This window comes from Felis catus, chromosome D2 (assembly GCF_018350175.1).
Source record: "Felis catus isolate Fca126 chromosome D2, F.catus_Fca126_mat1.0, whole genome shotgun sequence".
NCBI classification, from domain to species: Eukaryota; Metazoa; Chordata; class Mammalia; order Carnivora; family Felidae; genus Felis; species Felis catus.
In genome coordinates this window covers 59643047-59712480 of record NC_058378.1, presented here as the reverse complement: position 1 = coordinate 59712480, position 69434 = coordinate 59643047, and the positions used below count along the sequence as shown (strand labels likewise).

General features: G+C 54.0%; 2 protein-coding genes, 2 long non-coding RNA genes and 1 pseudogene across 5 annotated transcripts in view; 2 read left to right on the top strand and 3 right to left on the bottom strand.

Annotated features, from left to right (window-relative positions):
* LOC123380883 overlaps positions 1 to 548 on the bottom strand; it is a 2568-nt gene extending 2020 nt beyond the window's left edge. The window contains exon 1 of the long non-coding RNA XR_006587244.1: positions 229 to 548. This is a non-coding gene — a long non-coding RNA (uncharacterized LOC123380883). The remainder of the gene's footprint in view (positions 1 to 228) is intronic.
* An 18964-nt stretch (positions 549 to 19512) lies between these two features.
* On the bottom strand, positions 19513 to 25029 carry LOC109492650. Its single transcript, XR_006587243.1, has 3 exons — positions 22404 to 25029; positions 22103 to 22217; positions 19513 to 21915 (listed from the first exon to the last, which is right to left on the bottom strand). It is a non-coding gene; the product is annotated as an uncharacterized LOC109492650 (long non-coding RNA).
* Positions 25030 to 25074: 45 nt separating this feature from the next.
* On the bottom strand, positions 25075 to 30240 carry LOC123380882. Of its 2 annotated transcripts, XM_045040585.1 has the most exons (3): positions 29965 to 30240; positions 27936 to 28026; positions 25075 to 26536 (listed from the first exon to the last, which is right to left on the bottom strand). In XM_045040585.1, the coding sequence occupies exons 1-3, from the start codon at positions 30238 to 30240 to the stop codon at positions 26277 to 26279; spliced, it is 627 nt and encodes a 208-aa protein (XP_044896520.1). In that variant the 3' UTR covers positions 25075 to 26276. The 2 variants fall into 2 exon arrangements, with proteins under 2 accessions (XP_044896520.1, XP_044896521.1); XM_045040586.1 differs by lacking the exon at positions 27936 to 28026 and having other exon boundaries at positions 26336 to 26536.
* Positions 30241 to 30759: 519 nt separating this feature from the next.
* LBX1 (ladybird homeobox 1) lies at positions 30760 to 33631 on the top strand. The gene is made up of 2 exons (XM_023240848.2): positions 30760 to 31315; positions 32029 to 33631. The coding sequence occupies exons 1-2, from the start codon at positions 30991 to 30993 to the stop codon at positions 32547 to 32549; spliced, it is 846 nt and encodes a 281-aa protein (XP_023096616.1). The 5' UTR covers positions 30760 to 30990; the 3' UTR covers positions 32550 to 33631.
* A 27212-nt stretch (positions 33632 to 60843) lies between these two features.
* LOC123381041 lies at positions 60844 to 61593 on the top strand (annotated as a pseudogene).
* Positions 61594 to 69434: the final 7841 nt, after the last annotated feature.

Here is a 69434-nt window from a genome sequence, read left to right as displayed (position 1 = left end):
GGTTGCTTAGGCAGCTGTTCGACACTCTGACCAGCCTCAACCATCCTGTACCACTTCCCCACTTCTCCTTGCTTCAGGCAGCCCTGGGCTGGAGTTGCCTTTGCTTGGGAAGGGTCAGTGGGGAAGCTGAATGAATGGGAGGGAATAGTGGGTGGGGAGTCCAAAGGTCAAAGAAGACCAGGAGCCAAGGTCAGACATCCAGGTTAGAAATCTCCACCCCCTCCTCACCTGCAAAGCTTCCAGGAGCCTCAGAATGGCTGAGCAGTGGCGCCCGGGGGAGGAGGAAGGATTAGTGAGGCCCTGGGGACAGAGGGGCACTGTCCCCTCCTCTCTGCTGCCCCTCCTCTCTGCCTCAGCAAATCCTTTGTCCCAGGCCTTCTTCCCACCTGGCAGATGCCTCGCGCAGGACCACCTCCACACTGGCGACCCTCGGCGCACTCGGGCAGCGTGGAAACTCCCCTCCTGCCCCACGAGGAAACCTCTGGGCGCAGACTCTAGAGGCAGGCCAGGGACAGGTGCCAAGCATCATCACTCAGTTTAAACTGACCTAGAGAATAACAAGACTTCAAGGGTTGCTCCCAGCGCTCCTCCCCAAGCCCCATGCGGTAACAATTCTATCAATTGAGGAGGGCACCTGTTGGGATGAGCACTGGGTGTTGTATGGAAACCAATTTGACAATCAATTTCATATTAAAAAAAAAAAATAGTGCATTCGGAGGCACCCGGCTGGCTCAGTCAGAAGCGCACGTGACTGTTGATTTTTGGGGTTGTAAGTTCAAGCCCCACGTTGGGTGTAGAGATTACTAAAAGAAATAAACTTAAAAAAAAAATAGCTCATTTTGTGCAGTACTTGAAGCAGCGTATGTCCACCTGTGTCTTCTCGTTTGCTCTGCTAACATCGCTATCCGACAAGTAGACCTGGTCTTATTTCCTCATTTACAGGTGAAAAGCCTGAGGCCCGAGGTGGCCATTGGTAATGTCAGAATTTAAGTCCCCTGATCTGCACACCCCAATGCGGCCCTCTTTCCTCTACACTCGGCTTCTCTGAACGCTGAGAAATGAAGTTCCCTCCGTCTTGGCTTTTCTGGCCTGCAGATTTCAGACAGAGGCAGCCCCTGGCTCGTCCAAGCTTAAATGCTGCCCGGTGTCCATCGAGAAAAACCCTTCTCTGTCCAGGCATTTGTTTGTCTTGGTTCATTCCCCTTCGTGGATTGTGTTGGGAGGGGTGGGGAGGAGCTCCTCATCTTGAAACCTGTCCTAATTGACTTCTCTCTGATGAGGTGCCATAATCCCTTCTGGCTGCCCTTCCTGAGTCTCCAGTTTCTTCCAACAGCCTCTCCATACCCTGTCTCCCAGCCTCCCACATCTTCCCTGGGCTTGAAATATCTTTCTTGATTTTTTTTTCCTGGATGCCATCATCCATGACAGGCTTGTGACCCACATGTCGGTCAGGAGAGCCCAGCCTCCCAGAGCCCCCCACACAGGTGCACACAGGTACACACACACACACACACACGCGCGCACGCGCGCGCGCACGCGCGCTCTCGGGTGGGGGCAGGGGTTGTTCACCACATTCTGCTTTGTCCACTCTGCACAAGTCAGACTGAGGGAGAACAGCAGCTTCAAGGATGAATCTAAAGAATTCTGCCCGAGGTGAGGTCTTTCCTGCCAAATCTATCAATGGCTTGCTGGGGGTTAAGGGAAAGTGTGAGGGCTGCCGCGCATTCTTTGCTCAGCCTTGGGCCACCCGGGGGAGACAGGCTTGCCTGGGTAACCCTGATCCTCCAGCTAGGGGAAGGCATATTCCCCTAGACCGCTGGCTGCCTTTTCCTTCAGGTCCCCTATCTCCTTCACTGACTCCCCTTCCCGGGAGGAGAGCCACAGAGGCCAGCTGGGCAGACAGAGATGTCTCTGGCCCCAGACCTCCGATGCCGGGCTAGACCAGAACTCAAGCCTCCCATCCTATCATTCTTGTCCCCCCTTTCATCCAGCCGATGCTGGGGGAGGGAAGGAGATTGGCTGGGTGCAATGCAGTGTTTCTGGGGACTGGGGTGGGGGGCAGGGGAGTCCATTCAAATTGACAAAAATAGAACATCAGCCTCATATCATTTTTCTCAAAACAAGATTTATTGAAGTTCTGTCGGTGAAAATCGCTGCTGTGTGGAACGCTTAACTTATAGATTAGATTACTCAGTCGTGCCTTACTACATTTTTCATTAGAAAAATATTGGCTGGGAGAGTTTGACCTCATAATCTCTGCATTTTAAACAATAACCAGAGGAAAACCAAATAGAAGGCACAAGTTAACGGGTTTTTCCCCCCCGGCATTTCCCCCTGGGAGAGATCCGAGCGAGGCCGGGAAGGGAACAGGAGCGGAATCTGCTGCGTGAGCAGTTCCCCGTCTCCAGACCTGCTCCCCAGAGGCTGTGGGAGGCGGCTGGGGGGGGGGGGGGCAGAAGCAAGTGAGGGCTGAGCTGAGTCCTTGGGGCTTAGGCCCTGGCAGATCCCTGCTCAGGGCGCCCTGGAGCTCTGCAGGGCCCTAGCCCAGGCGGAGCCGTAGGTCAGTGTCCACTCATTCCGAGGGGGAGGCGCAGGAATCAGGAGGGAAAGGTTCTTCCCTGCCCCAGGCAGTGCCCAGTCTGGGTGGGAAGACCAAGCAACAGACAAGCCCCAAAAGAGTCCAGAACCCCAGGGCAACTGTGGGGCTCCATCTAGGCTGCTGGACTCAAGGGGAAAGGGCACCGCTACCCCCTTCATCCCCCACCCCAGGGGGAAAGTCTCCCTCCAGGAGGATTTCGTGGAAGAGGGAGCTTCTCCCAGGCTAGGCCAACAGGGATAGTCTAGGCTGGCCTCAGGCATTTTGGCCATTCTTCTGGGCCCAGGAGCAAGGGCTTCTGGGGGGACCCAGGCCAGAAGCCTCCAGGGTGAGGGGAAGCACAGGGTGCTGACTGGCTCCAGAGAAGGGCAGGGGACCGCCCAGGTACCACTGGATCCCTGGCTACTTTACGACTCTGATCTTATTCCTTGGAGAGTGGCACCCCCACCCTGTCTCGGTTTCTACTTTCTGAGGCTTTGGTGATTTCCAAGTTCTGACACAGTCATTAGTTACAAAGAGCAATTATTTTTTTTTTTTTGTCATTAAGTCATTTTTTAAATGGCTCCGGGCGACATCACAGAACAAAGAAACAAAATATCCATGAAAAGACTTAATCACAAATTACTAATTATTTCACCCCCTCCTCCCTCCCCAAATCGTGAAATCTGAGCCCCATGAAAAGGGAGAAGGTCTCCCCAGCCATGAGCTCTCCATGGCTCTTAGGCACCTAATCCATCATGGGGGGTGCATTTCCTGCCGTCTCTGAGCCCCCGGGGGGGGGGGGGTGGCAGGGAGTCCCCTGTTCCTGACCTTTGAAGTCACCTTCCGCCCATAGATACAACCCCTCAGCCAATGGTGGGGGGGGGGATTTGAAAGTAAGTGGGGGACCCCATCCAGAGCCCCACACCTTGGGCCCCTCCTCCCAGGCCGGCATTCTCCCCAGCTGGCATTCCACTCTGGGCCCTTTGAAGCCTCACGGGCCAGAGCAGAGGAGCCGCCCCCCTGCCGTGGGGCTCCTAGAGTCTCCAGCTGGAAAACAAGCCGGAGGAGGAAGTAATCCTGGAGGGGAAGCCCCCGAGCCCCCAAACGTGAGGAAATAAAATGTGTTTGACACCAAGATGTATGGGAGGAGGGGGAAGTCCAGGGTATGGGCCCCTCCATCTGGCCAGGCCTTCTCCTGGAGCTGATTGTAGTTTCCTTATCTGACCCTTGGTGAGTGAGAAAGGGGCTGCATGGAGGAGGAGGCCGGCAGGGAAGCCCTGTCTCGGTTCAAGAACAAAGGTGATTCTGCCAGGGGGGTGGGCTTTGAGACACGGCACCTCTTAGGAACGGTGCTCACTTGCCCCCTCTGCTCAGCACACCTGGTTCCCCACGAGAGTCACCTTAGCAATTGTGGAAGGAAGGTGGCATTGCCGGGCCCGAATGGAGTCCCTGAGAAGGAGGAATATGTGTCCAGCGTGGAGGGGCTGCTATGGAGTCCCCAACCTCAAAACCCAAGTAATCTCCCACAGGCTCCCCTCATACATCAACTCTGAACCTGACTCCAGAGTAAACCCAGCCCCAGCATTCACCCATTCAACACATGCTTATCAGACCCCTCCCATGGGCCAGGCTACGGGAGTAGGTGACCACAGAGAGACCTAGACTCTACCTCCATGGATACATAGTTTCCTTTTCTTGGGAAGACCTGGACCAAAGAGCAAGTCAAAGCCCTGCCATGCCCAGTGTCCCATCCCTTTGCTCACTCTTTGGTGGTTTGGACAGTTGCCCTGGGTCGTTTTCTGACTCCCCAGTCACAACGTTGCCTTAAATACAGGCCTCATATTCCTCAAAAAACTAAAACTAGAACTACCTTACGACCCAGCAATTGCATCACTGGGCATTTAGCCACAGGATACAGGTGTGCTGTTTCGAAGGGACACATGCACCCCAAGGTTTAGAGCAGCACTATCAACAATAGCCAAAGTATGGGAATAGCCCAAATGTCTATCGATGGATGAACAGATAAAGAAGATGTGGTATATATATATATATATATATATATATATATATAGGATGTGTACATACACACACACACACACACACACACACATACATACAATGGAGTATTACTCGGTAATCAAAAAGAATGAAATCTTGCCATTTGCAACTACGTGGATGGAACTGGAGGGCGTTATGCTAAGTGAAATTAGTCAGAGAAAGACAAAAATCATATGACTTCACTCATATGAGGAGTTTAAGAGACAAAACAGACGAACATAAGGGAAGGGAAACAAAAATAATATAAAAACAGGAAGGGGGACAAAACAGAAGAGACTCATAAATATGGAGAACAAACCGAGGGTTACCGGAGGGGTTGTGGGAGGAGGGATGGGCTAAATGGGTAAGGGGCACTAAGGAATCTCCTCCTGAAATCATTGTTGCACTATATGCTAACTAACTTGGATGTAAATTTAAAAAAATAAAACAAGTTAAAAAAAAATACAGACCTCATATATCTCCTGGATCCACCTCCCTGCCAACCCTGGGCACCTGGTAGAGGAAGAAATGGTCGTAGGTGGCAAGAAAGAAGGCAGGCAAGCAGGCTTTTAATAAACAGAGCCTGCTTAACAAGTGTTTGCGGCCATTGTTCCTATGTCGCATGACCAGTGAAGACCTGGAGTATAAATGTCTAAAATATTGGAATCATAGTCACTGTCCCAAGCAAGAGAGCTTAGAATTCAAATAATCATCCTTGGCCACACACAGGTACTCATTTCTCCTGCTTATTGAACTGTCCTCTTTCACCCCTCTCTTAAGACCTTTCTGATCAAGGAACATCTGGGAATATGCTGAGACTTGGGCTGCCTTTATTAAAGGCATTTCTTTAAAAGGAACAGGATTAAAAAAAAAATTAAACAAGAAATAAAGAAACAGGCTGTTCCTGGAGGTTATCTGCTCTACTCTCCTGCTGCCCAAGGCTCTATGATCAGACCTGTTGGATGTGTGAGCCTGGGGGCACAGCCTCACTCTGAGTGCAGCAGACTGCCAGTTGTCCCCTAATATCCATTCTCCCCTTCTTTTTATAATTTTTAAAAAAAAATTTTTAATGTTTATTTATATTTGAGAGAGAGAGAGAGAGAGAGAGAGAGAGAGTGCAAGCGGGAGAGAGGCAGAGAGAGAGGGAGACGGAATCTGAAGCAGGCTCCAAGCTGTCAGCACAGAGCTCAACATGGGGCTTGAACTCACACACAAGCCGGGAGACCCTGACCTGAGCGAAGGTCAGGCTGAAGTGGGACCCTTAACCGGCAGAGCCACCCAGGCGCCCCTCCCCTTCTTTTTAAATAACAAAACCCCCAAAAGTTAGGCAGAACCTGACCACTCAGTTTAGGACCACATTCCCCAGACTCCCTTGCAGCTAGGTGTGTCCAGGTAACGAGATTCTGGCCAATGAGATGCGAGCGGAAGTAATGTTATACCTCTGGGCTCAGCCCTTAAAAAGAAGGAGCCGACCCTCCACATACTCTAGTCCCCTTTTCACTGGGTGTGAAATGCACATGGCAACAAGAACACCCGTCTTAGAGCTCAAGATAGAAATCATGTATTGAGGCTGTGGCCTTGACACTGTGGAGTGGAAATGCCATCTCTGTGCCAGAGGGCTTCTGCTTAGACTTAACGGGAGACGGAAACAAACTTGTTATGTGCTTAACCCACTGTCATTTTGCAATTTGCTTTGCTTCTTTCCGTTGGCCTCCTTGAACAGAGGAAAGGCAAACGATCTAAGGCAGCGCTGAACAATATGTGAACCGCATGCGTTACTTAAAAGTTCCTAGTAGATGCATTTTTTAAAAATTAAAATAATTAATTTTCCAAATCCAATGTCTATTTTACACTCCCATCTCAATTAGGTTAGCTGCATTTCAAGTGTTCAGGAGCCACATTTGGCTAGTAGTGACAGGATTGGCCAGTACAGGTCTAAGGGAATCGCCAGAGGTTGAACCAATTAGGGACTGCGGACCAGCCCTCAGGTAAGTATAGCAGCAGCTACAGTAACCAGTGCTCCTACTGCTACAAAGAGGGCCAGATGCCTGGCATATCCATTATGCTCTGGCTCCAGCCCATAAGGGAAAGACCTCTATACCTTTGTTTCCTATATTGGGCCTTGGAGAAGGGCTACTTTAGGAAGCAAGTAGACCCCTCGGGAGATGGAGAAAGGGAAGGGAAAAGTGGGATGTGGGTTACCCTCCAATCTCCGCTTGGCCTGTAATCAGGTCTGATCACAGAGGCATTGAGTTTGATCACCTAAAGGATCAGGATCATCTCGTACCCCGGTTGGGATTAAGAAAACACCAAACCAAGAGTCCACATTTACGAGCGTAATCCTCATCACCAACTCCTCCATCTGGACAATTCAGCAACTCTACCATCATCACAGCCATCGTCGCCTGGGACCATAATTATTATTACCACCATCCGGTGATACTACCATCACCCCCAAAATGATTGCGCCTGTAACTGCCAGTTTCAATATTACCACGTTTCGCCATGACAGTAACCATCATCACTTACTCCCCTTATCACCATAGCAGCAATCATTAACAACACCATCATGACCACTCATCACCCCATTCCGGCTATCACCACGATCATACAGTCACTGTCATCAGCCTCACTACGACAACCACTTCTACACCATCCCCATAATATTAGGACCTTCAACATCTCCTTCACTTCATTTTAATTTTTTTTTTTTGATGTTTATTCATTTTTGAGAGAGAGACAGAGTGCAAGCAGGGGAGGGGCAGAGAGAGAGAGGGAGACACGGAATCCGAGGCAGGCTCCAGGCTCTGAGCTATCAGCCCAGATCCTGATGTGGGGCTTGAACTCACGAACCGTGAGATCGTGACATGAGCTGATGTCGGACGCTTAACCGACTGAGCCACCCAGGCGTCCCACCTTCACCTCATTTTATAAAGTCACCCCCAGTTTGTCCCTGTCCTAATTAGAAGTCCTTGGAGTGTACCCCTCATTTCCACCTGTTCAAAATAACCCCTTGTACCTCAGCATCCCCCTCACTCAACCCTTCTTGTCTCAGAATCAAGTTTTCATTGCCCAGTTTGACTTTCTGGATTCTGGACTTTTGCCTACCCTGACCTGTCCACTGAAATCTACAGTCTCTTTCTGCCTGTTTGGATGCTCTGGGTTTTGGATCCTTGGTTGATCTTTAACTCACAGCCACTTAGTCCTGGACATTCTGCCAATAGCTACAGAGGTCTGCCTGGCTAGGCCTGGGGAGCTCGGCATCGCCCTGCCCTCGCAGGGGACTAACATCCTGCCAGCACCTTTTCTGGGATTTTCGCTGAGTGAAAACAGCCTGGGTGTGTACAGTTGGTTCCTAAAGGCTGATCCGGTGACTCCCAAGCTCAGAGGAAGCTGGGAAAGGGTTTGTCTTTTGTTTTTTGTTTTTTTGCAGGATGCACCACAGACAAACCTAGTGCATAGAAAGTATGAGAAGAAGAGGAAAGGTTGGGGGATTGGGCGGGGGGGGGGGACAAGCTCTTAACTCTCCTTGGTTTGTCCAGTGGAGATTACAGTAAGATGATTGTCCTCATATATTTCCCTGCCGGCCCTAGAAGGATTGGGAACCCTGCTCTTTTATGGAAAGCTTGCTGTAAAGAAAGAGCCTGGGCATCTCTTATCTCTTCCATGGACAGTGAGATCTCTGGGTGTCAGGTATTTTGGGAGAGGAGGCTCCTCTGGGGTTAGTGATGTCATCTCTCCCCACCCCCTGTGTTCCAGCTGTGGTCACCAGTCACCCTCTTACCCTGCCAGGGATGCACAGGTACCCGGGTGTTCTGCAAGCAGCCAACCCTTCCAGTCACACCTGGTTCACGGGGAAGGAAAGGATGTGCCCCTGGATTGAGTTTAGATCTCAAGGTGCATCTCTTGGTTACCCAGAAGGAATGGATCTCCCATCCCTAGAGGTGAATAACATTTACCAGGGGGCGGGGGGGGGGGGCGAGGTCGGAAGGAGGGAACTGGATCCTTGTCTTACATATATTTTGAGGCCAGCCCCCTTCTCAGTGCCTGCCAAGAGGTTCTGCCCCAGGCGAAAGGGACGGATTTACTGCCCATGAGCACGGAGGGTGGAGTTGGTGGCTCCAGGACCTATGAGCAAGTCTGCCTACACACTGGGGACAGCCAAATGCTCAGGGATCGTGACCCTCTTCCCAAACGCTGGGCCAGAGGGTTGTGACATGACTCGGGGAAGTGGCAGGCGGAAGGACAAAAGCGGCCGCCCCTTGCCACCACAAGAAGATCCTGTGGTTATAAAGGTAGCCATTCACGAGCACCACCTCCTCCCCATTTCCGTCACCAGGGAAAAGGGGCAAAGTCCCCCCCCCCCCCGCCCCTCTCTTATGCTTTCATTTGTCCTTCCTGTTGATCAAGCAACTGCTAGATGCTGAGCACTGAACTGGACTTTGGAGACACAAACACGTACAAGACTTGGTTCATATCCTTAAGGAGTCCCCAGTTGTCACTGAGAAGAGAAGGAAATGATCCACTGGCCTTTCCGGCTTGTCAAAGGTCAACCAAATGCCTGAGCCCGTCCGCCCGAGAGGGCAGTGGGCAAGACTTCAGCAGGTAATGGATGAGGGCAGCTATGCCCTGACAGGGACATTACCTGCAATTGGTTCCAGTCATCTATGGAGCCACGCGGCTTTGAAAATCGTGGGAGGATGGGGACGGAGGAGAGCAGGCCCCACCCCTCATCCCTAATCTGTCCTGATCCCCCTCCTGTGAGAAGCAGGGTATGGTCTTCCATGGCCAGAAGGGGGGGAACTATCGTTTGCCTCTTCTCCCTGCTGGGCCAGTCTCCGCACAGGCTGGGAACCACCCCTGGGGAAGAAGCCCTGAGGGCCCTTAGGAAAGAGGCCACCGGCAGGGACAGCCGGCTCATGAGGTCAGATTCCAGAGCAAACAGCAAGCTGTCTGCCTTTCCCGACTCTAGAAGGATGGGAGTGGGGGTGGGAAAGGAGGAAAGGTTAGGGTTCCTGTGGGCTAGGGGAGGGGCCTCCAGGGTCTGACTGGGCACCCTCAGGACGTTGTGTCTGAGCCTTTGCTGGGAGAGGGAGGCCAGAGGCGGCCACTGAGTGAGTGCAGCCGTCAGATTTTCTACGTAGTCAGAGTCCCATTAGCACAGTCTGAGCTAGAGGAAACCTGGCAGGGCATATGGTCCTCCTCCCTCATCTTGAGGGGAAACTGAGGCCCAGGCCACACAAGGACTACCACCAGCTCCAGTCTCTTCTGTTGGCCCGCCCTTTGGTCTCCCGGGCTACTCTGATGTACAGCAGGTCCCCCTCAGGGACTCTCCGTGCATGGTTCCCCAGGTGAGCAAGTTCCTACCTCCATCCCCAAATACCAACATGAGTGGAGCTAAGGGGACGGTTTCAGATTTTAGGGGCAGCGGTGAAGCCAGCCGTGCGGAGGGCCACCTGGGACTCTGGTGAACTCTAGACTCCATGGCCCCCACCCCCTGCAAGGGCGTGGCCAGGCGGCTGCCCTGAGCCTTTTGCCTCCTGTTCTGCCCCAACCTGTTTAGCCCCCAGCATGTTCACTTTTCTGTCCCCTCCTGCCTTCTGAGCTCATTTGCTCTCTGCTCTCCTGCAGACCTCCTTGCCAAACCCACCGCCCCTTTGGCCCTTGTCTATAACCCCCTGCGTACCTCCCTCAGAGTACTGGGCCACAGGGGGGGCTCTCTCTCCTTTTCAGGAACTCTGTCATCTTCAGGGAGGCAACCGAATCCCCTGCCTACCTGAGCGAGTCTCACGGGGACAGGAGCAGGAGTGGTGAGCCCCGGGGGCGGGGCGTGCAGGGTGGCCCCCGGGACTGGAGCCTGCACGGCGTGGGCGTGGTTCCTTCCGAGTCCGACTCTGAGGACCAGTGTCAAGGCCCGCCCCGGTCCCGGGTGCCTGGGCACCGACCCACGGAAATCTTCGCAGAGCCTCAAACAGGCCCGGAAGACGAGGCGGGAGAGCATCCAGGCGCGCGGGAAGGTGCAACCCCTCGCTGTCGCCGCAGCCAACAAGCCCAGGCTGCTGCGCAGGGCAGAGGTGGAGCAGGCCTTCTCCTCAAACGTCCTCCTGTCTCCGGGCCACCCCTGTCTTTGGCCTATTTAGGGGCAAGGGCTTAGAGGAAGTAGGAGAGATGAACGTGCTGGGGACGACACTCACTTGTGCACACACATGCAGCAGATACACACGAGCTCCTAGCCCGGGTCCGCACGTCCACATGTGCGTGCATTCATCTGTGAATGCACGCACCCGTCCCGTTCGCTCATTTAGTCACGCAGCCAACGTTGGCGGAACTACTACTCTGCCCCGCACGCTAGGCTGGTAGTGTTACCGCCGTGAGTAAGACAGACGTAGACAAGGGGTCCTAGCCTCCACAGAGCTTACAGCCTCGCACTGGGGACAGTGATTTAAAAGATACTCACCCGAAACTGTTGAAGACGTTAAAAACATGACAAGCGCCACGGTGGGGCAAATCGCACCGAACTCTAAAAAAGAGAGTAGGGAGCCCACGCAGGGCCTCGGCTTGGTTAGGCAGATTGCACTTGGCACAAGAACCCTCCGTGAGAGCACAGTGGGGAGTTGTGTCTTCGTGTTGGAGGGGGTACCTTTTTCTAATCCTCACAAAGGCACCTCATGGGCCGGCAGAAGCCTGAGATCTAGCCTAGTCTCAGGGTCAGCGTCATAGCTAGTATCTCATACCCAATCTCATGTCTCAAGGCCAATTTCAGGGGCAATCTCACTGTCACACCCACAGCATTATACAGTACCCTAGCGTGCTCTTGCTCAATCGCGCACACATATTCAATATCACACACAGGCTCACGTTGGCTCCAACACCCTCTTACGGACATGACTTTGACACGCGCTTAAGGAGGCCCCACAATCACACGCAGACTCTCACACACGAACTGTCACATGCGCAGACACAGCTTCACCGCAGTCGCACATAATCCTTCATATCCTGTTACACACACGATTTCTGTCTCCCACTGCTTCCCTATAGTTGCACACAGTCACACCCTGTTACACACACACACACACACACACACACACAGTCTCTCGCACACACAGGCCGCCACGTTCCTGTTAGGCTTCTGGAGACAGGCGTGTGCAGCCCCTGATCACAGCTAAATGTCAGCGAGTCCCTCTCCTCCCAGTTAGAGATGAATTGTTGCTCGGGAGATATTTCATCCTTAATGCCTCCTGCTTGAACTGGAGCATGCGTCTCAAGGAGGTTACGTTTTTCCCAATCCGTCGGCTGCCCCCCGACCGGCTCAGGGAGCTGCCCTCCTGCCTCTCAGCTTTCATGGGGGGAGAGGAGGGCTCCCTCTCCCCTTACAGCCTCTCCTCATCCTTTCCCTCCCCGACAGCTCAGCTCCTGGCAAAAGAACAAAGCCCAGGCAGCCTCCCAGGCGCCCTCCCCAGCTCCCAGCGCAGGAGGCGTCCCCAGAGCCCAGGGGCCACAGGCCGGCCACACCCCAGCCCTGCCCCAGCTGCCGGTTGCATTCAGGGCCCACCCGACCAGACCCATTGCCTAGAGAAGAGCTGAGTGTAGAGAGAGGGATCTGGAAATGAGAGACAGCCCCTCTTAAGATCTTCTGCACCCACAACCCCCCCCCCCCCGCCCTTATAAACTCAAAAACACAGCCTGAGCCATGCTGGCATGAGAGTAAACTGATACAACCGTTCGGGAGGCCACCTGGATGAGCGGGAGCCACAGCTTCTAGACGATGTGTCCCCTTTGCCCCAGCAATGCCGTATTTAGAAACGCACGGTAGGAAATCAACAGGGATAGTCCAGACCATTTAACTTCAAGGGGGCTCATCCCAGCCTGGTTTCTAAGAGTGAGAAATTGGAAACGGCACAAACGCCCCACAGTAGGGACTGGCAGTGGCACTACCATCCGCGGAATACCACGGAAACGTGTGGAAGAACGTTTAGCATCACTGAAAGGTGTTTACACAGAATGCTGAGTAAAACAAGCAGGTTGCAAAACAGTATGTGCACTAAACGGGATGTGGGGCCTGGATGGGATCCTGGAGTCAGAAAAGGACATTAGGGGAAAAACCAGGGAAAGCCAAATGAAGTCTGGAATTCAGTGAATAATAACCTACCAATGCTGCTTTCCCAGCTCTGACAAAGGTACCCTGGTAAAGTAAGAGGTCACCATTAGGGGAAACTGGCTAAGGGGCATAGAGAAACTGTACCATTTTTGCAAGTTTCCTATATATTCCAAAATGAAAGGTTCTTTACGAAACCATTATGTATATATAATGTGATCCCTCTTTTTTATTTCTATTTTTTTAAGTTTATTTACTTATTTTGAGAGACAGAGAGAGAGAGAGAGAGAGAGAGAGAGAGAACCAGGGGGGGAGGGGCAGAGAGAGAGGGAGACAGAGGATCCGAAGCAGGCTCTGTGCTGACAGCAGAAAGCCCGATGCGTGGGGCTCGAACTCACGACCCGTGAGGTCATGACCTGAGCCAAAATCGAATGCTTAACTGACTGAGCCACCCAGGCGCCCCTCATCTTTTTTTTTTAAAGTATATATACATCAAGCTCTGAAAGACTACTCCCCAATATGTTAACTTGAGGAGTATCTGAAGGGTGGGATTATAGGCAATTTTAATTTAGTTTAATTTTGATTATTTGATCATTTTGCTAAATAAATTTGATCGTTTTGATCATGTTCTTTTTGCAGATTCATTACACTATAATTGAAACACAACACTGTGTATATTTAAGGTGTTCAGTGTGTTGATTCGACACACTTACGTATTACAATATGATTGCCACCGTAGCATTAGCTAACACCTCCATCATATCACAGAATCGTTATTTCTTTTTTGTGGTGAGAACATTTAAGATCTACTCTCTTTGCAATTTTCAGATATACAACACACTACTGTGAACTGTAACCACAATGCTGTGCATCAGATTCCTAGATCTTTTTATTAATAAAGGAATATGAACTACTTGTGTAATTAAAAAAAAAAAACCCTCAAACCTGAGAAATTCCAGTGGGGATGCTGAAAGCAGCTCAATCCCAAACCACCCCGCCCAGCCTCCCCAGTCCTCTGGAGGTACTGGGCCCAGCCATTCTGGACAGTTTCTTTTATTTCTCTCCAACCACTAACTGGCATGACCACCCCTCACCCCTGGCAACTCCAGAATTTCACAATCTGAAATCGCTTCTTTGATCCCAATCTCCTTCCCTTCACCTCACCCTTTCCCTCATTTCTACTGAGGCATTCTCTGGTCCCTTAATCTCTCCACTTTCTCCCAGTCCATCACCCCCGTTCTGACCTTACTTCCTCTCTTCCTACCGAGGCTCCACATCAGCCATTTCAACAACGTGCTTCCTGCCATCCTGCCTCCCGATCTCCAGCCTTAAGCAACACTGCCGTCCACTTTCTGGCTCCTACTCCTGGGCACACTGGACCTGGTGAAAAAACTGGCCCATTTATGCTGCCTCAACTCATGCTTCACCTGTATGCATTAAAACACAAACAAAGGGGCGCCTGGTGGCTCAGTTGGTTAAGCATCTGACTTTGGCCCAGGTCATGATCTCATGGTTCGTGGGTTCGGCCCCGCATCAGGCTATCTGCTGTCAGCATAGAGCTCGCTCCGGTTCCTCTGTCCCCCTCTCTCCCTGACCACCCCCTTTGTGTTCTCTCTCTCTCAAAAATAAACACTACAAAAAACCCCTCTTTTCTTCGTCTATAGCTGACTCCTCATTAGAATTCCACAACCACCTCATACTTCCCTCTGCAAATCTTCAACTCTAAACTGAGCAAGAATATGGAATCAATCCTTGAACAATGTTTCTCTGTTCCACCTGTCCCCAAACCCATCAGTTCATCCCAGAATTTCCCTGGGCCATTACCTATTTTCTTTCCTCCTGTCCCCGAGGAAGAAGAGTTTTTCCTCCTTACCAACGACCCAACCTCTACAGTATTTTCCAGAACTTCCTCCATTGAGCACCTTCTCCTCTGTCTTGTCCATTTCACTCTCCCTCTTTTTTCTCCCAAACTTTTTGAATGAGAAATCACCCTAATTGCCTCTAGTTCTTTGCCAGTCACTTCTCATGCAACATCTCCACCACCCTGTAGTCTCTTGCAGTTGCCTGTGACCTTGGCATTACCAAACCTGCTAGCCATCAACTCTCTTCTCCTCAGTGATGAGTCTGCAGGATTCAATACCCATTCCCTCCCTTAAAACTTCCATCATCTCCAGGCCACTAGCTTCTCTTGTTTTCTTCCTAACTTCCCAACTATTCCTTCTTAGTCTCCTCTGACTCCTCTCTTCTCCTTCAATTCCCCAAATACAGAGATCTCCCAGGATTCAGCTTCTAGGCTTCTCTCACTCTGCCCTTCCTGTCTGTCTTCTGTCCCCAAGTTTCCACGAGCCATCTCTTCGGAAGAATCTTTAACTGACAGCTTCTGAGGTCCTGTCTGGAATGTCCAATTTCCTGCTAAGCATCTCTGAGTGGATGTCCTGGAGCTCCTCAAACTCATTGTAACCACGATCATTTTCTCTACCCCCTACCCCCAACAAGCGCTGCCTTCAGACTTCCACCATTCTTGCCAACCATCAAGCTGAACACCTAGGAGTCACTGGGGCCACCCGCTTCTTTCTTATTCCCCCAAATCCATTCACCTGCCACGTTTGCTCAATTCTACATTAGCCCTGCCTCTTGCCCACACTCCTTTGTGTTCTACCTTCTGTGCCCCCACCTGGTTCTGGCCTTCCTTGACCGGACTATGGCAATATCCATGCTTATCCACGATCCTTCTGCCTCTCAGCCTGCGCCGCCATCACTAATCCTAGCAGAGTAATAGCCCACAGCCTCTAAAGCTGGAGTAACCATGTACTTCGCAATTCGAATCTAGATACTTCGGAAAATGAAAAGGGACTCTGTAAAGTAGTAATAATAAAAAAAACTTTAGGAATAAAAATATAATAACGACAGTGGGTCAAAAGGCATGAACTGAAACTGCCCTGGACATAGGGTCATCCTACCTAAAGCACATGTCTGTTCACATCCCTCTCCTGCTCAAAGACCTTCCATGACTCCCTATTGAATTGAGTTCACATTCGTGTTGGCATTCAAGTCCTGCTTTTCAGCCTCTATCCCAGGCACCCCCCCTCTCCTGATAGGCAGAACTAGCCGGTGGTCCTTGAACATGACTCGTGCTATCCCAGTCCCGCACCTGTGTTCATGCTTTTCCTTTCTTCAGGAAATCCTTGTTACCAACTCTGCTCCCCAAATCCCATCTTATTTCAGGACCAAAACCACAAACTGCCCTCCAAGAAGTCTCCCCTCATCCTTCTCCTGCACCTCTCCTCTAGCACTTTGCACTTTCCCCTAAATATGATCTTATTTCTCATCTTGGATGTAACAAGGATGCTGATCCGTGGCTGCACACGGCCCCCCTCCCAGCCAGCTCTTTGGCTGGGCAGCTGCTTACAGTGTGGCCTGGCATTAAAAGATGAGCTGGGCCAACCCGATTTCTTCTCCTGGGAATTTGAACTATGAAATATGGAGAGACTAGAGCAGTTAGCAGAGGTGATGTAGAGAGAGGCTCAGAGAGGCCGGCTGGTCAAATGCAAGTCACAGTTATGAGAAATTATGAGGAAACCCAGGAAGCTCTCAAGGCTGCACAGAGGTCAGAAGCAGTTATGAGCTGGGGCTCTGGAGGCCGACCTGAGTGAGAATCCTGACTCCTCCACTTTGTGGCTTGCACTTAGGGGCAGGGTACCTAACCTCCTTGAGCCTCAGTGTTCTCATATGTAAAATGGGGTAATGATATCAGCTAACTTGCAGTGTTCTTAATAGGATTTACTGAGATAAGCATGGAAACCAATGTGTCGGGCATTTAGTATGTGTCCAGAGCTGGTTAACCATCATTCCTCCTCCTCCTATTATAATAATTATTATTTCATTAATATTAACGAGGAGAGAGACACACAAAGAGAAGAGAGACCCTATGGTGTGCCCTTCCACCTTACCCTGAGAGAGACGGTGGTCCCCAGAGCTGCCTTGGTCCCTGCGTGCTTTCTGGGCCCAGTTCTAACGCCAAGTCACGTGCTTCGATACAAAGGCCCTCCTTTTTCTTGTGATTACATAAGTGTACCTCTGTTTCTTGCAAACAGAAGGACACCTGCCCAGATTCCTGTCTTCCTCCTGTGTCTGGACCTGAGCTCCTCACAGTTCAGTATAATGAATGTTCTACCTCAATACTCTGCCTGCGCCTTGAACACAGCTCATGTTTATTTCTTGATGAATGAATGAATGAATGAATGAATACATAAGATTCTAAATCCTCTCCTGCCTCTACAGAAACACGATTTTTTTAGAAGACTCAGAACTCCATGGGGTACGTGGTTGGGGAGAGTCAGCTCCCTAATTCACTGTTTCATCCCTCAAAGCAAGAAAGGAGGAAAGCCAGGACTAGGGTCACTCTAGAGACTGATGCCGTAGGGTCTGAGTTCTGCCCTCATGCTGCCAGGCCTTGCCTCCTCCTTTCCTCACTCCCTCTGAGCCCAGAAGTGGGGCAATAGGGTCACAGGAGGGAAAACAGAGGCAAGAAATCTGCCCGGTCAGGTTGCCAGCCTACTGAAAAAGAGCCAGACATCGCTTACCAGGCCTGGCCCCACCCCACTTCTCCACCCACACCGCAAGCCCCAGCCACACTCACATCTTTCCACACCCTTACCTTCACCGTGCACTTTCTTATTATGCCTTCGTCCATACTATTCCTTCTCCCCCACAAAGGTGCTTCCCTGCCTTCACGTCGGATGAGAACTCTTACCGGTCTTTCAACACCCAGTGCAGAGCCAGATCGTCCCTGGATCTCGCAGGCAGGGTTGAATGCTCCTGCTCTGTGCTTCCAACCCTTGTGGAGATGCTTCTGAACCCTTTTACCAATTACCAATTACCCATGTATTTGTCTGTCTTCCCCTGAGAAGGTCCCAAGGATAGGAATTACGTCCTAGTCACCATCGTGCCCCCAGTGCACCGATGTAGCGAAGGACTTAGCACATAGTAGGCTTTCACTAAGTGTCGTTGACTGACTGTATGAATGTATGAATGGATTAATTGACAGTTTCTCTCAGCTCTGGGAGCCCGGGGCCCTGCTTTTTTCTCTCTTCTCTAGCTGTCTTGGGCATTGCTTGAAGACTTCTGCAGTCTCATGATGATTTCTCCCAAAGGCACCACTACTCATCTCCAGTCCTGAGCAACATCTGGAGTCCACCAGGCAGGACACTGCAGGGCTGTGGATCTGGAGCATTTCAAGGCTAGAAATTTGGGGGTTAAGCATTGAGCAGGGGGCAGAGGAGAATGAGACAAAGTGGGGCAGGCTGGGGGCTTGAATGTCTTCATTGCCATTTGGGTCCTGGCAGGTGGGTCCAGGCTCTCCCTCCCAGGCAGGCCTCTGACTGGGCTGCTGGGCATGGCTGCCACTTGCCTGCCCTCCTATCTCCCCAGGCCCATGGCTGAGCGGCTGGCAGAGGCAGCACTGGGCCAGCCCGAGCAGACAGCCTTGCGCGATTGCTGGCTCCAGGCCTCCCAGCCCAGCTTGTAGCTCCCCCCAGAGTGGCGGGATTGATTGGCTGCAGCCGGAATGGGCACCAGTCTCCCTGGCTTGGACAGAAACGGGGCCATCTGTTACACCTCTAGTTAAAAGTACATAAAGTTGAGCATTTGTGCGCCGACAATACCACCCCTGACACCCTCCACGCGGCACAGCGCTCCGGCTCCTTGGCAGGCTCACGCTCCGCGACAGGCCGGCAGAGCAACGCCTACACGCTGGCTGGGTTGGCACCACCGCAGGCACCACGGCTCCACCCTCCGGCGGCCTGGCCCAGCTGGGTTCAGCCTAGAAGCCGAGATCCCACCTGTATCAGAGGGTGGAGGGGAGGACAGGGTGTGGGGGAAGGGTGCAGATGGGTGGGTGGGTGACATTCAAGGTATTCCACCAATGTCTTTTCCCATTCATCTCCCCCTGGTGCTCTTTCCAGCTAAGCCAGCCCTCCCGACTCCAAAACCGCTGTGGGCAGTCCCGCTCTGCCCTCTTGCTCTGGTGGCCCTCCCGCTCTGACCTGGAATACTCCATTCTTCCCATCGGCCTCTCAATTTTTCCCACCCTTCAAGGCCCAGCTCTAGTCCCAACTCTGCCGTGCAGACTTCTCCCTGCTCTGACCTCCCAGAGGCCTCCTCCCCCTCCTGAATGGCCTCTCCTGAGGCTTGTCCAGTATGAGCTTTGAGCTCTGCCTGCGCTGCCAGAACTGGGCTGGCCCTTGTCTTACCCACAGACTAGAACAGGGCTGGGTCCACGATGCGGCAGGAGGATCTATAAGTCCTTGCCTGAACTCAGCTCAGCTGCGGGGCAAGGGGGACAATGACTGCAGAGGTGGTACCGGCCCTCCCAGTAGCCACCCAGATGGCTTTGCTGGTCGTAGCCCGGAAAGTATACGGTCAGGTGTACGGACAGCTCTTGATAGTGGTTTACTCACGTGTTTGTTCAACACATATTTGTTAAACGTGTGTTATATGCCTCATTCTGTGTGGGGCATGGAAGAGGAGAGGGAATGGTAAAAAACAACAACAACAACAACAAAAACATGAGATTAGACACAGTCGGTGCCCTTAAAGAGTTTACCCACTAGCAAAGGCCATGAGACAAGTCCAAATAATACCTATAATGCAATGAGCCACTCAAATCAACAGAAGTGCCCTCTGTCTTCTGCAACAACAGACTCTCAGAGCTGAAAAGGACCCAGAAGTTCAGAGACTCTGATATCCCATCCTTGGCCCAAACGCGTTTATGTGCATCACATGAGCTAATGTGGGAAAGCTCTTATGTGGCACAAAGGGAGTGATGGTAAAATAGCGAAGATGATGAGGACGACAATAAAATTGTGTCTACCAGCCTTCTCGGCAGATTCTAAGCCCCGCTTGCATACTCCACCTGTTGGGGGGAGCTCACTCCCACACAAGGCAGCTCATTCCATTGTCTTCGCTTCTACCCTTCAGAAAGCCATTCACAAGGATAAGCTGAAGTCATCCCATCTCTGCTCAGCAATTTGTGGTGGTGATTCCACCCCTGGGACCACACAGAAGAGCTGGGACTAGGGTGAGGCAAATGAGATGCTTAAGCCCGGAATTTAAGTACATAACGCTCAGAGCGAGTACCCCCTTCAGTCCTGTGCCCAAGGCACCTCACTTGCCTCACCTGAGTCCCAACCCGGCCACACAGTGGGTCTGTATCCTCCTCCCCCAGCCAGCCCAGCTGGAAACTGTCAGATTTGTCCAATACCCTTAGCCTCCAAACAAACTCCACCAGCTGCCTACAGTGTGGGGGGTGCCCTAGTACAGCCCCAAATACGAGGTGATGGGGGCACAGGAGGACTATGGGAGGGTATTAGTCATAACAGGGGGACTTACCTGCCCCCTCCAATCTTTGTCTGCACATCACCTCCTTCTGTCCTGGTCTAGTTGCCCCTAACCTTCCCCCACAGCACTGGTATAAGACAGGCTGATGTTCCCAAATCTGGGCCTTAAAAGAACCCAAGCAGCAGGCTCTAAAGGACATTGGGCAGTGAGCCTGGATGTGGAAATCCGTGTGACTGTTTCTCCTTCTCCTGAGCATCCCCAGGTAGGGGTGTGTGTGTGTGTGTGTGTGTAGGAAGCAGAAATGCAAAGCTCATAAGCCATGGAAAACCCTGGAGGATGGGGCTGGAGAAGGGGGGGGGGAGGTAGGGAGCAGGAGGGCTGGGGGAAGAAGGGAAGGGAGCAGAGTCTGAAGACGGTATGATCCAGCGTGCTACATTCCAGAGGGGGCACCTCAAACAAGCCACTTGACCATTCTGAGTGTCAGTGTGCTAGCTGTAAACTGGACTACGGAGACCGTTTGCCTACCTAGGGGGTGAACCATGGGAGAGCCCACTGTGACAGTCCCAGAGCTCTGCTACACACAGTCGCCTTCACCAGCGGCTGCTGCGGGTAAAGCCCAGGTGAACCGAAAGCTTCCCGGCTCGGCTCAAACTGGAGTTGCGCTGGCTCTGCAGCCTGGCCTGGGGTTCAGCTTGAGAGTCTGTGTTGTCTAGAACTACTTTTGTGACCTCCGTTGTTTCTCTCTGGCCCTCGTCGACCCCATCTCGACAAATCCTCGCTTTTTTTCCTTCCTGTTTATAAAGCCCTGTCCACCCCCGAGGCCTCTTCAGCCTCCCAACGAAGAGCCCTGAGAGGAAAGCGGTTATGGAATTCTAGTCCTTTGCCTAGGCACGAACCAAGGCTCACAGTCAGTTAGAAACTCGAGCGGGGTGGGGAGGGCTTGGACTCCACTCTTCCGAGGCCCTCCTCCCAGGCCGGGGCCCGAAGGGTCACCGAGCCACGGCTAGGATGAGCACTCAAGCGGGAAGGGCACCGGGCGCTCTGGGTGGGCGCCAGGCGCCCCCGGCCAGGGCCTGAGCTTCCCCGGGGCCGCCAGCAGCAGGCGCTGTGGCAGAAGCGCCCTCAATACCCGAGCATTAACTTAAGAATAGCTCACACTAATATCCCTGGCTGTGTGGAAACAGCGTTTTATTAAATGCTTCACACAGATTTGGTATAATAAAGATGAATATATTATATCCATTGCCTCCCCCAGAGTGAGACAATAATAAGAGAGGGAAAAAAAAACCAATAAAGTGAAACATAAATACAATATAATGGGACTTGTGTCGAGGGACGCATGGCCTGTCGGGGCTGCCACGGGGCGACCTTGCAGCGGGAGCTGGGGACGGCCGCCGGGGGAGCCGGATTACAGCCCTCCCCTGCCCAGTCAGGGGTCCCCAGGCCCCAGCTTCCAGCCTACCCACCCCTACTCCCCCACAACCAGTCCCACTTCTGCAGCTAGGAGGAGCCTACCTCAGAGAGACGCCCCTGGAGAGGGTGAAAGAGTGGGGGGATCGTTTGGCCATACCTCTGCCCTGGGCCGTGTGCCTTCTCTCTGGTGCTCCTTCTCTCCCTCGGTGGGGGGCTTCTGGGAACGTGGGCCCCACAGGACAGATAGATTCATGAACAGATGCATAGACTCGTGGGAGGAAAACTTGGGGAGCGATGGCTTCTACCTTGGCCCTGCCAAGGCCACCTCCCCGGACTTGGGCTTGGAGAAACGCTGTCCTCCCTGACCTGTCCCAGAGGCTGTCCCATTATATGCCGGAAGTTCCTCACTGGGTATTATTTCGATCCTTCTCTGGGAGCCGCCAAACTCGTTCACCTAAAAACAAAAATTTCAAAACTTTCCCAGCACGGAAAAAAAAAGGGAACGCTTGGAGATTCAGCCCAACCCCTCCACGCTTAGGTAGCAGCCAGCCCTGTGGGGTCTCAATTCACCCAGTCCAAGGCTAGACTGTGTGGCTTAAACTCAAGAGTGCCTCCCAGCTTGACATGGGTGTGAATCCTACCTGTGGCACGGACCAGCGGGAGGTGATCTTAACCTCAGTTTCCTCTTGGGTAAAACCGGGACCCGGCCAGGATTGGAGAGAAGGTTTCTAACACCTGGCACCCTATCAGCTGTTCCTGGAAATATTCGTTAAAATAAATAGCCATTCTAGACCTCGAATTCTCCCGAACCTCACTTCCTCCTTGGGCCCCAAAGCAGGCAACCCCTTTTCCCAAACGAATGAAAAGTCTTAGTCTCCCATCTCTCCCCCTAAGTCTCCTGACTTTGCCCCCATCAAAACTCAGAGAGGTTAACAGACTTACCCAAGATCACACAGCTGCCCTGGAGTGGAGTTGTCTGAGGTCATGGTGCCATCAGCCCTCTCACCTGCCTCTGCAAAGACACTCAGGTGGCCCTGCTGCAGAAGGCGTTCGAAATTTGGTGGTTAACCCAGCGTTTCAGCTGAGGACTCAGAGCTGCCGGCCGAGTAAGCCCAAGCCTCCCCAGGAGCCAGAGGCCGGGGCTGAGCACCCCACTGAACAAAAAAAGGAATGAGAAAGAAATGCCTGGAGGCTGAGGAAAGAGGAAGAGGAGGAGTAAGCCTGGGCAGAAGAAAAAGATTGCTGGGGTTGCCGAGAGGGGCAGGCGGACACGAGCTGCCCTCCGCAGGGCTAATGGTCCGGCTTCCGGTCAGGAACACCCTGAAGACTAGGTGTGGGGAACTTGCCGGCGCCGCCCCGGGCCCCAGGCGGGCCAGCGGGGCGGCACAAGGGTCTGGGCCCCGAAGTTCAGCACGCAGGAGCGGGGTCGCTACTGCAGACAGGATGGGGTGGGCCTAATGGAAGGGGAGGGGCGTGGGAAAGAGCTGGAGCAATTAAGCGTCGGTGGATGTTTGATGGGATGTGATCCCTCAAGATCAGGAACATAGGGACACGTGGGAAGTGGAATAGCCAAGGGGAGCTGGTTCCGCCCAAATGAAATAAGGCTGCAGGCGCTCGCACTGACCCTCTCGCTCAGGCCCAGCAGCCTGGGGCTCCCTTCCCTCCCCCTCCGCCTCTCCCCACTGCCTCCCGCCTCCCACCTTCCGCTCGAGCACTCGGCCCCGGGGCCCACACCCGAGGCTGGCGTGGCAGGAACCGGCTCCGTGGGTCCGAAAGGCAGCAACAGAGACCGGGTAACCTGGGATCCACAGAAAATGAAGGGCCCTGCGGCTTGCCTGGAGCTTCGCTCGGCTCGCTAGGAAAATCCTGGCCCGAGGAGCAGCCTCAGGGCATCCGGGCCCTGAGCGCGGGACTGAGCCGGCCTTCTTCGCTTTGCTGGGAGCCAAGCCGCCCTCATTCTGCGGTGCGGTTGGGCACTGCAGCAGCTTGGTCCTCCGCAGTCGGACCCCGCGTCCCCTATTCTGGCCTTGCTTCTGCCGCCTGAGTGGTCTCGCCCAGGGTCTTGAGAGCAGCTGAGCTGGAACAGCACTGCCTGGCAGGCAGCCCTCTGACCTTGGGGTCGGAGGAGATCGGGGACCAGGGAGTCTTCTGGGACTTGGTCCCGGCAGAATCCAGGATGCCAGCGGGCAGGGGGGTCTTCTACCTGGCTCCCCTCTTCGAGCGCATGAGTGACCCCCTCCCCTCAGCGGGAAGGCGAGGGGCTGAGCTGGCGGCGGCACTAATGCAATGAGCCCCCGCAAGGCTGCTGAATTATTCACGTGCAGTTTATTGGGAGAAGCCTGACTCAGGCCTTTCCCGAGCCGCCTAGCCCCGCTGGCCCGCCCCTAGGTCTCCTTGCCATTCCCGGCCGACCGGCCCGTTCCTCCCTCCCTGGCCTAGCCCAGGCCCCGCTGCTGCCCGTCTGCAGCCGGGTGCCCCACAGGCTGTGAGACACTTCTGTGGAATGGGAGGCACCGACCAGCATCAGCAGCTTTGCTCAAACCCAAGAGTTCCTGGGCCATCTAGGTTAGTAAGAGAGGATCAACTGTTGGAGTTTCTGTGGGTAGCAAGGAAAATGGAACCCCCACCCTAGGTCCGGGAGCAGCAGGCTGGGGGTGTGGCCTTTTTCCAACTGCCCCCCTCCCTGTGGCCCTAAGTAGCCATCCTGGGAGCCCACTAGGCCCTGCCCCAGGCTGCAGACCTAATGGGGGTGCACAAGGGACCAAGGAGTTCACCCCCCCCCCCCAGAGCAGGTTGCTGCCCAGGCCACAGAGGGAGGAAATATGGGGGGGGGGGCATTCTGGCTCCCCCTCTGAGCTGACACTGCTGGCCTCCTGCTTGGCTGTTTCTCTTGCCTGGAAAGTGGTCCCCGCCCCTGCACCTACCCAAATGCTCTTGGTTTTTTTAAGGCTCAATGCAAATGTCACTTGCACTGGGACAGAACCAGTCTCCTCCCACTTATCCTCTTCACAGCCCCCTGGGCTACTGGGATGAAAATGTCCGTCTCCTGCCACTCCTGCCTGCCCATCACCCTCCTTCTTCTGTCTGTCTTCCTCTCTGTTTCTGGGCCCAAAACATGATGGGGGCTCAATCCTGTAGAAAGAAAGACAGGGAGGAGAGAGAACAGAAACTCCATTCCTGAATCAGGCCACACCACAGCTGGGTCCAGAACCCAGGACCTCCCACCTCCCTCCACAGCCAAAAGGCATTAAAGAATGAGGTCTCTGTGCCCCTGTGTGAGTGTTGGAGGTATCAGCAGCAGGGGCGCCTCACACATCTGCACACAGCTGGCAAAACAATGCACCTACCCTTCACTCATACCCTTGGTCCCCTCTCTCCAGGGCCCAGGCTGAATGAAGTCCCTGCCTGGCTCTCTCTTTTGTCTCTTATTATTCATTTAGTTTACTCATTCAAAAATGCATGGAGAGGGGCACCTGAGTGGCTCAGTCGGTTGAGCGTCCGACTTCGGCTCAGGCTCAGGTCACGGTCTCGTGGTTCATGAGTTTGAGCCCCGCGTCAGGCTCTGTGCTAACAAACAGCTCAGAGCCTGGATCCTGCTTCAGATTCTGTGTCTTCCTCTCTCTCTCTCTCTCTCTCTCTCTCCCACTCCTCTGCTCATGTTCTGTCTGTCTCTGTCTCTCAAAAATAAATAAATGTTAAAAAAAAATTTAAAAATGGATGAAGAGCCCTTGCTATATGCCAGGCTGGCATAGGGCATAGAGAAGAGATCCAGGTACCTTTCTTCCCAAAGCCAGGTGGAAAGAGAGGCAGAAGGGCAGACAGACAAACCAGCACGTTCCTGACAATCTGACAGTGACTCTGAGGGAAGTTCGCTAAGGAGCATAGAGGAACTGAACAGGGCAGGGAAGATTCTGCAAGACAGCTGAGCACTAAAACCAGAGCAAAAGGCACAAGGAAGGGAAGTGACTGAGACCCTTCTGACCCCCGGTTGAGGGGAGCAAAGGACCATAAAAAACGAGCGATGTTCTGGAGGCTCCAGAGTATGGTCACATGGGTCTTGAGCACCTCCTGGGAAGTCTCTTCCCATCTCTACCTGTCTCCATCACTCAGTAGTCTGTTTATGCACCTCCCCCCATTTCCAAATGGCATCCCCCCCCCCCATGCAGGGCTGAAGTGCCTGAAAGAGGTTGGCCTACGTGGTGAGGCCACCCTGTCAGTAGGCTCTGGGGTTCAGTTCACAGAAGAAGTGAGTGGGGGAGAAGCAGGAAGGGGTGTTCTCCAAAGCAGTGGCCTCGCCATAGCGCCTTCCCCGACCTGGGCAGGAAGAGGTCTGAGAGCCAGTGGCCACAGATAGCAGGGCAGGCCCAGAAGTAGGCTTGGAGCCTGGCCTGGACTTGGGAGCGGCTGGCTCCCTGCTCCCCAGACCTGCCAGGGGGGCAGCTTCCCTCCCTCTGGTCGGCCTGCTTCTGGTCTTAACCTTTTCTGGACCTCCAACCCCTTTTGAGAATCCAGTGGGTTATGTAATATTGCCCCTGGAAAAATGTGCCCACTTGGGCTCACATCCATAATTTTACACACAATTTCTGGGATCTGCAGAGCCTCCCCCCCCCGAAGCCCATTCAAAGAGCCCCCCACCCCCACCCCAGGGCGGGGGCTGGTTAAAACTCCATGGTTCCGGGATTAGAATTAGAGTTTGAAAAACCAATCTTCAAATCCTAATTACTCTAGAACAAGCTGTGTGACTTTGGATGGGTTACTTAACTTCTCTGGGACTCATTTTCCTTCTATTTAAAATTGGCGTGACAGCGGTAGCTACTACCTCATAGGGTTGTGAGTAATAAATGAATGAATAAAACTCTTAGCCTGAAGCCAGGTACGCGGTAAGGGCTTCTGGTGTTCATTGTCATGGTTATTGTTGTTGTTGTTACTGCCGACGGTGGCCCAGGGCGGAATATAAAAACCGAGGGGGCAGTCCTGGTTCAGCCAGGGAGGCAGGAGGCCATCTATCGGAGTCGACTTCAATAGCAGAAGAAACACTCTCCGAATTCCACAAAGACTGTCAGAGCAGCAGGTCCCTGGGGGACAAAAATGATCCCAATTGGTGGTCAAGTTAACAACTCATTTCAAGCGGTGTCAGAACCTTTTTTTCTAAGGGGAGCTCTGGCCTAAGGGCCATTGCTGGTGCTTACACAAATAATCTGGAAACAAATGGGACTACCAAAACAATCTGGATTAACGCCGATGGAATGTTTGGGGGTTTACTCGAACTATTCTCTTGTGCTAAGGAATAACTCATTTTGTTTGGGTCTACAGGGTCCCCTTATCCTGGCAATTCATGCCATGCTCTTTCCCTCGTCTTCGTCTGAAATATTCGCTAAACTAGGGGGAAAGCAGATTTTTGCTAGACTAACCCCTTCCCCTTCCACTGAAGACAGAATAAGGCTGGACCCTGGCAGTATAGGCAGCAAGCAGGAATTTGGCAGTCAGGATACAGTATAGACCAGGCTGTAAAGACGGCATTGCCTCTGGGCAGCAGACTCCAGGGACCGATTGCTTCCAGCTTCGTGGGAAATGACACTGGCTCAGCTACCTTGGGGCAGGGGACCCTAGAGCGTCTTCCCAACCCAGCTTTGGGTCCCAGGAAAGGGGGTGGGCAGGATAGCAACTCAGGAGCAATGGCAGAGTTCCTATCTCCCCTCTCCCCTCCCCTGACCCTGAATTACTCCCCTAATTTTCACTGTCTCCAGAACCCCTCTGAGGGGGAAAGTCAAGACCCAAGCCTTCCCCCTCCACAACACATAATCATTTGTACTCCATTCGCTCAAAACAAAAACCAAAAAACAACTCATTGAACCAGTAAGCGGAGGGCACCAGGTGCTCACCTGCCTGGGCAGGTCTGGTGTGGATGGAGTCCCCAGATCAAGGTCCCTGCCCTCAAGGGTCTCCTCATCTAGTGGGAGAGGGAGTGAGTCTGACTGCAAGCCCGAGATATAGCTCTCTGATCTGCCAGAGGGGTACGGAAGCCAGTAGTTTTGGGTTTCCAGGAGTTCAGAAGATCCTAGCAGCCCACACACTGGGGTCTGGAGTGGGGGAAAACGGTGGGGTTGCAAAAAGGTCGGTGGGACAGTTGGCCTGGTTTTCGAACATAGCCTGGGTGTTCGAAACATAGAAGTAGGGGCCCTAAACAACAGAATGAGTGGGTAGCACCACGTGCCCCCTGAACCCCCAGCTGTGCCTGCTGGGGCTGTTTTGTTGGGTGTTCAACCAATGAGGCTGAAAACAAAGCCTCCGGATTGGGCCGCAGGAAAAAGAGGTCTGGCTACAGTGAGTATAAGAGGTAATATAGCAGGTGATTGTGGAATGTCCTGTCCACTTGGACATGATGTGGCGGAAGACGAAAGATCCCCGGAAACAGGACCCCATTGAAGGAATTCTATGCTCCTGCCCCTCTGCTCCCCAATTCACATTCCTCACCTTCCTCGCAGCTTTGTCCGTAACACTGAGGTCCACTGTTCCTGAGGGACTGGAAAAGGGACAACAGCAAGGTTGCCCTTAAGATCTTGTCCTGCAGACAATATCAGGTGCAGACAGGAAGAATGGCAGGGGGTTATGGGATGAAGCCCCTTCCAAGATAGCGACTCAAGAGTCCCTGTTCCTTGATCTGGAGGGGCCTCCTCTCTAGCATGGGGGATATGGTTTGCCCGAGGCTCTGGGTCAGGGCTTTTGGGGTTATGCTGGGAAAGGGCTGGGGACCAGAGGCTGAGGCAGGAAGTGAGGAGAGCGCAGACCCCTCTCGGTCCCTAAGCTTCCAAGCCTGCAGAGTCCATCAGGCTCCGGGGCACCTTCTCGCTCAGGTGGCTCTCCACCTCTCTCAACTCTGACTCCACTGTTGGTAGGCCCAGCATCACCTCACGGTTTCAGAACAGTGTTGATGCACTAGAGACGGGCCTGCCTTGAGGACAATTCTGCAGCTCTGGAGGAACTGAGAAAGAATCCCATTCTCACCATTCCTGCCTCTGAGCACCTGTCCTCCCCACAAATGCAGGAAAAAGATGGGGAAAAGGCTAAGTAACTCTTCCCAATACTCCCAAGCAGGGCCAGGGTAGGCACTGGGGTCCCAAACAGGAATCTTTCCTCCCTACACTCTCTCTTTTACTCTGGGGAGCTGCAAGCCATGTTCTAAACAAATAACTAAATGGGCGATAAACCAGTCTCTGATGTGCAGAGACCCCCATGCTGGAGGCATCCAGGGAGAGAACCTGCCCCCTGCCCCCTGCCCCACAGCCCAGCTTGGCTCACTTCCTCTCTGGGGCAGTATGGAAGGAGGTCCAAGAAGTCTAGAAGGTCCTATTCTTCCCATCCTAACCTCTAGGCTGGGCCACAGTCCTCTGCACTGGCCTCTCTGGGCCCTTCTCTTGACTAAGCAGGGCTGCCTGACCACACCGTCTGCCCAGGAGTTTACAAACAAAGCCAGGAAAAGGGTTGAGGCTGTACGTGGGGAGAGAAACAGCTCCCTTGGCTCTAACCCCCTCCTTGCTCCCCTCCTTTCTTCAGGGACAGACATGAAAAATTTAGGTGGTGGGGCCAACGGCCCCATACAAACCAGAGGAGAGAAGCCAGAGCAAAAAGAGCCCGGGGGGGTACAGCCCCTTTGGGTGCCTTTGGGGAATGAAAGACATAGGGTTCCAACGCGCCTAAGTACCCACAGGTTTACACAAATACACCACATTTCTAACCCCACACAAATGTACATATTCAAACGTAAACACATTCAAATACCGCGGTGCACAAATGCTCGCCTGATATACAAGAGTCCGGCCGGCCGTAGGGTTCCCAGCCCCCAGTCTGACTCGAACCCGGCTTCCCTGCGGGTTCCTGGGAGCGCAGTCCCAGCCGTGGCCCGGCCCCCTCCGGGCCCCCGCCCCGCATCCGGAACAGCTGGAGTCGGGTGGTGTACTCCGGCCCGGCACTGGGCTGGGCGGGGCCGGCAGCGGGGCCCCGGCCGGGGCCTGGGCAGAGCGCAGCGGGGAGGCCCCGAGCCGGCCCCGTTAGCCCAGGCAACCCGCCGGGCTGCCCGGTCGGGCGCCGGTCACCGGGCGGGCCGTGGCCCCAGTCGACCGGAAGAGCCACAGCCCGAGGAAAGAGTGTGCAAGATTGCAAGAAGAGGTAAGGCTGTTGCTACTGCCTCGGGCCGGGGAAGAGGTGCCTGGAGCCACCAACAACTCACCCGTCAGCTCTCGGCTGGTGAAGACTGAGTCCTCTGACGGGCCCCCTCCCCCAACCCCTGGGGTCCTCCAGCCCTGTCCCGTGTCGTCTCATCCAGGGCTGCAGTACCCTCACGGGCCATCCTCTGAAGCTGCAGATTCCCTCTCCCCAGGCGCATGGCCCAAGGCCGGGGGTGACAGACAACAGGGTCGAGGGGTAGGGACGCTGGGTCCTTGATATCAGCTCGGCCAAGTCCTCGCTGGGCGGTGGCGGGGCCCATCCCGGCTCCTGGTCTTACCTGGCCCGCGTAGCGGCCACGTCCCTCTCCGGCTGGGCTCACGCCGCCCTTCTCGGGCGCCAAATCCCGGGTCGGAGAGCCTGAGACCTCCGGGCCAGCGCTGCCATCGCAGCCAGACCGGCGGGAGGCGGGTGCGCCGGGAGCGAGGCTCGCAGTTTGGGGTGGGGGCGGCGGCTTTTGAGTCGCCCGAGGTTCGGGTGCAATAAAGGCGCGGCTAATGTAATTTACAAACAGCTCGGGCCGAGCGCGGCGCGGCGCCCGGACTGACAGGCGCATTAGGCAGGCTAATTCCAGCCGGCTCCTCCTACCCCCGGCCCGCTAATTAATGAGCTTCCCAACTTAGAGCCGCCTGCATTGGACAGACAGAGAGTGAAAGAGAGGGCGAGGGAGAGGGAGAGAAGAAGAGAGACGGGGGGGAGCAGAGAAAAGAGAAGAGAGAGAGAGAGGGAGGGAGAGAGAGAGAACAGGAGGAGAGAGAACAGAGAGAAAGAAGAGAAAGGAGGAAGGGAGAAAGGAAAGAGAAATAGAGAAGTGCCGCTGCAGATAATTGATTACTCCTCGATCAAGGCTAACTTGTTAGCAATAGTCAATTGCCCCATCTCTCCGCCTCCCCTCGCAGTACGGGATCGGCGCCCTCGCCTCGGCTTTTCCAACTGCCGCCGCCAGGACCCGGGGCCAGGAGCCGCCGCGGAGCCACCTGACACCTTTAAATAGCACCGGGGCTGGCGAAACTGGAGCCCCGCGCGGCGCGCCCCGGCTCGGGCCGCGGATTGCTGGAAGCCCCGGCGGCGGCGGCGGCGCCCGCGTCAGCGCCCTCCTCCCGGGGCCCCGTGCGGCTCTGCTCGCCTCTGCCGCTGCGCTAATCGGCCCCGCGCCTGGCCCCGCGCCTGGTCCCGCGCCTGGCCCGGCGCGGCCTCCTTCCCGCCCGCCGCTGCCGCCCACCCGCGCCGCCCGGCGCCCGAGCTGCCCGCGGGCTGGGTCCCCGCGGCCCGAGCCGCCCCGGCCGGGCCCCCAAACGAGGCCGAGATGACTTCCAAGGAGGACGGCAAGGCGGCGCCGGGGGAAGAGCGGCGGCGCAGCCCGCTGGATCACCTGCCGCCGCCCGCCAACTCCAACAAGCCGCTGACTCCGTTCAGCATCGAGGACATCCTCAACAAGCCGTCTGTGCGGAGAAGTTACTCGCTGTGCGGGGCGGCGCACCTGCTGGCGGCGGCGGACAAGCACGCGCCGGGCGGCTTGCCCCTGGCGGGCCGCGCGCTGCTCTCGCAGACCTCGCCGCTGTGCGCGCTGGAGGAGCTCGCCAGCAAGACCTTTAAGGGGCTGGAGGTCAGCGTCCTGCAGGCAGCTGAAGGTAGGCGCCGCCGCTGGGTTCCCTTGCGCCCACTACCCCACGCTCGGCTCCCTGTGCCCCACTCTTTGTGCCCTGTGCCTCTGCCCGCCTCCTCCTGCGCCTGCCGTCAGGGCCCTCCAGCCCAAGCCGCTGCCGCTGGGAGTGGAAAGGAGTGGGACAGGACCCAAACCCAATTTCCTAGGGGCCTCTGGATAGGCCAGAGTCGAGTGACCCAGGAGGGGTGGCGGGAACCCAAGATCTCTCCGCAGTTTGCCTGCTCTGCTTGGCTCCCTCCAGTTCCCGGTGGCCTGGGTGCTCCTTGCCCTGTTCCTGGGTTGGGGAATGGAGAACCTCTCAGCTAGGACCTTTCGGGTAGGGATAGATTCATAGAGTCCGGCTGTTGGGAAGAGGTGTAAACCAACATTCACAGAGCAGTCAGGGCGACCCTGACTGGCTCCGTTGTGCTCTAGCGACCTCGGATCTTTCAAATCAACTCTTAGGTGGGGAGCAGGGACTGAAACAATTTTTTCCTAGAGACTTCCGGTAGACAGGAGTCGGGGGAAGGAGGTTTGCCAGAGAGGAGGCTTGCCCTAGTCCAGGAGGCCGAAGCAAATCCAAATCCGAGAAGGGAAGTGCAGCAGACTTCAGGCCGATAAGGCCTGGGTGGGGTGAGCGAGAGCCGGGGTGTGGTCTCCTCTCTCCTGGTGCAAGCCTATATTATGGTTTCCTCGCAGGCCGCGACGGGATGACCATCTTTGGGCAGCGACAGACCCCTAAGAAGCGGCGAAAGTCTCGAACAGCCTTCACCAACCACCAGATCTACGAGTTGGAGAAGCGTTTCCTCTACCAGAAGTACCTGTCCCCCGCCGATCGCGACCAAATCGCGCAGCAGCTGGGCCTCACCAACGCTCAGGTCATCACCTGGTTCCAGAATCGGCGCGCCAAGCTCAAGCGGGACCTGGAGGAGATGAAGGCCGACGTGGAGTCCGCCAAGAAACTGGGCCCCAGCGGGCAGATGGACATCGTGGCGCTGGCCGAACTCGAGCAGAACTCGGAGGCCGCGGGCGGCGGTGGCGGCGGCTGCGGCAGGGCCAAGTCTAGGCCTGGCTCTCCGGCGCTCCCTCCAGGCGCCCCGCAGGCCCCGGGCGCCGGGCCCCTGCAGCTCTCGCCCGCCTCCCCGCTCACGGACCAGCCGGCCAGCAGCCAGGACTGCTCAGAGGACGAGGAAGACGAAGAGATCGACGTGGACGATTGAGCGGCGCCCGGGATCTTCCACCGCGCCGGGCCCCTAGCGCCCGTCTGCCCGCCGCCTCCCGGACCGCCGAGGGGAGCTGGGACCTCCTCTGCAACTCCCGCCTTCTTCCCTGTCTCCGGCCCGGACTCAGCTCCCGGCAGCCGCCTCCTCCCTCTCGAAGCAATAAACCCGGGCTGGCCGGCCGGGCCGGCCGCCGCGCGCGGCCTCCGCCGCCCCGGGAGCCCTTGCCGTGCAATTCTGTATGGCTCCTGTATAAATATTTAAACCTATATAGCGGGTTCTTCCCACCTCAGCCTGACTTTTTTTCTTTCTTTCTTTCTTTTATTTTTTAAAATCTCGGAGATTTCCATGTTTTCAAAGCTCTCAGGCTGCCGGGTTTGCTGAGGGCGAGGCAGTATCGAGGGTAACGAACACTGAAGCCCGCGGTCCGGAGGAGGGGGCGCGCCCCGACTGTTTTGATTTTTCTCTGCATGTGGCGAATGCACTGGCCCTCTTCCTCCTCGCCTCCCTAGGCCTATTGCAGTTGACTTCTTTTATTTCCATCTGCCCCTTTTCCCCGCGTGGGAAGGGGCTGAGGGGGACAGCCGGGTCCTGACTTGCAAGTGTCAAATCGATCTCTTCTCTCCCCCCACCCCCGTCCCCAGAAGTCTGTTTTCGATGCCGGTTTCTGCCTCCCAATGTCCACTAACGCTATTTTTAAGATTCCTCCTTACCCTCTCTCGGTTTCCTTGGATTGACTGCTGGGGTCCGGGTCTTAGGGACAAAGCAGGGGGAAATCCAACCGATCAACCAACTAAAACAGAACCCAAAGCCCTAGAATTATTTTTTACTCTTTCTAGAATTTTTTTGCATGTGACAGAGACTAAGAGGAGGCCGACCTAAGCCCTCACCCCACCTCCTCCGCGGCTCTGGCTCTGTCTTGCAGGTCTCCAACGCCCCGCTCCTAGCTCGACTTGGCCAGACAAGGGTGACTCGATGAGGGTGGGTCCTGCGTGCCCCTTCCCTGCTCCTGCCCTCTCCTCTCCGGACTGTACCCAAGGCCTCTTTCTCCGATAAATAAAGTCTTTGCCATTTTACTAGAACCGGCGGTGACCGTGTCTGAATGAGTGGGCCCTGTTCAGGGAAGCCGCGGCAGGCTCCGTGTCTCTCGGCTGCTCGTTGGCGGCTGCCCAGGCCTTGGAGCTTTGGAGGAGTTTCAGGGCAGGCGCGAGAATAAGGGGCCAGGGGAAAGCAGGAGGCGAAGGCGCCTCTTGCCCGCAAACACGCGGCAACTACCAAATTGGGGGTGGGGGCGAGGGAAGCGGGCTTCGTCAGGTCCGGGTAAAAAGTGAGGCATGCGTTGCTGGGGGAAAGTGCGTACACTGGGGGCGCCACGGGTGGAAAATTAATTTCTGGGGGGTAAAGGCTGGGTGGGTGGGGGGACTTGCCCTGCGGTTCGTGCATCCCACCCCCACCCCAGGGCATTCTTCCCGCGCTCTGCGGGACGCGGGCTAAGCGTCCGGTGTACTGCAGGTGGAGCTTAGTCGGCAGCAGGGTGCAGCCGGAGGGCTCCAAGTTTGGGTTCCGCCGCCGGAAGGCCTTACCCTTGCGGGAGGGAGGAAAATGAGGCCGAAGGCACCAAGGGCAAGCTGAATTGCGCACACGGGCACAGGGAGATGTGAGCCCGAAGCGTCTGAGAGTTGGGGTGAATTTCTGGTAACATTCACAGATTCTGGGCCCCCCAACTTGGCTGGGGGCAGAGACATCAATCTCCCCAGGACTCTCTGGGGTCCCCGCGCCCCGAGGGCGGCTGGGGCAGGGACGCAGGCGGCTTTCACTTTTCCGGACAGAGCGGGTTTCTCTCTGGGCTTTTGTTGTCGCTGGGCTGGCGAGTGGCCGCTGTCACCAAAGGAGGGTCCTGCCTCCGGGCCGCGCGGCTCTCTTTCTCCGCAAAATTGATGTGAGAAATGCGCATCTGGTCTCGGGCAGGCGATGGGGCCCCGGGGCCTGAGTCGGGAACGTGCGTGTCCGGGAGGAAACTAAGACAGGGAGACACAGAAAAAGCACAGAAAGCCACTCCAAAAGCAGAGATAGAAAGTGGAGAGCCACAGAGAAGGCGGGCGGGGGGGGGGGGGAGGGAGGAGGAAGAGAAAGAGGAAAAGCTTCCCACAGAGACAGAGACGGAGAGACGGAGACGGAGAAGAGGGAACGGGAAGGGAATATCGAAGGGAGAGAAGAGAGCGGAGAGAACGAAAGAAGGAAAGAGGCGGCGGGGCAGCCAGGCGGGCGTGCGGCCGGTTCCTCCCGGGCGACATAAATCGCCCTCTCTCAGGATGGATGGGTCTGTAATTCGGAGCGCGGACCATGAAGGCCGGGACGAATGGACCCGGGCGGCCGCTGACAGGCGACAATAGCCGGGCCCAGCCCCCCGCGGCTCCGGGTGCGGGCGCGGCCGCGGCCCTCCGCAGCCCAGAGCGCGCCGGCGCTGGCGACCATATGGTTTTTGAATTTTCTTCACAATTTGTAGACAATTTGATGGATTAGGTCCCCGCGCGCGCCTCCCCGGCACAAAGGCGGCGCGGGGACCGCGGCGCGGCGGTCACCCGGGCATCTGCGCCCGCCGCGCGCACCCCCGCCCCCGCCCGGCCCCCGCCCCGCGCCCGGAGCCCGGGGCCGCCCGCCCAACACGCCCATGAATCCCAATGAAGCGGCCCTGGCACCTCAGGCCGCTCGCTGCTTCGCGGCCCCGGGCCCGGCCCCGCTGGGTCCCTCCGGGCTGGGGGCGGCGGCCCCGGGGCTGAGCCCACCCGAGCTGCGGCGCCCGCGGGGCGCGCAGCTAAGCAGGCGCATCGGGGCTGAGGAGAAACGGGGCCATTTATCCGCCCGTCTAGTTAAAGCGGGTTATTTGTTTGCTTCTCCGGCCTCCCCTCCCCTCCCCTCCCCCTTCCCTCCTCCCCCCTCCTTCCCCTTCTGCCTTTTATTCTTTTGTCTCTAAATGGATTTAATGAGCCTGAAAAACATGACAATTGAATATAACCAAGAAATAAAAAATAACGAGGGAGGAAGGAAGGAGGAAAAGAAAGAGGGAAAGAAGGAAGGGGAAGGATTAATAAAATAAAGGGGAAAATCCTTTCCATTCAGCAAATGCTTATTGTGCGTCTTTTCTGCGCCAGGCCGCGCTGGGGGCTGGGGAAATGGAAACGAATCGGATCCAGTCCCTGCCCTCAAGGAGCTCCCAGTCTAGCGGACGGGACCCGTCGCACCCCCCTGGCGCCATCAGGAGGGCTGGGCCGAGGGGCAGGGAAGTGCCATTTGCAGAACTCCGGCTCCTCCGGGGGCTCGGGGTGGTGGGGGCTTCTCGGAGGAGGTGGCACTGGACCCAGGCCTTGAAAGATGAGAAGGAATTCGTTGTTTCTATAGGTCAGAAAGAAGGGCGGGCGAAGGAAGGGCCGGACGGTCGTCGGAGGGAAGCGGAGAGAGACACTGGAGCCCTGGGCTGAGCCTTGCCGAGGAGGCCTGGGGAGAGAGCGCGCCGCGCGTTGGGTCCCGCACAATTTGGGGAGTGAATTCAAGCCCCCCATCAGACTCCTCGGCTCTGCTGGATGCGAAGCCTCCGCGGGGCTGCCAGGGGGCTTCCGGGGCCGTTTTTGGCCAGACTCCGGACACCGGAGCACCGCGGCGTGCGGTGGTTTCCCGGCCCCCTCGCGCAGGGAGGCGGAGGCCGTGGGCAGGGGCTGAGGGGTCGACCGTAGCCCCGCGGGAGCGAAGGGCTGGGAGCTAGGGAGGCCTAGGCTCCGACCCACTGTCTCCTCAGCTCTCCTGGCTCTGACGGGAGCGCTCGGGCGGCCCTGGCCGCGCTTCGGGAGCTCCCGCGGGGACCTGCGATGTGAGAGGGCCTCGAATCCCAGCGCGACCCTGGGCCTTTTAGCGGCCGCCGGCCGGGCCTGCCTCGGGGGCGGCCGCTGTGCTGTGTGCACCGGCTGCGTGCGCTCCGAGGGCGCGGGCCGCGCGCGTTCCGTGGCATTCCCCGCGTGTGAGTGTACGTGCGAGTGTGGCGCAATGGCCTGAGGGGCTCGGGGCCCTGCGCCCATTCTCGGGGCGAGACTCGTTAAGGCTCGGGACCCTCTGTGCCGCCCGCCTGTAGCCAGAGGTCCTTGACCGCCTGGGGCCGTGACAAGCAGGTTCCCCGAGGACCCTGGCCTCTCTGCAGACCCACTTTCGGTTCCCGGCCACGCAGGGGAAGCGGCCTGGCTCTGCCTCTTCCTTCCCTATTCGGTCCGGGGCCCGGGCTCGGCTTGCCGAGTTCCAGGATGCGGGCGGTCTCTGCTCTCCGGCCCGGGCCCCACCGCGCGAGCCGGCTGCCTCGGCTTTCCCCGCTCCGCCTTCCCGGGCCTTGCCCGGCGGCCGGCGCCGGGTGAGGCCGGGAGGCGCAGTTCCTTATTTTACGAGGTGTCGGGCCGGTGTCAGACGCAGCTCCGATAAGTAATACTCCAGTCTGAGGGACCAGAACGTGGTAATTAATCCCAAAGACTTAAGTGTATTTTAGTTCAGGAGAAAAAAAATCACTAATTCAATCGTCCGGAAAATTGAAGTTTGATGCATGAGTCCCCCCTGAAAGGGACGGGCTGGGGCCGCGCGCCTCCCCTCCGCCCCTGCCGGTCGCTCCGGGGACCCCCTCCTCCCCCATTCTTCTGAGCCTCCAGGTCCAGGGAAGTCCACTCACCCTGTCCTGCGTGTCCTCGGCCACCCAAACCCAGGGGCACTGTGGCTTTGCTCCCTAGCCTCAACAACCAGCCCCTCTTTCTTGGAGCCCAGAAAGTGGTTTGTGCGGAGACTACAGATGTTCCCCCAAACACGTACACCAGGGAAGGGGCAAAAGAGAGCCTGGGAGGTGAAGGAGTGACTAGATAAAGGGCCCAGAGCGGACGCGGTCAGGCGCAGCAGGGCACCTGGAACCTGAGAAGAGTGCGGTCCTGGGGGCCAGCAGGTAGGAGGCTGCTGTTGGAAGGCAAGACAGAGAAGCACATTTGGCTGGCTGCCAGGTGATGTGAGTGGGAACTAGAAGTGCTAGGTGCAGGGTGCTGGTGGTTGGAATGTAGAACTGTGTGTGGTTGAGTCGTGTGGAAAATGGGTGCATCCCTAAACCGCCTGTGCACGGCAAGGCATCCCGGATGCAGGTCAGCAGGGCTGGGGGAACTGCAGCCTGACCCTGAGAGGGTCCACAGGCCATATGTCCCAAAGGAGTGGCTCCTGGGACCGGAGTGGAGGAAGGTGGGGGCTCCTGGTAGACGCTGAGGAGTGGCGAGCGGTTCGCTGGAGGGACCTACCACCCTGCACTCACAATCCAGGGCTGCCATCAGCAAATCACCCTTTCTCCTCCTGGGAGTGGCCGGTCCTAGGAGAGACCAGGGGCTGAGGGTGCGTGTGTGTGTGTATGTGTGTGTGTGTGTGTGCAGCGAGTTTCACAGGCATCAACAGTGTCTGCCGATGAGTGTGTCAGAGAGTGTGTGCAACTGACAGACTGGGCATGTGCGGCTGATGGATGGAAACAGAGCATGTGCAGCTGGGGGCGACTGGGGGTGTGCGGCTGTGTTCGTGTAACCAATTGTTGCAAACTAGTGTGTGCAACTAGGTGTGACTAAGTTTGTGCGATGGGGAGGAGAGAAGTAAAGCTGTCACTGGGGTGGGTGTGACCAGCAGGTGAGTGATGCTCCAGGGTGCGTGACACGTGCTGGGAGCTGGTGGGACCAGATAACCGGGAGAATGAACATCCGATGTGGAGCTGAAGCTACAGACCGACGACCAGAATCCTAGCTCCAGACAGCTTGACCAGCCTGGCTCCTCGATTTTACACTGACAATGCGGGACGGGGGGGGGGGGGGGGTTGGAGAGACGAACACATGGCCTGAAGGGAGGGGGGCGCAGGAGGGGAGTGAGAGGAAGGCGAGATGGAGAACCTTAGCCTGGGCATGAGTCTACTCTGAAGGCAGCTGAGGTCAGTGAATAAACACGATGTGGGCACGGACTCTGCTTGTTTGAGAACACGTTGGGGTGGGGCTTGTCCTCTGCTGCGCTGTTGGGTAAAGGCCAGGCTGTCCTGCCTGCGCCTTCCTTCTCAAGTTGGGCCCCAGGCTGAACCTTTGTCTCTAGAGTGATCTGCAGACCCACCTTTGGCTCTACCAGTTCCAGGACTCCCTTGAAGGCCCAGCTTCCCCCAGCCCACTCAAGGGAAGTCGCCCCTCCCCGTGGGACTCAGCTCTGCCTTAACTGGGGAGAGTACCCATGGCAATATGCACGCGGGTGCTTGGTGGCTCCGCAATGCTGCCAGCAGTGTTGGGGGTGACTGAGTCCTGCCCGCTTTGCTTTGGAACCTGGTTTGTGTTCTGTGTGAGTGTGTGCAGGGATTGCTGAGCGCTGGTGTGTGCACGTGGACGAGTGCGGCCTTCCCCCGCGGAGAGCTGGAGGCAGCTAGCTGTCTGTGAGCTGGGGTGGGCTCAGTGGGGAAGGGAGATTAGTTTTGAGTATCGTGGGACCCGTGTGGTTTTAGTGATCAGCATGTGTATACAGAGGTTTGAGATGAGTTTTTATCACACGTGGATGTGGCATCTGAATATATGAGTTAGAGGTGTTCCTAACTGGGTGTCTGTGCCCCTGCCCCAACCCGATTCAGGGGCCTAAGTCAGAAGCAGTGGGTCCAGGGCTCTGTGGAGAGGGATCCAGGTCTGGGAGTCCCTTCCACCAAGAAATGGAGGCCTTCATTTGCCCTTCCTTCTACCCCCACCTTCCCACCCCCACCCCACACGGGCTGGAAAAGGGGCCAGGGTGAGGAAGAGGTGACCCCTCCCATCTCTCAGAGACTGCTCAAGGTGAAGTGCTAGGTCCCCACAGGGATGATTCCCCCCCACCCCCCAGCCTGATGTCTGTGATAGGGCCTATTGATCTGGCTGCCTGAAGCCCCGCTGGGACCACGTGCCCGCGTACAGATAAAGGGCAGACTCAGCTAGGCTCTCACACACCACGCACGGCCAATCCAGAGCACACACAACAGTTGAACGGATAAACCTTTGCTGTTAAACAGATACACAATCCCCACTGTTACATACACAATACAGACACAGTGACAGAAGCACAGCCCACAGTCACCACAAGCACACAATGCACACGCTTCCAGACATTCGACGCAACCACAGGCGTGGGTAGGGAGGTGGCTGCTTTAGGCGACTTTGGGGAAGTGCTGCAAGTGTTCTGATGTTCAGAGGGGCTCCCAGCAGCGGCCGAGGGCAGCAAATAGCAGACCAGGGTGGCGGGGCAGGGAGGCTCCGGCCGTCTGGGGGAGCTCCCAGCCCTTGGCCCAGGAAAAAAAACCAAGTCCCCAACCACCTTAGAAATGCAATCAAAGCTGCCTGCCACCTACCCGCCCTGCACAATGGCTCTGGCTGGAGTCGTTATCATTTTTGTTAACTTTTTATCGACTGTTTGCTAGATGGCGTGTCAGTAAAGTGTATGATTTGAGATGAAAAATTAGGCAGATTAACCTGAGGGGAGAGCCTGATTGATTACTAAATAGGATCAATTTGAAAGTTTTAGTCCTGGCGTTTCTGCAGAGCCTCTTAATACTTCAAACTTCAATTTTACGGGCGATTGAACTAAGCATGTTTCTGACAAAATTGATATATGTATTAATTTGCTTTAACTGGTGATTAATTACTCTCCACTGAAAGAATTATATGGAGCTGTTTGCCTGCGATTTGCATATTAATCAAATTCTAGTTGATAATTCCGCTGGTGGGGGGGTCGGGGGCGGGGCGTGGGGCACAAGGGTGTGAAGGGGTGTTTGCTCGCGTGCCGGTGTGTGCGCCTGTGTATGTGGGGGGGGCTCCCCACCCCCCCCTTTGCTCGCTCCCTGCTTAGCTGCCAGTTTAGTGCATTAAAACCAAAGATGCAGAACGAGTTTGCCCGGCTATTTGGCGGGAGCAGAAATTGCCTGTCCGGTTTTATGATCTGCTCAGCCTGAGCAGCCGGGTCCTTAATGTCCCCTGTCAAAGTGTCCGCGATTTAAAGGGAAAACGGCCCCCGCTTTAGCGTCGCGCCGGCCTGACAACGGGCGAGGCAGGGACGAGCACCCTCTTAAATAACTCCCCTTCCAGAAGGACCGTGGTTTCCGGACAGCACCCCAGCTCTGGGGACCCTCGGAAACGTAGACGTGTCCTTGGAGAGGTCCCAGTTCTTGTGATGTTCTAGCCATGAAGCGCCCCCCACCAACACTCCATACACGGGGGGCGGGGCGGGGGTGGCATGCAGGCACAGCAGAGACCTAGAGACACGGTCGAACACTGTCACTTGAGCTGACGGGCAGGAAGCCACCCTCTTAGACACGTGCAAACACAGCTACCCAGTCACACTCCCCTTCACTTAGACCCCTGCTCTTGGGCCTGTCTGTAGACACACTCAGCTACCCACACACACACCCAGACCCACAAAACTGCGCTCAGGCAGGGAGCACACATAGGCACCCAAGTCACGTCCACACGGCCTTTCAGGCACACGTGGTCACGCGCACTCAGACACACGCACATTTTCAGATCCACACGCAGACCTCATCCCCACACACACCCAGGCAGGGAGGCCCTCTCGCATGGGAATTCGCAGCAGGGCACACGTCAAATGTCAGCTCACACCCTGCCTGGCACACACAGTGCCCACAGCCCCCTCCAAGTCCCCTTGCCTGGCCCGACTCTTTAAGCTAAAGGGGGCGGCGCCACTGAATCAACTTTTCCCATCTCTGGATTCAAAGGGTAGGAGTGTAATTAAAACCAGATAATTAATGAGACAATATTCCTCCAGCTACATCTTTAATGAACAAACCCCTTCAGGGCAGCCTCTTCTTCTAGGCTCATTAAAGAGAAGAAAGTTGGGCGGCTCGCGGACTTCCCAGCGCGTTAATAACGAACCCGGAGTGGGTGCCTCGGCCGGGAGCGCGGGAGCCACGGCCGGCCGTGAGCCCTGGCTCGGGTCCTCCCACCACCACCTTGTACCTCTGGCTGCCCCCACTCCCACCCTCCACTCTCCACCGCCTCCTGGTCCCACCATCTCGGCCGCCCTCCGGCAGTCCCCAAAGCCGCTGTTCAGTGACCCCCTGCTCTGCCTGACCTCTCTCTCTGGCGGTCTCGCCAGCGTAGGCAACCTGCGCTCAGACGCCAACGGGCGTTGGGCCACCCAGTTTCCCTCCTGCGGCGCGCTGAGCGCTCCAGGCTCTCCGGCTGGGTAGGGATGGCTCTGTACAAGGGAAATCCAGGCAAGGTAGGGGCCCGAGTGTCCTCCGAACTGCCCTACCGGATCCACTTATGATTGGCATTTGGGCCACGGTCCTGGGAACGCGGGGCGGGGGTGGAGGTGGGGGGTGGGGAGTAGGGCTAGAGATCACTTCATTTTCCACGCGCGCCCTCGCTCACTCTCAGGAACGCGCACTGGCAATCACATGCATGTGCACTCGCGTGCACGAGAGCGTGCATATACAGACACGCCCTCTTGCCTCGTGCACCCAGGTCCAGAAGGCTCCGGTCCAGACCGGCGCGGGCCCGGGGCGGCCGGGAGAGCCTGGCTTGGACCTTCCCCCCGCCGCGTGAGGTCGCCCTTGCGTCATTCGTCTCCAGGGTGGGAATCTTCGCTTGGCACGCAGCCTCCGGGGCCTGAAGCGGACAGCTCCGCCAGAGGAACCAGAAGCGGACGGCCTAATGGGGGCCCAGGGCCCGGGGAGCCCTAGTCAGACCCAGGCGGAGGCGGTAGCTCTGGCAGCGGCTTTGGCGGAGGCGCCTGTGTTCGCCTGAGCTGGCTTTTAGGGATGAGTTATGTGGCAATGAGCGAAGTAAATCTGCATGCGCAAAAGATGCTAATTACTCTTAATAGCCTACCCAGACGCCCCGAGACTGGAAACCCAGAAACGTAAATCTGCTCCCGATAAATATTTTTAATTGTGAGATTTCCTGGAAAGATGACTTTGGGTGCGCGGGCCGAGGCATTTGGCTTTGGAGGGAGGGAAATGGCCCCCACTCCGGAAGCCGGGTCCGGAGTCAGGGCCCCGCGCAGGGGCGCCAGGCGCGGGCCGAGCGACCTGAGCCCGGCTGGCCGGCGCTGGGTAAAGTTAGTGATGTATCGCATTAATTACCAGTGTGAGCTGCAAATGGTTCGAGGCCCAGGGAAAATTAATGGGAATCCAAATTCTAATTATGTAGCTGTTGTTAAAGAGTTTAACTAGATAGTCACGGAGAAAATTGGATTATGCATAGAAATATGCAGCCAGCGCGAGCGGTCCGGGGGATGGGTCCGGGGACTGTCAGGCCACCCCCCTGTCCTGGAGGACACTCCTCCCCTCAAAGGAAGGAAAAGATCCACCCCCGCCCCAGAGTATAAATAAAGATGCCCCGTCTTGCGATGGCAGTGGCAGGGTGGGTCTCAGGATGGGAGGAGAGGCCGAAGCTTGCGGAGCCGCGCGCTTGGATTCGGGGTCGGTGTGGAGGTCCGGGGTTCCTGGGTCTCTTGGTCTGGGTAAGCGTTTGTGCCCATTTCTCAGGTTGCCTCCGGGTCTCAGCGAATCTACCCTGCACCTCTTTCTGATAATCATATAATTACATCTGGGCGCTGTGGACTTACATTTTTTCCCACTGTCAGTTTAAAGATATAGCCACCAACCGGAAGCCCAATTACACCCGATGCCTCGTCATTCACTTTATTAAGGACCCTGGATATGTTTCCATTTTCGCAGGAAATGAGGTCTGATCAAGCAGCACTAATACCTCGGGGGCCTCGGGAAGGGGGCGGGGACTCTCGGGGGCGGGCTCCAATCCCCCAGAGGCCCGGCTGCGGGTGGCGCCTAAGCTTCGAGAAGGGTGGGGCACCTTGGGTCGGCAGACTCCCAATCCTCCACTTCTCCCAGTTTCTCCCAATTTTCCCCAGGACCCTGATTCACTCTGTCGCGGGCCACCTACCCCGCAGGCCCACACTCTCCGGCATCCCAGCGCGCGGGGCCTGGAGCCCCCGCCACGCTGGCGCTGTTTGGGGCAGGGGGCGAGGGCCTGTGGAGTTGAGGGGACATTGCAGCCCCCAAAGGGAGAAATAGCGTCGTTTCAAGCCCACCTACCCCTTCCCAGGCGCTTGGCAACCTCCGAGGACGCTGCTAAGGCCTATGGAGCCGGGCAGGTGGGCCTGGACGGCAGGCGAAAAACGCCTCTCTATACCAGTCCCCTCCCCTTTCGGTCGCGGCTTCCAGATTTCTAGCTCCCTTTCGACAAGATCGGAACCTCTCCCCGCCACCCCCTACTTTAGCAGGGGAAGCCGGTGGGTCCGGATCTCACCGAGGAGCTCCAGTTCGCCAAGCCAGACCGAGCTCCACGCTTAGCGGATTCTAGCGCCCCTCATCGGACCTCGATTTCCTAGAGGGATAGGATTAACGCTTGTGCTGCTGGCGGCGCGGGCACTGGGTCTCTCTAAGTCTTCCCTTCCCTCCACACAGGCTCCCAACTGAACTCGTTAGGTGAGGAGTTGGTTAGAGACGGGACCTCTGGGCCAAACATCAGGAGACCAGGATGGTCTGGAGAGAGGACCCCACAAGTTTGGGGCATCAGAATCTCAATAATTTTCAGGCGGCGGTGAGAAGCCAGATTAGGGCCGGATGGATCAGTCAGGGAAGGCAGCAGGCAGAGAAAGACGCAGGGCCCCGGGGGTGTCCCCCGAGACAAATCCTGACCTGGGAAGTGGGTCTGAGTCACATGCGTTTAGAGCCCATCTCCCATTACTCCTGGGCTCTGAGGGGGTTGGGAGGGCGAGTTTCTCAAAGCTTGGGGCCAGCTTCCTGGTGTCAGCACAGCACATCCTAAGGGAGAGCAAAGGAAGGGAGGGAGGCCAAAGATTGGGAGATGACACCCCACTCCACCCTGGTGGCATGGGGTGAAGTCTGGAAGGCCCAGAGCAGGAGGAGATACACACACCCACACATCCCCGTGGAAAAGCAGATGGACAGCCATGACTATTCTCTTGGATTTCTTATTCCTAGTCTGAATTCGGATTTTAAGACCCCGAATTCTTCCCCCCACCCCCAGTGACCTCAAAACAGAACTGAAATCCGGAGAGGCAGGTGGGCCAATAACAGACTAAAAGACCGGGGATCCTTCACCCCTTTCCAGCTCCTGGGGAAGGTCTGGGGGATCCTTCCTCTGTGTTCACCAATGCGAGCAATGCCTTCTGCACCGTCTTCTCGCCCCTTCCAGGCCTCCTGGGAACCCTGGCTGCTCCTTAGGACCCCAAGTACCCAAGCGGTCCCTAGTTTCAATGAGGAGGGTCCTTGTATAGCAACTGCCGCCTTCCGGCAGCCCTCGTGGGGTCTCCAAGCCAGCCCCTTCCACCTGAGCCACTCTTCAAAAAGCCTCCATTTCTCTATGATGCGGGCTTCGAGCGCCACCTAGTGGCGTTTGTGGAGACGCACAACAGCAGCGCGAGCCCTCCTGCCACCTCTTCCTCCCCTACTCCTCCTAGAAGCCCAACGCCTATACCACTGTCACACCACAAGCCCTTACGTTAGCACGCTTCACCTCCACTTCCTGGCACTAAGCCATTAGGAGAAAGCCACGGCAAGGAAGAGCAGGGGTATGCCTGGGGAGCGCCCTGGAAACCCGCAGATGCTGGAGACGATGCTCTTTCAAGGGATTGGGTGCGAGATGGGGCTGAGAAAGGGGCCACCTCATGTCTCTGCTGGTTAGGGGCGGGAGAACAAAAAAGGGCCCTCCTTGTGACATCGCAGACGGACGCTCCTTTTGGGTGAGTGCCTAAAGGGAAAGTTATGAGTCCCTAGTCCCATCCCTATTACTCAAGCTGGGCCCTCCTCTGCAGGCACCCATCGGGTCACTAGAAGCACATTTCCAGAACCCTCCTGGCTCTTGAGGTTCTGGTAACCGCCTCTGCGCTGGAAAGGTTAGGCAAGAGCTCCCTCTGCTGTCCATTGCTTGGCACTGCTGCAGGCTGCCCTACGTGAGGGCTGCAAAATTCAGACCCCAAGCAGGATCAGCTTCTTGGATGCTGATCTGATCTGCTAGCGGTCATCTTAGCTATCCCTCTGCCTCCAGGAAGGATATCCCTTCCCAAGATGGGCAGAAGAGGCTTCTCTGGTCTTCATTGGTTTTCACAGGGATAAAGGACTCAGTCCTCCTGAGTTCCACCCCTACTGTTAGTTCTGTGCTAATCTTCCCTCCTCCCATTCTGCTGCAGGGCCAGCTGCCCTCCATGCCTGGAAAGTTAGAAGTTTCTTCCTCTACAGTATGATCGTTAAGCCTGACAGGTGGGGCCGTGTTCCCTCACGAGCACGCTACAGATGGTAAGGTCAGGGGAGGAGAGTGCCAACCATTTCTGGGTGATAGCCAGCCATTCCCTGGCAGAGAGCCCCCATGAGGGTGCTTCGAATGCCTGACACACGCTGATTCCCTGATGCACCAAATATCCCCTCACGCTGACACAGGTTACTACCATCTATTGGCACTGGACCTCCTGACCCTGGCACGGCCACACTCTGGCACAGGATGCCCCACACCCTAGCACAGACACCTCTCCTGAGTTCTCCCATCACAGAACATTTTCCAATCCTACACAACTAGAAGAAGGAAGGATCAGAGTGGGCAGGAACCCTAGGCAGGTGTGGAAGCAGGTGTGGGACAAGGCCATCTGTGAAGGTCCCTCTGAGTATTTAACCTCGATTTTGGGGAGGTGCCTGGGTGGCTCAATCACTTAAGCATCGGACTTCAGCTCAGGTCATGACCTCATGGCCCATGAGTTTGAGCCCCGCATCAGGCTCTGTGCTAACAGCTCAGAGCCTGGAGCCTGCTTCAGATAAACCTGTGTTTTGTTTTGTCTTACAAAACAAAATTCCCCCAGGCTGGTGAACCTCACATGTAGCTACTTTGTTAATATTGAAACCATTAGGTAAACCCAATTCCTTTATGGGAAGGGTAAGGGTGTGACTGTCCAAAGAGATCAGTTATGTTTCTTTGGTGGGAGAGGTGGACTGGGAAAAAACAGTGGAAGCAGTCTCGGAGAAGCCCCAAAGGAGGGGGCTGTCTCCCCTGGCCTGGGAGACTTTACTGGACCGATTAACACCCTACACCTGGTGCTGAAGTTCTTGACTAACAGCCAGCACTTGTACTGAAATGTGCCTTTTACAAAGCTCCTTTTGGGCACATTAGGCTCATCGGGGAGATTACTGTCCCCGACTCACAGATGAGGAAAGGCAGCGGAATGAAGTGATTTGCCCAAGTCCCACAGCTAGGAAGTCACAGGCTGAAACCAAGGATGGCGGGTTCCTGATGACAGGCTTGATTTCCCCACCTGTCAGCCATTCTAGGAGGAGTGCGTAGGAAGGAGACACGTTCCGCACTGCTCACAGATTAGGGCCCTTCAGAATCTGGGCAAGAGGTGAAGAGGGAGCGGACTGCTACATCAAAGGGAAGAGCCTACTCCCAGGGATTCCAGTGGCTCTGGAGTTGGGTCCTGAAATCTGCATTTTCTCAGGCTCAGACTAGCCACCCCTCCCCTGCTGTCTCCTCCTCCTAGACCTGTGTGGAGGAGAAGGGGACACGGAGTATCCTAGATGTAAGTGCAGTGACTCCAAGGGCCCCAAGATGCCCACACTTGAAGGAGGAGGAGGCACTGCCCCCTGCATGGGAACTACTGAAGACCTCAATACAGGAAAGAAGGAAAAGAATGAAAAAGGTCAGAAGACTCCCTTTCACCTCTTTACCCATCTAAGCCTTGGGTTTAAAGACGGTCATTTTCTTGCGCTACCTAGAGTAAGTGGAAATTCCCAGTATTGTGACTTACTCTGATCAGTGTCCAGATGGGGAGTCCCGCTTTTTGGACATGGCAGGTGGGCAGGGGGAGGCCTGGATCAGAGCTCTGAGAGACGATTCACAATCACAAAGCTGAATCACAAAGATGAAAGGTTGTCACCAGATTTCACACCACAGGGGAACCTTCAAAGCCCTGTGTCCGTTCCTCTGTCACATACACAGACCCACATTGCCCTCCCTCTCTCTAAGGACAATCCCCAAAATCAAGGTTAAAAATTTTTTTAATGTTTATTTATTTTTGAGAGACACAGAGACAGAGAGCAAGCAGGGAGGAGCAGAGAGAGAGGGAGACACAGAATCCGCAGCAGGCGCCAGGCTCTGAGCTGTCAGCACAGAGCCCGATGTAGGGCTCAAACTCATGAACCATGAGATCATGACCTGAGCTGAAGTCGGACGCTTAACTGACGGAGCCACCCAGACACCCCCCAGATTCATGAGTTTCAAGGGGAGGGGTCCTGACTGGGATATTCTCATCTTGGTCTCCAGGCAATGAGGATTCCTTTGTCACTGAGACCCTCTGCCTTAGAACATCCAGTGTTATTAATGATAAGGAGGCAGTGAGGCCCTACCAGAAAAGCTCCGCCAGAGGTTTCCTGTCTCTGGTTTCTTCTAAGGCAGAAGCTGACATTGGGGTAGAGAGTAGCGAGCTGGGCAGATGAGGGGGACAATAACCTACAAGGGCACTGACTTAGAATGACAGGAGGCAGGTCTAAGGGAAAGAGCAGGGCTTTGAGGTGTGAGGCTGGAGAGCATCGCAGGGGTCTCGCTCATGCTAGCCTTGTAATCTGGGCCAAGTTCCTTGACCTGTTTAAGCCCCAGTTTCTTCATCTGTAAAATGGGGATGACATTGAGACCTGTTCTGTTGCAGAGTGGTCACGAGCAGCCATGGTTTCTAGGGAGGGGGTTACCTCTTCACAGACAGACAGATACGTGCACACGTATGAAGGGATGAGATCAGAACATGCATTCTGTTCTGAGATGTGCTTTTTTCATCTAATGATAGATGTTGGATATCTTTCCATGGCGATATCCTGGCGATACCTTGTAAACTGTAAACCCGCCGAACTATTGAAAAGTTACTTGATTCAAATAACAGACACAACACTACCCTTTGGAGAGTGTTGAGGGGCCGCGTCCTTATTGGGGTGTAGTGTGTGGGTACCCAAGTCTATGAGATGATATGTTGGAGGAAGGGGAGGTTTGGTGAGTATGCATGGATGCTTTAAGAGCTAGTGATGGGGATTTTTCTGATTTTTAATAATACACAGTCTGCGGTGGAAAGGAGGGACCCTATTTAGGAGCCTTTGGCCTTTAGAGAGGCCTTTAGAGAGGCCTCCTACACCCGGGAGTCCACCTCCTTGGCCACTGGTCTTCAAGGGGCTCACACTTGGGACTTCGGCAAGGGGGAGGCCCATGTTCACCTCTGGGGTGGCACAGAGGGTATATTAAGGGATATCTAAGCTGCTGGAACAAAGGGGTCCCCCCCAGCACAGAGGCTAAGTGGGATCGATGTCGATTATTCATCACATAAGAGTGCAGAGTGTAGACGTCTCTTCTGTATGCTGCGATAATTAAGAGCAGACCCTGGAGGGGCGCCTGGGCGGCGCAGTCGGTTAAGCGTCCGACTTCAGCCAGGTCACGATCTCGCGGTCCGGGAGTTCGAGCCCCGCGTCGGGCTCTGGGCTGATGGCTCAGAGCCTGGAGCCTGTTTCCGATTCTGTGTCTCCCTCTCTCTCTGCTCCTCCCCCGTTCATGCTCTGTCTCTCTCTGTCCCAAAAATAAAATTTAAAAAAATGTTGAAAAAAAAAAAAAAAGAGCAGACCCTGGAACCAGGTTGCCTGGGCTCAAACCCTGCCCACTGGGACCTGACAGAAGTTTCTCAACCTCTCTGTGTCTCAGGTTCCTCATCTGTAAAGTTGGAGTGATAATAGATAAGGACATCGTAATCCTACCTCATAGGATTGTTTGTGCAAATGAGTTAAGTCCCCCCAAGATTTACTTATTGAGCGCCTATTATGTGTTAGTCACTGAGGCCATGGTAGCTCCCATCAGTGGGGTCAGATTGGCTGCTCTAGCTCCTTCCATCATGTCTGCCCCCCAGTCAGTGGGAAGAAGGAAAGGGCAAGAGGAGCACATACCCATTCCTTTTAAGGTCATGGCGTAGAAGTGGCCTACACCTGACCTCTTGATGGCCATCGGTCACAGCTTAGTTGCATAGCCTCACCTAAGCTGCAGGAGAGGCTGGGAAGTATGATCTTCAGCTGTGTGATCAATATATATGCCGGCTAAAACTCAGGTGTGCTAAAGAAGGAAGGAGAGAGCAGATACTGGTAGAAAACTAGCAGTTCCTTCTCTGGTTCTAGGGGGGCAGCTGCATCTTACATACAGCCCTGAGGGCAACAGTGACGGAGGGAAGAGTGGGTGACGGAGGGAAGAGTGGGAGGGAGCCTGAGGGAGAAAAGCGATAGAAGGATCACAAGAAGGGAGGTGGTGATGGGAGGGGAGAAACCAAGACGGGGGCCGGCAGCTTGTGGCCAGGATCTGGGGTCCGGGAGATGTCGTGGGTCCGTGGACCATTTTTATGCATTTGGATCTTGTCTATTTCCTGCCACGCCCTCGGGGTTCTGAGTAAAGGTCTGTGAAGACCCGTGGGAGAAAGGGTGCGTTATTTTGTGTGCTAGCCTGAGCCCAAGAGGAAGAAGACCGGGAGTGTGCTGGTGGGGGTGCTGGCGGAGTCCTGAGCAGTGAGAAGGGAATCAGCCACGGGCCAGAAAGAAGTGGCCCGGGGTTTTTATGCCAACCAGGGCAATGCACTGAGATACCTGAGGATCCAGGAGAAGCGGCTGACAGGGATGCTCCAGCTGGGTGTGTCTGTGCTCTGACCTGGGGGACAGTGCACAGGGCAGCTGTGGGTGGCCACTGATGGTGTTGGGAACTTGAAGGCAGAGGGACCGCGTGAGGACACTGAAAACTAGGGACCTTCGCCATCCCCACCATCTCACCCTGTTGTCCAGCTGTGTTCTGCTAGCACTTCTAAGCTTACAGAAGCTTCTAGACCCAGCATTCTTACCCAGCACCCCGTTTCCCCTGCAAGTGCAGACAGTTGCGTGAGCGCGTGCTTAAGTATATTTCTGAGTGGTGATGATATCGAGTGCTTTTCTCGGATTCCTAAAGAGTCTGTGACCCAATGGAAGTTAATCGCATCCATTTCCTTCTCTTTTCCTCATCTCTGCTATGAGGAAACCACCTCGATTAGATGCTGAAGCTCCTGTGACTGCATACATAAGTGTTTGTGTGAGTTAAGTTTGAAGACCAGCAGGAGCTCCGTGGCCCCTGCCCCTTGGAAAACAGCTGGCAGGAAGTGGCTGAGGTTTGGGCCAGAGGAGAAAGGGGAGAGAGATGCCAGGGAGAAGGGGGCAGGTGCTAGACGAGCCGCGCCGGCTTCACCCCTTTACCAGCAGGAGGCTCCCTTGAGGAAGCCTTGAGGACGGTCCTTGAGGAACTGCCCAGGGGTGCAGTTTTCCATCCTGTGTGGGCCCCGGCCAGAGAGGGAGGTCAGAGTGAGGGAGGCACAGAAGACTGAGACAGACAAAGGAGAACTTTGCTCCTTGGCAAGTGGGGGTAAGATCTAGCTGGCTTTTGGCTTCTTTTCAACTCCAATCTTTTGCAAATCTGGATTCCACAAGACAAGAGACTTCAGACAACAAATTGTTTGGAAGCCCACCGTGGGTTTTTAATGTGTAATCTGTTGACGGAATGGATAAATAAGGCACAGCGGCTTCCTGAGGGCTCAGCCGTGTTAATGAAAAGCCAGAGCAGCACAATCCTCGGAAGTCCAGCCGGGGCCTCGCCAGTCTCAACAGGCAGTTGTACTGCGTGTGCCGAGAGCCTCGCGTGTGATTAACTCATTCAATCCCCAGCACAGCCCCGACACAGAGGCACTGGGAGTAGTGGTACCCACTGTGCAGATGACGATATGAGGCTGGGGGGCCGAGGCACTCGCCCCACGTGGCAGGTTGCAGGCGATCAGAACCAGACCTGCTTCCTGACTCGGCAGAGCCCACGCTCCGCTCCTCCCACCGGGCCGCCTTTGCCAGCGCGCCCTTCCGCTCAGGCGGGCGAGGCTGGGCTTTGTGTCTTCAGGGTCACGGCTTCCCTTTCAGCATCTCTTCCCCTCCCCCCAGGTGAGGTGGCATCCGACTCTCCAGCTTCGTGCAGCTCAAAGGGTGGCCCTGGGACCCACAGCGTTGGCGTGGCCTGGCGGCCAGTTAGAACGGCGGAAACTCAGGCCCTACCCAGACCTGCTGAATCAGAATCTTCATTTTAACGAGATGGCGCCAAGTGATTCGTGTGCACAGTGGAACTGGGGAAGTTCAGCTCCGGATCTGTGCCAGCTCCAGGGAAGGGAAAACCGTGGCCAACCTCATCTGTGGGAAGCCGCTGCCCCGCGGGATGCTGGCTCAGGGATCCCTGTTTCGTTCGAGAACCGCAGCCTCTCCAGTTCTACATCAGACTCGGGACTTTTCTCTTTCAAACCTTTCTTCCCCTTTCAACTGGAAAGCCAATCCTCCTGCCCCCCACCCCACATCCCTGTATTGCCTTTTTTTTTTTAATTTTTTTAACGTTTATTTTTGAGACAGAGAGAGACAGAGCATGAACGGGGGAGGGGCAGAGAGAGAGGGAGACACAGAATCGGAAGCAGGCTCCAGGCTCTGAGCCATCAATCCAGAGCCCGACGCGGGGCTCGAACTCACGGACCGCGAGATCGTGACCTGAGCTGAAGTCGGATGCTCAACCGACTGAGCCACCCAGGCGCCCCGAGCCTTTTTTTTTTTTTTTTAAGAAGCTTTTAATTTTAGCATGGTTTGAAGTTTACAGGAAAGTTGCAAAGGTAGCACAGAGAGTTCCCACAGACTCCTCACCCCGTGTCCCCTCTTGTTAATGTCTCACATCACGGAGGTGCGTTTGTCCCAGCTAAGCAAACACACTGGTGCGTTCCTACTAAATAAACTCTGCTTCCTTCAATTTCACAATTCCACCGATGTCTTTTTTCTGTTCCAGGATTCCATCCCGGATCCCACCTGCATTTACTCACCACGTCTTCTTAGTGTCTTCTGGTCTTTCTTTGATGTTTGTTTGTTTTATGCCCTTAACAGTTAGGAGGAGTCCTGGTCAGGTATTTTGTAGAATGTCTCTCAATGTGGATTGCCCAGTAGTTTTCTCGTGGTTAGGCTCGGGTTGTGGGTTTGGGGAAGAAGACTACAGAGGTCATGTGCCTTTCTCATCACATCACACAGGGGGACGTGTAATCCACATGACTCGTCACTTGATGATGTTAAACTTGATCACCTGGCCACGGTCCTGCCTTACCTAACGTTCCCTTTCTCCTTTCCCCGAGTCTCTACAGTTCCCTTCCTGGTAGTTCGTCATGGTTTTAGTAATTAATAGTACGTTTGTACCTCAACATCTCCCCCGGCCCCTCTCCAGTGTTTCCTCCTTATGCCATGTAGGTTGTCGCTGGATGCTTTTGCTACGGACAGGGTGTGTTGTTGAAACACATCCTCTGCCAACAGAAGTACTGCTGTCATGTGTCTCCTCCAGCATGAAGCCGAAAAGCTAAATGCAAGCTGCCCACCAGGGTCGGGGGCAAACAGGAGGTCCGGCCTTGAGCAAGCCAAGATATGCTCTGGGTGATTTCTGAAAGTGTATTCTCCTTAGGTGGCAGGAGAAAATTAGAGTTAGCTTGGAGAGCGGTCAGGAACAGGGCCAAACTGGGTGGGTGAGGGAGGCAGGGGAGAGGGAGGTATCCAGGCATGCCTGAGTGTTTGCCTTTCTTTATATTTTATTCTAAATTCGGAATTATCCCTTTCAGTCACATTAGGCAGTAGTTATATGCTTCCGCTTTAACACAAGCCAGTGATACTTTAGATTTGGAATTGAAACACTGAATAGAAAACATCCTGCTCTTGGGGCACCTGGGTGGCTCAGTCAGTTAAGTGCCCGGCTTTGTCCCAGGCCATGATCTCGTGGTTTGTGAGTTCAAGCCCCGAGTCGGGCTCTGTGCTGACAGTTCAGAGCCTGGAGCCTGCTTCGGATTCTGTGTCTCCCCCCTGTCTGCCCCTCCCCACCGGCTCGCGCGCTCTCTCTCTCTCTCTCTCTCTCAAAAAATAAATAAACATTAAAAAAAGAGAAAAGAAAACATCCTGCTCTCCTCCCTGCTTTGAGCCTTTAATCTGCCTGTGATCCAGGAGGCAGTTTCCATCCCCTCCTTGGGACATAATTGCCAAGTGATCATGGAAGAAAGAGAAGTTAAAGGCATAGTACAGGGGCTCCTCCAAGCTGACTGGGTACTAGGTACTAGGTACTAGGAAAGGAAATGCTGGCCTCTGGGTGGAATTGATGTCCTTAGAGTCCTAAGTACAGGGGTGGGAGAGGTGCCCAAGACTCGTGCTGACCTGCTTCAGCCCCTGCAGCCCTACCACCTACCACCCCTAGTGACATTGAGAATCATCGTCAACTTCCAGAATCCTCCATTCAGGGCTAAGTCTATGCGGTTCCAGGACTGTCCGGAGATGGTGAAATATTGGTATCTGTCCTTCCTGAAAGGGCAAGTTATGATGTACATGCCAGGTAGGAGTCTGGCAATGAAATATTCGGTAGGATTCTTTGCCACCCTACACAGGATGCATGATGGGTCTGGGTAATAGGTCACTAGTTTTCCCTCAGTGGTGGCACTGGGTGGTGGGGAAAGAGAGGGGCAGTCAGCCGCCGCCACCACCACGAATTCTGGTTGTTCAGAGGACAATCATCGTGAAAGAATGTTCTCTGCTCTCCTTTGGAAAAATCTTGACCTTTGATCCAGCTGGACATACCCTTGAGCCATACACCTTCCAATAAGGAGAGATGAGGGGCAAACAGGCACCCCGAGGCTATCGACAGTAGTTTTAATCAGTTCTGTGTAATGGCAATGAATGGAACCCTGCCCAAAGCAGTCTAATAGAACATGGCTGTAGAGGACTCCTCTTTGACCCTCCCCCAGAGGTGGGCTACGGAAGCTGGAGCACAATGTAACCCCCCCACCCCAACTCTACCAGACACGGCTGATTGGAACATGGTGAATACTGACCCACCCTAGGCCCCAGAGCTTTGCTGTTTCAGAAAGGGCTAGAGAGTGAGAACATCTCTGTGGCCACTTGAACGTATGCACTTTGGGGCTATGAAGCAGCCATGTTCAGCCTCATGCACATGGAGAACTGAAGGAAGTTGGTCTCAAGCATTTTACTCGAACCCGGAGAAGGACTGCCTGGCTTCTAAGCCCTCCTGGGGCCTCAGTGTGCCACTTGCCCCCCCAGGTTCCAGGAGACACCTATCCTTATAATAACTACCCTTTCTAAGTTAGCCTAGGTTGGTTTCTGTCACTTATACCCCCAAAAAGCCTAAGATAAGGGGTACTGTAGGGACTCAGGGAAAGGAAGTGTGGGAAAACACAGTGGGGCTTAGGAACTGGAAAAATCATGTCTTTCTCTCAGTCTGGTTCCTTTCTTACCCTTATTTATCTCAACAGATGAATTTTCTTTCTTGTTTCCATCAATAAATTCCCAACCAAATGGTTGCCTTAGTCCTGGAACCATTCAACCTTTCAGTTCCAGCCAGTGGACTATAGTCTCTATATCTAGTGTTTTTTAATTTTTTTTTAATGTTTATTTATTTTTGAGAGACAGAGACAGAGTGTGAGTGGGGGAGCGTCAGAGAGGGAGACACAGAATCTGAAGCAGGCCCCAGGCTCTGAGCTGTCAGCACAGAGCCCGGTGCAGGGCTCGAACTCACGAACCGTGAGATCATGACCTGGGCTGAAATCTGATGCTTAATCAACTGAGCTACCCAGGTGCCCCTCTATATCTAGTTTAAATATGAGAGACAGGCAGAAAGGGGAGGGGAGAATGACAGAGAGTAAGAAAAATTGGTTTTGCTTGGCTTAGGGGACAAGGAGTCTTACACAGGATATTGATCAGGACCACCCCTGCCTCTTTTTTTAAGGACAGAAGTCCAACTCCAGGAAGCCCCAGAGGAAAAACAGGAATGGATTAGCTCACATCACTGATACAATCAGAGTGGAAACAGCTTCAGGAACAACTGGATCCAGAAATGCCAACAATGTCACTGGGCTCTCCTCCTACCTATGTTTGCCTCATTCCCTCGTATTGGGCCTTTATGTGGGATATAGGGAAGGCTGACAAGCCTGGGCTTATATCGCCTCAACTAGAGACCCCAGAGGAAAGAAAGGCCTTCTGTCTCCTGTTACCTATGTACAAAATCCCAGTTTAGGACCCAGTTTTGAATCAAGCTCCTTTCCTTGGAGGACCACTATATCCAGAAGGGCAAGGATAGTGTGATGGCAGCCCCAGTGCCCATATGGAAGCGAAGGGGCTTCCTTAAAGACTGGGGTTTGTTGGGAGGGTCCACTGTGCATGGTCTGCAGTGTGACCCCTTTCAGGGGCTAAGGGGGTGGCAGATGAACTAGCGGAGAAGCTGAATGAGAAAGATGGAAGCAATGGCTCTATCTTCTGTCTTCTGGATCAGCACTCCCTCAGAGTCCAGTCTCTGCAGATCTGAACCATTCTGCCAACAGCCCTTTGCCTTCTTTATGTTCTAGGGCTCCATGCAATGTTAGTCTCCCGATGTGAGTCATTCTGCCTGGGCTCAACCTGCTGGTTCTTGGGCTCTCGCTTACACTCTGGAGGAAGATTCTGGAAGCTCTGAGCAAGAGCCTGTAACTCTCCCCATGGGTTGGTATTGTCCATTGGGGCTGGGGGCCTTGGTTCCCAGGGGCCACTGGGGCCTGAGGAGGTCAGTTTATGGAGGAAATGGTCTGTACCTGGTACAGCATCACTGGCCCAGGCATTAGGCCCAGAGGATCCCAAGTTGAGCTGACTTCTGTCCTGGAGAGGATCTTAAGAGTAGCCCTTCTAGCAGCAATTATAAGCTCCTCTCTGTGTTGACTTCTGTCATCCCCAGGTCTTAAGCAAAGTTTTGTCAAATGCTAACAATAATAGAAAGACATTAGAGGTCAGAGGCCTGCAGGCAAGCTCTGCCTTCAAAACCGAGACAGGGGGAGACACCAGGATTACTTGACAACTCTAGCTGTCTCTCAAACAAGTCTGTTCAGACATCTTCAAATATGCATTTTAGCACTTCTCTCTGCCAGAGTGTTGACACTCACGCTGGCTTCCCCAGGGCTGAGTGAGGCCTCAGCGGGTCTGTGTCACACCTTCTGGTGCTCAGAGGCACAGCCATCACCAAGAGGCAGGAGAGTGAGCCAGAGGTGCATTCCTGCTTCTCAATCAGTACCTTCTCTGTTTGCAAATCCCTCAGCACAAACCACTTAATACACATGGACAAATCTGGCCAGACTTCCAAAAGATACAACCCCTGGGGGTAGGGAAGAAGGACATTCTTCCCCCACACCCTGGCCATGACTTCCTGTCTCTACCTCTCAGCTCAAGCTGGGAAGATTCTGAGCATGGATGAGAAAGCAGAAGCTTGGGGACTTCAGTGAAGCCAGATGATGGGTAAAGACCTTGACACTGGGTCTCACTGAGAGCCTGGGGTTGTGCTGCAAGGGTGTGGACTAGCATATCTCAGAATCTAACTTAGTGCCAGGCTGTGCTAATCTAGTAACTTCCTTTTAGCAACCTTTTTATTTTGAAAATATGAAGGCTACAGAGAAGTTAAAGGAATAGTGTAATAAACTCCCAAATGTCCTTTACCAAGATTCACTGATATTTTACTACGTTTGCTGTATTGTCTCTCTCTTTTTTTAATCTTTTTTTAAATTTTTTTTTTAATGTTTATTTACTTTTGAGCCAGAGAGAGACAGAGCATGAACGGGGGAGGGGCAGAGAGAGAGGGAGACACAGAGTCAGAAGCAGGCTCCAGGCTCTGAGCCGTCAGCCCAGAGCCCGACGCGGGGCTCGAACTCACGGACCGCGAGATCGTGACCTGAGCTGAAGTCGGACACTTAACCGACTGAGCCACCCAGGCGCCCCTAATCTTTTATTTTTTTTAAGTTTATTTATTTATTTATGGGAGGGTGGGAGGCAGAGAGATAGGGAGAGAGAGAATCCCAAGCAGGCTTTGCGCCATCAGCACGGAGCCTGATGTGGGACTCAAACCCACAAACCGTGAGATCATGACCCAAGCCAAAATCAAGAGTCAGATGCTTAACTTACTGAACCACCCAGTTGTCCCTTGTCTCTCTCTTTCGTACACACACACACACACACACACACACACACACACACAGGTGTAAATCATTTTTAGTATTCTTTTTTTCTGAACTATTTGAGGATAAGTTTCAGATATCATAACACTTCATCCCTAAATACTTCCGCATCCAGCTCTTAAGAACAAGGATATTTTCTTACCTATCCTTAGGACAGCTATCTTAAATAAAGGAAATGCCATTGATAATATAATCTAATGTATGGTCCTTGTTCTAATTTTGCTCTTTGTCCCATGCTATCTTTTGTAGCAATTAAAAAAAATTTTTTTAAGTTTATTTTATTTTTGAGAGAAAGAGAGCACAGATGGGGTAGGGCACAGAGGGAGGGAGACAGAATTACAAGCGGGCTCTGCGCTGTCAGCCCAGAGCCCAATGCGGGGCTTAAACCCATGAAACGTGAGATCATGACCTGAGCCGAGGTCAAGAGTCAGACCTTAACCTACTGAGCCACCCAGGTGCCCCTGCAGTGATTTTTTTTTTTTCCCCTCAGATCTAGTACCAATCCAGAATCATGTGTTGTGGTTTTGCATCTGAAAGCGTTCTTCTCAATTTCTTTTGCCTTTCATAATATTGACTTTTTGGAAGAGTTTAGATGTCTCACATGTTTCTCCTGATTAGATTCAGGGTCTGCATTTGGAAAAGGGATGCCACATGAATGATGCTATGTCCTTCTTGCTATGTCAGTCTTTAAGTACTGACTCTGGAGTGGGACCGCTGGAATTGGAAAACCGGGTCCGCTATCAATCTGTGTAACTTTGGATGAATCACTGAGCCTCTCTATGTAGGCCTTGCTTTTGTCACCTGTGAAATGGACAGAATAGTATCTACTTCACGAGGTTATTGGGAGGATTAAATGAACTAATCCACAGGAAGTGCTTTGCCCAGTGGGTTATTGCTCAGGCGATAGTGGGGGTGTGCTGAAGAGGAAGATGATGTAGGTGATGGCGAGCAGCAGAGCTTCGAAGGGTCCCAGCCCTAGGCTAGTGTCTACCTGAGGACGGAACCAGTGGTTGGCTACTTGACAGGCTGGTGGGTAAGAGAGGCAGGAAGGATATTCCGTCATGTGGGGCTGGGAGGGCCGGGATGACTCACTCTCACTTGTTTACACTGTATCTCTCACCTGCTTCCAGAAAGGCTTTGAAGTGGCTCATAATTAAAGCCTCAGGTCTCAGCCTGCTGAGACGGGAAAGACCGTGTCCCCGCTGGAGCTGGCTTGGCCAAGGCTGGCACAGCTGGGTGGGTCTGGGCTCACGGGGAGGGATGGAAGAGGGCCCGACTGCCACCGTGTGAGGGGCGGAGGACGGCAGGTATGAGAGACCCAGGAAAGAAGCTGGGCAGGCCCTGACTGACCACCTGGGGCAGGAAGGACAGAGGGACTGGAGGCTGGGAGTGTTCAGGTTGAACAAAGGAACTGGGGAGGGGGAGCGCTGAAAAGGGACTCCACAAAGTCTCAGAATCTGGCTGGGCCCATTTCCTGTATTTGCTGAGTGGCTGTCTTTGGGCTCAGACCATCCCGTAGGACACTCCTGTTGGCCAGCCCTAGGCCCTCCCACTGCCCCAAGGCCAAGGCCCTCTCCACCAACAAGCATCTCTGGAGGGCAAGCCTTTCCACTGGGTTCCAGGTGCCTCTGGCCTCAGGCTGAAATGCTTGTTAGAGGAAATCCTGTCCTCCCTCTACCCCCTTACCCGTTCCCCCACAACCTCCCTCCCTCAGCCCCACCCACCCCACCCTCAGCTGCCCTCGCACCTCTATCTGGCAGCAGTTTCAAGGAAGTCCCTGCCCCCAACCTCCTTTCTCCACTTGGGGCCCGAGTTTCGTCTGCCCCTCCCCCACACCATTTCCTGCCTCTTACCTTGAACATCCTGACTTGCCCCCACCTCGGCTCTGCTCAGGTTTCCTTGGCATCCCCACATTACACCAAGTTTTGGCAAGTCCAGCCCAACTGACAGACTTTCCGTCACGCTTCTCTACAGCTACTTAAACCACACTTTACCCTGTAATGGAATACCTCCCATTTGGGGAAGAGGAAGGGGCTCCCCCAGGGGGGATTCAACACGATGACAGTTCCTAAAGGTCGGGGCTGGAATTCAGGCTAAAAAGTAAGGCGGCAAAACTGGGGGAGGGGGGTGATCCAAGTGACAGGGACAGCAGCTGCCAGCCTGGGTTACGGGGCTGCCCAAATGGCAGAGGTGGCCCCTGGGCTCAGAGGATCCCCCCACCCCGCCTCTACCCCTGCAGTGCCGAAGGAAACCCCACCCCTGAGATCCAACTAGAGGAGAAGAAGGACAAGGTAAGAGGGAGCCCGGAGAGCAGAGGTCTCAAAGGAAGACCAGAGGACAGGCTGGTAGCTACAGGTACTGTGGTGATCGTTTCATAATGTCTGTAAGTGTTGAATCACTACTGCACACCTGAAACCAGGACAATATTGTGGGTCAACTGCCCAGCAATAACAATTTAAAAACGCTGCTACAGACAACCGTGTGCAGGTTTTTATAGGGACATAGATTTTCAACACATTTGGGTGAATATCAAAGACCACAACTGCTGGATCGTATGTTAAGAGTATGTTTAGTTTTGGAAGAAACTGCCGAACCGTCTTCCAAAGTGGCCGTACCGTTTTGCTTTCCCATCAGCAGTGAGCGAGAGTTCCTGTTGCCCCACATCCCCCCCAGCACTTGGGGTTGCCAGTGTTTTGGATTTGGGCCATTCTAACAGGTGTGCGGTGGTAACTCATTGTTTTAATTTGCAGTTCCCTAACGACACGCGACATCTTTTCATGTGCCTATTTTCCATCTGCATGTCTTCTTTGGTGAAGATTCTTTTCAGATCTTTTGCCCATTTTTTAAAAATCGGATTCTTCGTTTTCTTATTGTTAAGTTTTAAGAGTTCTTCCTATATTTTATTTTTTAAAAAATTTTAAAAATTTATTCATTTTTGAGAGACAGAGATAGAGCGAGCAGAGGAGGGACAGAGAGAGAGAGGGAGACACAGAATCCAAAGCAGGCTCCAGGCTCTGAGCTATTGGCCTGACGTGAGGCTTGAACTCACAAACTGTGAGATCATGACATGAGCTGAAGTCAGACGCTTAACCGACTGAGCCACCCAGGCGCCCCGTCTCCTATTTGATCTCTTGATGGTGGCTGGTCAAGGAAGCATCCAGCTACTGCCTCCCAGGAAGACCGACACCTCCTCGGTGCAGTACCCAGTGAGAGTGTGCTACCAGATGTTCCGTAGGTTGTCACAACAGCCAGAATGCAGGACCTCAAACAACAAGTTCGGTGCTTAACTGTTCATCAGTGAAAACTAGAAGCTGAGCTTCTTCGAATAGAGGAGTAACACCGGAAAAAGAAGTTGTTCCTGGAAAGCACAGATTCATTTAACAGTGAACTTGAAAGGCTCTGGGTCCAAAGATGGACGTGGATACAGAGAAAATTAGAGCTGAAATTGCACAGGCAGAGGAACAGAACCGCAAAAGCTAGAGAGAGGGAGTAAGAGGTGGCAGAGCGAGTCAAACGGGGTCAGAGCAGTATTACTTCCTGAGGAAGAGCGAGCAGCTAAGAAAACCACAGAAAAGAAAGAAGACAAGAAAGAGGATTCCACTGGAGACGGAGAAGGCGCTTTGAAGAAACGAGAAAGCCCAGAGAGTGGTGAAGAAGGCACATCTGCTCCTGAGGACGGGGAGAGTGGGCAGGACGGGCGACCAATGATAGTGACACTGGCTTGAGGAGCAACACATGCGACAGGAGAGGGCCACCACGAGATCCTATTCCAGAGGACAAGAACAAAGAGACAGATGTCTCTTTCCCGACAGGTGTCGGGAAATGGCGCCTTGGTTATGTGTTCTAAAGAACTTCATAGGGGCACCTGGGTGGCTCAGTCAGTTAAGCGTCCGACTTTGGCTCAGGTCTGATCCCACCATTCGTAGGTTCGAGCCCCGCGTCGGGCTCTGTGCTGACAGCTCGGAGCCTGGAGCCCGCTTCGGATTCTGTGTGTCCCTCTCTCTCTGCCCCTCTCCCGCTCACACCCTGTCTCTCTCTCTCTCTCTCCCCAAAATAAATAAACATTAAAAGAAAGAAAGAAAGAACTTTATAAATGAAAAAGTGTTTCTGAGTTAAGAAGAGAACAGTAGAGGGATAGAGCCTGTAGAGGCCATTTTTAGGCAACAGGCTTGAGCAGTGGAAACCTGAGTAAGGCCAAAGGGCCCACGCGACCACTGACCACTAAGCGGCCCACATCGAAATAACCACAGACCCTAACTGGCCAATTACAATCAGTCACAGTCCCTAAAATGGCCAACAAAGGGGGAAATTCCATATGTTCCCATACTCCCTCACTCCACCCCTAACTGTGATAACTGTGTCCACCCCCCCCCCCAACACACACATACGCACACCCACCTGGTGGCAGTGTCTCCTTTGCTGTCCTGCCTGCCACTCCCTTGTGGTAATCTCAGACTTCTATCTCCTTTGTTCCCCCTTCTTTCACTGCCTGCGCCGCCGGCCCCCACCCGATTGGGACTCCCCCCATTGGGTGGCCCCCAGCTGATCGGAGCACCCCACAAAGCCCTCCTCCATCACGGCATGGCCGGCCAGCTGCTCTCTCCCAAGACTTCGAGTCCTAATGGAGACGGGAAGGCGGAAATGGATGGAGGTCCTTTGTCCATCAGTGTCTGCCATCGTCCATGTCCCATTCTCCCTGCCCCCTCCTCCTCCAGACAGTGGGGCCCTGGCCAGATTGCTCTGGTGTGAAGCTCTTCCTGTCGTTCCTCCTGCCTGGCCCCTGGTTCTCTGGCTTTCCCAGACTCCTTCCGATACATCCCATTTTCGTGTAAGCTAAGTTAGCTACTTAAGTCGGTTTCTGTCGCTTGCAGTCAGGGAACTCGAAGCGATACGTGTCGGGAAATGGCTATCCCAGCCACGACTCTGCATGTTCTCCCGGTTTAGTAATGACAAGCTAGAGCTCTGTAGCCCACCTTTACGTTTCTGAGAGAACCAACCCATTGGCCAGCTTAAGTTAGGTTGGCCCAATCAGGCTGGCTCTAGAAGAAGGCAGAGTAACATAACGCTAACAAGGCTAACGGGGAGGTGGCAGGACCTACATCCACATACGGCTGTGTAGACTGTGCAGTGTGTAACTCCAAGGGGCCCCCTCCACGCTGCAGACATCGTAAAGATGCATATTCATAATGAAACTGTTTTGGCAGATGGCAATAAAGTGTGTTGAGAAACGGGCGCTTTTGTTCCTAATTCTCATTGAAGTGTCCCATGGGCTAGTGACCACCCGAGCTGGGCCTGCTCCTCGGCATGGGGCGGTTTGGGGGGCAGCTCTTAGAGAAAATAGCATGGGCCAGACACACCCCAATAGTGGTTCTACATATGACACATGGCTGGGGGGGGGTGTCCAGTGACCTTGATATCTGGCGCACACATATCATCGCCTCTTAATGTGCAATACTGGTTGCGAAGCATCTAACGTTTAGAAGGCGGTTCGAGGGTCTGCAATAAGAGAGGATGAGGGGGGAGAAGGTCGGGGTAGCAAACTCTGACAAGCTAGGTTCCACCCAAAGGGTTCAGGGCTACTGCACATTTCTAGCAAAATGCACCAAAAGATTTCTCCTCTTTGTATCTCCCTTGGAGAGCGTTCGTTGAGTCAGTCAATGGCTGTGTGTCAGCTCTGCATCATGGGCTGGGGGTACAGCAGGAGTAAGCGAGGCAAGGTCTGGTCTAGTGGGGGAGACAGACACGCGACAAATATTTACCAGATTATGCACGTGCTATGAAAGGGGAAGCCCAGGGTATTAGGAGAGTGCCCTTGTAATAGGGGGATCAGGCTTAGGAAAAGCTGCAGGGTGAGTAGGATTCAACTGGGTGAAAAGGGGGTAGTGTGGATGAGGAAGGATTTAAGCGACAGGCTAAGCTCCTGTTAGAAAGAAACTGAAAAATGCAATGGGTCAAATAAGATAGAAGTGCTTCCTCTTCCCTGTAAACTTCTAGCAGGTGGCAGGGTCCAAAACAAGTAGTTGTCTCAGCTCTGTGAAGTCAGATCAAAGTAACAGTGGTTTAGGGGTGCCTGGCTGGGTCAGTCTGAAGAGTATGCTACTCTTGATCTTGGGGTTGTGAGTTCGAGTCCTCCGTTGGGTGTAGCGATTACTTAAAAATGAAATCTTAAAGGGGCACCTGGGTGGCACAGTCGGTTAGGCCTCCGACTTCGGCTCAGGTCATGATCTCACGGTTTGTGGGTTCGAGCCCCACATCGAGCTCTCTGCTGTCAGCACAGAGCCTGCTTTGGATCTTCTGTCCCCCTCTCTGCCCGGCACCCCCCCCCCACACTGCATGTGCTCTCTCTCTCTCAAAAATAAATAAACATTAAAAAAAAATAACAAAATAAAATCTTTAAAAAAAAAAACACACACAAAGCAACAATGGTTTAAACAAGAAAGAAATGTACTTCCCTCTCTCATGGTAAGGTCCAGAGCTAGACAGGCCAGGGTTGGTACAGATTTCTGCTTCATGAAGTCTACAGGGAAGTTATCTATGAGGGTCCCATCAGGGAAGCAGAACCACTGTCTTAGGGAATCAATGACTTATTACAGGCATTAGATTTTACACAATTATTAAGGGAGCTAGAGAGGTAAAGGTCACAAAGAAGACTTGGAGGATCACAGAAAAGTCACTACTTGGCCATCCAGAAGCACTGGAATATAAGAAATGAATGTTTATTGAAATATGTAAAATGTCAAACTTTGAACAAGAAGAAATAGAAAATAAGCCAACAACCAGGAAAATAAAATTATCTCCTTTTAAAATTTTTTTTCTCAAAAAGAATTTTTTAAAAAACAGATGCCTGGTTGGCTCAGTAGGTTAAGCATCTGGCTTTAGCTCAGGTCATGATCTCACGGTTTGTGGGTTCAGGCCCTGCATCAGGCTCTGTGTTGACAGCTCAGAGCCTGGAGCCTGTTTTGGATTCTGTGTCTCTCTCTGTCCCTCCTCGACTTATGTTCTCTGTCTCTCTCTCAAAATAAATAAACATTTTTTTAAAAATTAAAAAATTTCTTCTCAACTCCGTTGGCTTTATAGCTAAGTTCTACCAAACCCATTGTGTTAAGCATGTCTTTTTCTTTCTTTCTTTTTTTAATGTTTATTTATTTTTGAGAGAGACAGAGACAGAATGTGAGTGGGTTAGGGGCAGAGAGAGAGGGAGACACAGGATCCGAAGCAGGCTCGAGGCTCCAAGCTGTCCGCACAGAGCCAGACGCGGGGCTCAAACTCACGAGCTGTGAGATCATGACCTGAGCCGAAGTCGGATGCTCAACCGACTGAGCCACCCAGGTGCTCCATGTCTTTTTATTTCTAATGCTTCGTATCTGGCACCTTGCTAACTCTGGGGAGACTGGCCTCTGAGGGCCAGCCAGTTCCTAGAGATAGTAAAGGATTCACCTGCGAGCACAACTTTCACGTATAAACTAACCAGTCCAGAGCCCACACCCCGCTACCTCTTCTAACCAGCTCTTACCACACCAGGCCGCTATTATTCCCTTGCCCTAAGGGCCAGGTACCCAGGGCAGGTACCCCAGGGCCAGGTACCAGGCAACTAGGGACAGCCCCTCCACCCAAGAGCCCATTGAAATGGTTTAAACTAGCCAACCCTAAGCCTGCTTGCCTTGCCTCACCTCATCTGCCTCGGAGCACCTTAAACTTGGGTCCATGAGGGGACACGTGAGTGTTGTTTGCTACAAGAGAGTGATTGGCTGCATCCTAAGTATCCATCAATTAGGAGAAGTAAATGTGATAGATGCATTCTGTGGAGTAAATAGGGAGCAATGAGAAGCAATGGGTTTGGCCATAAGAGACTCTTAAAAACTGAGAATAAACTGAGGGTTGATGGGGGGTGGGAGGGAGGGGAGGGTGGGTGATGGGCACTGAGGAGGGCACCTGTCGGCATGAGCACTGGGTGTCATATGGAAACCAATTTGACAATAAATTTCATATTCAAAAAAAATTTTTAAATAAAAATAAATATAAAAAAGAGGTAATGAGTTTGAGATATATAGAATAACATGAAAAAAGTAAGGACTAGAAAGAGATCTAAAATGCGTACATATACAAGACACAATATATTTTTCAAAGATACATACATACCCAAGGACATAAGCCGAATACAATAGATTAAGTGTCTTTGGGGGAAAGGGGAAATAGGAGCAGTGATGGAGATGAAGGGAAGAAAAATCAGCATATAAAAGAAAACAAGAGAAGACCCTGTATGAGCCCATGATCCTGTTACATGGTCTAGGGAGTGTGGTTAATTGGACTCTGCATCTGAGGCCCACCCCAGCCAAACAGACACTCCCTTCCCCCCCCCCCCCCACCGCATACACATAAAAACTACAGCTTGTGCCAGACTGTTGGTTCCCTTAAAATCAAATCTGGGGCCTCTAAGTTGGCAAGCAGAAGGACATTCAGGTGGATCCTGGGGTGCGGGCAACGTTGTATTTCTTGACCTGCATTATGGGGTATTCATTTTATTACTAACTGTCAAACCGCACAAACAAGTTGTGTGGATTTTTCTTTATTGTTCTTTACATCTCATTGAAAAACACGACCTCTTTTTGAGCTTCTCTAGTGAAACGGGGACAGGGGGTTGCCTATCTTGCCACACACCTCCTCCTGCCTCCTTGTCTCTGAGGGGTTCCGAAAAACACAGTTCCAAAACCTTCAATGTGGTCCAGCTCAGTTTCACTGAGAAGCAAACTGCAGTTTGTGTGGGGCACTTTGGGATGGCCTCTGTCATCTTCCAAAGGTGACTAAGTCATGAGTAATGAGTCATGACGAAACCAGCGATGCCAAGGGATGACGGCTCCGGTCACTCTTGACCCCAGAAGAGTGCCCTCTATCTGCCAGGCACTGAGCCGGGCACAGGCACCTATTTCTGCCTGCTGGAGAGGACAGACAGTACCCCAGGAACTGACCCGTCAAGTCCATCCATGTGATTCCTCTGTCTGGAAACCCTTCTGCCGTCCTTTTTCGGACTTTGTCAGGTCCTGTGCTTGTCAGTCCCCAACTGCAGTCAGAGTCCTGTCGGGAAAGAGTTAAAAAGGGAGTGCGGTGCTGATTTCCTGCCAGCCCTCACCTGAACCCAGGTTCACCTCTTTGGCTTGAAGCCATCTGTCAGGGAGCGGCCCCCTCTTCTTTTCAGAAGTTACCTGTATGTCAGTTTCTTCCCCCCTCCCCCCCCCCACGTATGTCAGTTTCAGTGTGTGTTTAAAGGTGTTCCCTGGGTGAGGGGAGAAAAGGAATCAAATGTGGATTCCCTTTTCCCGGAACAACCGATCCCTCAATATCCCATAAAGTGAAATGTTAGATCTTCTTTTGATCTTTATTTCATGGAAGATGACCATGGAGGTGAGGTAACTTGCCCAAGGTCACCAGCAGAGTGAGTGCAGGACAACAGGTCTGTCTCACTCCAGGGCACGGAGCCACCCAATCCTCTCCAGAAGCCATCAGGGTGGGGAGGGGGGTGGGAGGGGTGCTCAAAACCAAGTACATTTCTAACTCCGGAAGGAGACCTGTGGGAAAACACCTTTTCATCCCCTCTGCTGGGGTCTGTGCAGGAACTGGGGTCTGTGCAGAGAGCTGAAGCTCTGCTGGCCTAGGTGGCCCCCGAGGTGCCAGGGCCAGTGCCTCACCCTCCTCCGTGCTGCTCTAAGACTGGGCTCTGTGGATGGGTGGGAAGAACCAGGAAGGATGAAAAGAACAGAACTGGTGGCTATTTTTGGGAATCAGAGCTATTCTGAGGTGGTGAGAGTGAGCCCGGAGGAACAAATCCTGGACTTTGTGAGAAAACACGAGGACAGGGCTGTCAGGAGCCACTTAGGCCCTGACACACCCTACACTTAGCAGCAGCTGTGGGTGTCCCGGTATCCACTGGGCGCTTTGTTAACAGCTTTGTAAGGTGCAAATAACCAGCTTCTGGGTTGGGGGAGGCCGGCCACACTGCAACTGGAGGGACACGACCCAGAACGCACTGTAACAGGTGATGAGCTCCGCCTTGTGGCATTTCAGGGTGATGACAGCCCCGCGCTCAGGCCTGGGTATCTGGGGGAAATTTCTTCCTGTGCTTTCTGGAACTGATGGAGCGCTTACAGTGCGTTGGGTCCTTGGCTAGCCATTTACATCCACTGTCGCATCTTCACAACAGCTGGCACCAAATTGCTTCTCTTCGTTAGCGCCTGTCCTCCCTCCATCCTCCCTTCCTCCCACAGGAATCGGCTGACCCCTGCCCCTGTGTCCTGTACCTCTGCCTGGTACTTCTGGAAAGCCTGGCTGTCTCTCTGATGCTTGGTGCGCTTTGGATTATCATTGGTTTGTCTAATTGTGTACCTTCACCAATGGGCCGTAACTTCCTCAGGCAGCGTACTCTCCTGTACAACCGTGGCAGAGTGAAGGAACTGAATTAATTTTTGTCAAATGAAAAAAAAAAAAACGGTAAATGAGAGAGTATTCCTGGTATGCATAGCTTGGACACGGGGGCGACCCCACAGCCCGCTGTTATGCAGTGCCCCAAGCTGGCACCCACTGTAGGGAGAATATCTCTAAAGACCATTAACCGCGGAATCTCTAGCACTTCCCCTTGCAAAGCCCCAGATGACTACGTTATGTTCTTTGTTTTTGCACCGTTCTTTCACTGGTAAGATACTGGGACAGAGGAAGCAACGAAGGGATTTTATGACATAATCTTCTGGTGTTGAGACAGAGTTCCTGAAGGTTGGTCCTGGCCATGGTTGCTGAAGTGGGGCAAGAGAATCTGCCAGGTAATGTCTCCCAGCAGGTGAACCCTGAGAGGGCATTTAACCTGGTCTCTGACCAAGACCAGTGGGGTCAAGGATCACACTGTCGATCTCTTGCAGGACTTCGACCTGTCTTGGTCAGAGGTTTGTGCTCACGTGTCATCTGTGTGTACTACAAATGACAGTGGTGTCAGCAAAACCTTGGGCTCCCCAAATGTGCCCAGAAACACCTTTGGCAAATCTCAGAGCACTGGGCAGACTTCCAACAGTCTATTTTTACAGATGAAGAAACTGATCCTCAAAGAGTAATATGACCTGCTCACAAGCACGCAGCTGGTAACAGGCAGGACCAGGAGGGTGATCCAAGTCCGTGGCTCCAAGTGTGTGCCGTTACATTTTGTTTTGAATAAATACTTTACTCACGCTGTACAAAATCCAAACGGTTCCAAGCAGTGACAAGTCAGCCTCCCTTCCACCCCCTAGCTCAGGTATTCCGTTGCTCTCCCCAGAGAGCCAGAGCTATAATTTCCTTGGGCATCTTTCCTGAGCTGTCCTACGCGTATTCGGAATACTATTCTCTCCCCACGAGCACACTCGGAGGCCAGCCTAGCCTGCGTCCTGTTCTGCATTCTGTTCTCCACACCTAACACTATCCCTTGAGTTTGCTCCACAGCCATGTATTTAGAGCTGCCTCATTCTTCTCATGGCTGCTCGCCAGTACACCGTTACCTAATTTATTGTCCCAGTCCTCTACTGATGGACGATGAATTTGTTCCCGATCTTGGAGATCACAAAATAATGCTCCAGTGAATACGTTTGTACATTTCAAACAGGCCTTAAGAGGCTTTGATTGTTTGCTCGTTCATTGGTCGAGCAATTCATTCATCATTGGTCATTCATTCATACAGGCTCTGGGGACACCAAGATGAGTAGTACCTGGTCCCCTCCCAGA

Bases quoted from the DNA above. Each gene is read 5' to 3' on its own strand.
- LBX1 (XM_023240848.2), top strand. From the start codon at position 30,991: ATGACTTCCAAGGAGGACGGCAAGGCGGCGCCGGGGGAAGAGCGGCGG. The intron at 31,316-32,028 runs GTAGGCGCCGCC...GTTTCCTCGCAG, and splicing joins CGTCCTGCAGGCAGCTGAAG to GCCGCGACGGGATGACCATC.
- LOC123380882 (XM_045040585.1), bottom strand. From the start codon at position 30,240: ATGCGCCTGTCAGTCCGGGCGCCGCGCCGCGCTCGGCCCGAGCTGTTT. The intron at 28,027-29,964 runs GTAAGACCAGGA...TATTGTCTGCAG, and splicing joins GTGGCCGCTACGCGGGCCAG to GACAAGATCTTAAGGGCAAC. The intron at 26,537-27,935 runs GTGAGGAATGTG...TTTGTCCCCCAG, and splicing joins CGGACAAAGCTGCGAGGAAG to GGACCTGCTGCTCTGACAGT.